Below are 72,089 nucleotides of genomic sequence, written 5' to 3'. Positions count from 1 at the left end.
TTATTTGATATTCTTCCAAAAATTATAAATGACCGTCACGTGATCAACAGTCATGTGATATCATAACAAATATGTTTATATATAGCCGAGGGAACACTTTACATTAATTGGAAATACTAAAGTACAATACTTATAAATCAAAACCAAAACCGACATCGCAATGAAATATTATGTTTTGAGCGCATTTTAAAGCTTCGGGAAGCCTTAACATAGCTGCGCACGTCATTACTGGTTACGTAAATATAATTAACAATAAGGACTTCCAATCATTTACTGTGAGAGCCAACGTTTAGGGAATTCCGATCTTTCAAACTGCGTCATAATTTTATAAATATTACGAATTCCGTAGAAGTACACACAAGACGATGGACCAAATATGAAAAAAAGACCTTGACACTTTGTCAGAATGGATTAAATGTATAAGATGGATGTTGAAATCTCGCATTAAGCGATTTAGGAGCAATATGAAAGCCATCTATAGATTACATGATTAGTATGTAATAGTCCTTGCTGACAAAGTAGGTAATAATATTGTCTTGTTTGTAAGACTCATTATTCGAGTTGTATTTTAGAGGAACTAGGATTTAATTCTGCAAGTGGTAATCTAACTTATATCCAAAGCTCCCTTTCTAGGGAGAAGATTCTTCAAAACAATACGTCAGTTTTAAATATCTTCAATATTTTTAATATTCCCAACAATCAAAATAAATCTGAATTACCGTACATATTCTGGATTCAATAACTCCATAAAAATCCTTACAAAGAGACATAGTGGGCTCCAGTAAATGTTCGACAAACCTCTTTCTTTACTCCTCACTGAAATAATAACAGCAGTGAAGAAGAGACTTCAGGAGTACTGTATAACAGGATATTTGAGAAGTAGTGTAAATCAGAAGTGGAAACTTAAAGACTCAAAGGATCTTTTAGAAAATTTTAAATAACAAAATTTTATTAAAATCAATAACATCAAAACGTACAACTTTTCAACACTTTTTACAACCATTCCCAACGATAAATTGAAGTCCAGGCTTTTGACATCGCTGACAGCTGCATTTTTTTAAGGAAATGGAACTCGGAAATATACCCAACATTACATTAGTCGCCATCGTGGCGAAGTGGTAGAGCGTCTGCTCTACAGTCGCGGAGTAAGGAGTTAATCCTTACGTCATGGGTTCGAATACCACTGTGGGACGTGGATAACGGTCTTTCGGATGAGACTGTATAAACCGAGGTCCCGTGTCGCATGTAGGTGCTGGCACGAAAAAGATCCCGCACTGCTCAATGGCCTTAAGTTCCGAGTACAGGTCAAAATTTGCCGCTCTCCACCGGCAAGTGGTGGCGTCTCCATATGAGTGAAAAATTCTTGAGAGGGGCGTTAAACAACAAACAAACAAAAAATCCTTGTCATTAGTCATCTGCAAAATTATTTTGTTAAAAACATTCTGATTGTACTCACAAGTACTATGAAGTTGATATTAAAAAGAAACTTGAGTTTCTGATTGAAAATATCTATGAAGTTTTTAGAGAATAGGTCTTCAAACAATCTTTTGGAATTGCCATGGATACCCATTGCACCCCGTTATTAGCAGACCTATTTTAATTCATATGAGGCAGAATGTATTCAAAAACATATGAGAAGAAGAAAAAACTTGCAGTTGCCTTCAACTCGACATTTAGATATATCGACGACGTAGTATCTATTAACAATAATTCAACTTCTAAAAACGTATGCTTCATCAATGAAATGCAATATATGCTTTGCAGGAAAAGAATAGAAAAGAATAAACTTTGAGAGGTATAAAGAGATATCCCTTCCCTTTATAGATAAAAAATGTTTCAGATCGCTATTATTGCTCTCTCTCTCTCTCTCTCTCTCTCTCTCTCTCTCTCTCTCTCTCCATATGTACATATGTAAGTTTAAATTAATCTGAAACTTATCTTTGTATAATAAATTAACAAAACAAAAAAAAGAAAGCTTTTGTACGAGGAATTATCAAAAAATTCGTGAAACAACTCCATAAAATTAAAACCGCTTGAGGTACATCAATAATTTTTTTTTACATATTTATTTAAGGTCATCTTTTTCTATCGATAGAATAAACTATAAATCAGAAAATTTATTTTTTAATAAATTGTTTATGCTTTTGTAAACCATAATATGACCAGGTGTCGATACAACGAATTTCTACCCGAGTTTAACGGAGAAAAACTCTTTTTATTTGAGCATTTGTCATCCAATTACATGTATTATGTTTATTCACTCAAGTGGTATGACACAATTGTTTCGTAAATTTGCAATTTTTACCTCATTTTGTAAGTGAACTGAAATTTTACCGGATATTTTATACGGAATGCTCAAACAATTAGGAAGAATAAAATGACGACAGAAGGGAGGAGGGATTCTTTCCAAATTTTCAAGGAATTTTAAGGGTGTAATGTATGCTTTTTGCGACTAATATAAACTGTTTCAGTAATATTCTTTGAGAGGTAATTTACCTGGCAGATTTTGCTATCTCCAAGATGTTGCAAATCATCAATGCTGTATTAGTTGCTTTTCTTTGGGAGGAAATTTAACCTGTAAAGTCTGGCTATCATAAAGTTGTAATTTCATTGATGCTTTGAATAATATATAATGTAACTTTGTTATTCTTTGGGGGAAATTAACTCTTAGATAGTTTCTATTTTCAAAGTGTAATGTTTGCTTTTTGTGTGGATAATATAAACTGTTTCAGAAACATTTTTTGAGAGGAAATTTGATATGATTCATACTTAATATTACGTATGGCCCTTGCGCCTTCGATGCTTTGGCGGATATAACATGTTATGGATTTTTGAACAATATATTTTCTATTTATAATTTCACTTTTCTCAAGTTATAAACGCATTCCTAAATAAAAACAGAAAAATTCTTTTCTTTGTTTTAAGCACTTCCCCTCAGGCATTGACAAAATCTAATAAAAAACAAAATTTTAAAAGGTATTTATCGTTTAGATTGTAGAAAATGTAGCATTTTCCAATGTAAAGACAATCGTGCATCACAAACAAAATGAAATGAAAGCATTTAGAGGAATTAAATACTGACAAAACATCATGAACATATTCACAACAAAAGGAAAATTTCCAATTTATGATAGTTAGACACTATAAGTTTTACCCTCAAAGAAAATCAACCGTATAAGCAGACATTTTAGCCAGGATTCAATTTCGGTGTTGAGATCGCTAAAATTAAACATTACTAACATTTTATTCCGCATCAGACGTTACTGTCATCTTTCTATGCACCACAAAATTACTTTAGATTACTTCTTGCTAAAATTAAATACTGATTTTTAACGAGAAATCGCTAAAATTGTGTCTTGCTAAAAATACCACTTATATGGTTTGATACAGTGTATATATTCGCAACAAAAACAAACTGAACCTCTTCCTGAGAAAAAAGACTGTACGGGGTAAATTTACCTCACTGATACGGTATTATTCACTACTCGTAGAAAACGCGATCAAAATAGCAGAATTCTAAAGTATAGATTTCCTCTCTACAATGACATTGACAAATTTTATGTACAGTAATTCAAAGCAAAAGCAACCATCTTTATGAAAGCAAGACTTTACGGGGTACACCCCCCTCCCCCCCAAAAAAATAAGCAGTGATGCAGTATGTATAATTTGCAACATCTTGAAGGTAGCAAAAATCTACAAGGCAAATTTTCCCCAAAAAGAATATCAATAATACAGTATATGATATTCAAAACATGATCTATTGATTAGATTGATTGTATGTTGTTTTACGTCCCATTCGAGAATTTTTCACTCATGTAGAGACATCACCATATACCGGTGAAGGGCTTCAAATTCTGTCCTTTACTCGGCACTCAAGGTCATTGAGTTGTGAGGGATCTTTATCGTGCCAATGCCTGCCTTGACACAGGGCCTCGGTCTTTAAGGGCTCATCCGAAGGATCCGCAACTTTCACTTCAAAGTGCCGAGCGCATGGCGAAGGAACAGTTGCTACCCATTTTTATAGACTTACATGTAGGTCAGTCGTGGCCGAAATTCGAACTCTCGACCTCCCGATCACGGAGCGAGCACGCTACCGACTGACCTTCCATGAACAGTTGATCTATTAGAAAGACTTTACTGGGTAGATATCTCCTTCAAAAATATCACTGACACAGTATTTATGATTCGCAACATTTTGAAAATAGTATCAATTAATCAAAGTATTAAATATGTAAGTTTATATAAAGTCATTTAAGAATGTTTCGTGCATGATATGACCTTATCATATCAAATAGAGCAAATTTAAGGTCATTTCAAAAATACATAAGTCAACAAATTCTAATAAAGGAACATTTTCAAGTTATATTTGAATAAAATCAGGTTTTAAACTTAATACAAATGTCAATTCTAGATTGATATGGATTTTTGTCGTCGGAGCGATACGTGGTATGGGTTTTTGATGTGAAGTATTGTGATGTCATTTGTATCGCACACTGCAGAATCGTGAATTTACTACTAAGTATATGACATATAATGACATATAATGAAACATATTTCCTGTTTTCGATATATATCTCCAGAAATACACACGGCCTTTATAGTATATATATTGATAAGGATAGAAGAAGGCTTATTGGAGTCGTCACTGATAGAGACATTATCACTTCGTGAAGTAGGTCGACAAAGAAAACAGCTTATGTCAAATGGCGCAGGCTCTTAATCTACGTGGTCAACATTTCATTACTTGTGAGAGGTGCAAAGACAATGTCCAGTTCTATTGCAGACCGTGTAACATAAGACTTTGTGTAAAATGTGTGTCTCCTCATTTGGAAACGAACGCACCAGACCATAATATTGTGTATTATCACAAACGATTGGAGGCTGTAACAAAATATTTTCACCACCCAAAAGTATTGAAAACCATACCCTGTGGATATCATGCAATGCTCTGCATACGATATGCAGAGAAGAGCCATATATTCGTAAGTTCGCATGTTTCGGATGTTATTAAGCTCTTTCATACAAATGGTAATTTATTAAATACGCTTACACCGCGTTCTTTGGCCATGTATTTGACTCCATATGAGGACGGCGTGTTGTATACAGGTACTGGGGGAATAAGGAGAATCAGTAATGATGGTGATCAGTTATTTTTACCTATGGAGGGGAATTTAAGAGGCATTACATTTGTAAAACCCAACACAATATATGTCTGCAAGGTGTCCGAAGTTGAAAAGCATACCACTGGAGGTAAAAAGCTTCTAAGTGTTAAATACAACGAGCAAGGGGACCAGATGTATAGAAACGCTGAAAATATTTCAATAAATGGAAACGGGGATATTTGTGTGGCTGAGTATGATTCCGCTGGGAACACCGATTCTCACTCTGTAGTTACTGTGGTTGATAGGTTTGGGAAATATCGCTTCCCATACTCTACAAAACCTCCCTCTTGGCCAATGGATCTTTGTTGTGACTCAGGTTTCCACATAATCATTGCTTATATATCTAGCACAATACACGTAATAGACAAAGATGGTCACTTTCTGCGATAACTGGAATATAGTGGAATTGATAAACATTGGAGTGTGACCATTGACAGTGAAGACAATCTCTTTGTTTCTCAAATGCATGACGATTTTTTAAGAATGATGAAATATATGTACTAATCACTTCTAAGCAGTACAAGTATAATGCTCCACGGAAAACATGTATAATTCACTTTATTAACGGCGATTAATACATGTAAAGCATTTTCATAAGTTCATATGTATTTTATTGGAAAGAAAAGTGTGTTAAATCTTTCATTCACTTAGCTTTTGTCAATATTTTTGATTAAATTTTCAATTCATATTACTTTAAATTCACCGGATAAAATCTGACTTTAAGATTTTTGAGGAGAGTATTACAAAATGATGCATTTTTTTTAAATAGATACCGTCCCATTCCATTACTCCAGTTCTGCAGTTTATTTGTCCCATACAAGATACCCGGATAATCAAAGCATCGTGATAAGTGAATGAGTTCTGAATGAAGTTCATGCTTGATGCAATACACATGATATCAACCTTTTCTTTTTTTTTTTCCTTCGAATAACCACTGACAAATTTGGTTATTTAAATGAGTATTGACTGATAATTTTGAAAATGAAAAATATTATCAACCGGTCAATTTAATAACAATATAATTTTTTTTTGTTTAGTTTAGTTTTGTTTCAAACGAAACACAAGTGTATTTTATGAAATATTTATGACAGATTAAATGGGATTGCGTAGCAGGCTGAGCTAATCTGAACCAACAATTAAGTTAGTTTTAAAAGATACAATATACAATGTCAGGTTCAAGTACATTGTTGAGGATTTAAGCAACGTTTTCCTGTTTGAAAATTTACAAACAGGATGTTTTCCTTAGAGTGTCGTCACTATAGACCCACAAATAGAATATCTCAAGACTGTGTCCTTCAATCAAGTTCCGGAGACGTCCGGAAGAACTAAAGAATAAAGTTGTAATTCCAAACGACAGACAATGATCAAAATTCTGCTTCACAATAAAGTTCACATCAATTAAAGAAAGACTTTAGATCCATCCCTCAGTCGGCTCTTGAGCAGGAGACAGGCTTAGTAATTAACCATACCCATTCGATATGTTTAGCGAGTTTCAGATCTTACGCTATATTGTCTAATTAATTGCAAAAAATTGATATCATTTTACAGTATTTTGAAATGAAATTTTGAGGACCATATGAGTTTAGATTAATTTTTAGAATGTGTCACATTTGGTTTGTTTGCGTTTTCATTCATTCATTCTTTTTTTTTTTTTCTTTTTTTTTTTTTTTTTTTTTTTTTCTTTTTTTTTTTTGAAACTGTTCCTCGTATAGCTGAGGAAAATATCATTTAGTATGGGCTAAGAGATACAATTAAACCCATCCTTAAAATTAGAATCTGAAAGTTCATTTTCTATTTAAAATAAACAGATTGTCCTGTTGCATTCAGATGTGTTAGTCTTCAACCGTAGAAATACCAGGAACTGTGTAAAATAAAAATAAAATCATGACCGCTCCAAAGAAACGAAGTCTATACAATAATGACCCTCATTTTTAAACTAACATTCACGGATTCCAGTGTTCTGCCAACCAATATTCCTTTTGACATTTTTGTAGACTTTTTTATGTAACATGACACTAATTTTGGGGACGTTTATTTCTGATTAAGACAATTATTTTAACCATAAATATTTTATCTCTTTTCCCTAAAATGCAGCCATGAATTGTGTTATGATGAAGAACATAACAATTGGAATGGAAAACGTAAGTCAGCATTCGACTTAATGATAGCTTGTACTTACTGACAAGGTCATTGTATCGACCATAGAACTTGCGAAATGATGACTTCAAACGGCTATTGATATCCTTGTTTTATCAACATGTTTTTCAATAGCTTGCCTCTTTTTAGAAAGCGTTCGTATACGTAAAGCATACACTTGCGTATCGAATCAACTGAGATAACCCAATTTGCAGGTGATAATGGTGTATTTCTATACAAGGAAGGGAAAATGACGATAGAAAAATTGAAATCATCATGTTTATTATAAAATTTTGTTGTTAGGTTACCATTAACTTCTTTTTTCTAATTAAATATCTAAATATATGAAACAGATGTGTTAGACTCTATCTATTTCATTACAACTCTTAATGTGCTTCTTGTTATTTAATCAAGATAATGATGGTTTAATTCCAACTGGTGCCATTTGTACAGGCCCAGAGGTGCTAATTATACCCTCAGAGGGTATATCTACCCGTCTGCAACAGGTCAGGTGACGGTCCACAGTGAATAATTTTAAAACATAATTAGTTTCATTTCTGTATATTCAAAATCTTTCTATGAAGATAGTCATATCATTTTTAATTGATTTAAGTCAGGAGCTTAGGAGTTTTGTGAACATTAGCAAAGATTTGTTTTTTGGACGTAAAATGGTCATATTGTTTCAGAAAAGCACATAATTCCATAGAAAATTTGACCAACAATACATCTGTGTATTTGTGGATTGTTTCAACTTATAACAGTAACAGGAAAGTTTAAACACTACTTTAGCAATATTGGACTCTACCTGTATATCTGAAATTTGTAACAAATCATATTTTGACTTCTTGCTGTGTCCTCTTGGAATCGAAGACAAGATGGTGGGAAAACTATTTTGCACTGGGATATAATTTTGGCTCAATTATCCGTGACACAACGTAAATCTTATCAATCAGTAGAGAAATACCGACATCTTACGAACGAACGTAACCAAAAAAGGGGATCGTTCATTGTAATCACATTTGCATTATTGAATTCTTCAATGTTATTGCGATTTCAAAAGATAAAATCCCCGCAGGATACCTCAAAATCACTTCTTGTCGAGTCGCTACCGTGACGCTACAATACATTTCAATGGACATTTAAAGCAAAGAGGTTCGAAAAGGGAAATACACACGTAAAAGGAAAATTTCTCATTTTGAAGCATGAAGTCAAAGATTCTGTCTTACGAAAAAAAGAGGGCGAGGGAGAATTAAAGATAAAACAATGGCCTTTTTGTTCATGCTACTGGCTAAACTTTGTACATGTAAATCATATACGGTGCCAATTTTGATGCACCAGATGCGCATTTAAACAAATTAATTAGATCTCTTAAGTAATGCTCATGCCAAAACGTTGGAAATTCGAAATATTTCATTTAAAAAAAAATCAAGGAGCTGAAAAAGGGGGGGGGGGGGCAAAGACTGGAGCAAAATTACGTCGAAGGATCGTATGTATCTAAGAAGAAGCCTTATCAACCGAAATATTACGAACGGGCTTTTTTCCCATGGATTCATGATATGGCTATAATACATGTAAATGTATATTGAAGCCGAGTTTAATTTTATTTTAATAGTTTTCTTAGCCATTACAAGGAATTATCACCTCTGACAATATCTTTGTAGAAAATTTATCAATAGCCATTCTTGATGTAACATATATGAGAATGTTTTTGCAACTGAAACTCATGCACATTTCATTCAAAACATTCAGTTTTTTTTACAAATTAAAATGCAATTCAAATCAGCTAAACAGAAATTAGTTACCCCTGTCCACATGAATGCTGCTTTGGTGAGTAATTTCCAGACACGTGGTATCAGCCAAATTAGGTTAGACCATCCTTAAAAAATTGTGTCTTTGCCATCAACGACTGGCTAAAAATGATAATTTTTTTCTCCTGAATTTTCTTTCTCCATCAGTTTATTACATATTTACCGACCCAATTTTTTAAATTTTTTTTTAATGATAATGTATTAAGAATATTTTGTTCCGAGAAAAATTTCAACCCCCCCCCCCCCATGAAAAAGGATTTTCGAGTTTAACCCCCCATCCCCTTTTTTGTTTTGTTGTTGTTGTTGTTGTTGTTGTTGTTTTTTTTTTTTTTGCTTGTCAGATTTTTTCTTGTAAGTTAATTTTTTTCTCTGGCTCCCCCAATCTCTCCCACTTTTAAAAACGAAAATTATATGTTTATAATTCGACTAATGAATAATAAATAAATCTGCAGCAATATTACTTTTACCAGAAAGAAGTCATGACTGTATTAAAAAATGAAAAAAAAATATCAGTAAAAACTACTTCTACACATCAGTGAAAACTCGTCTGTTTTGTTGATTTCCCCGTGTGCGCAGGTACATTTGAAGCATGCATTGACAACTCATTGAAACTCAGTGAATCAGCGTCATGCATTTGATGTTATTTAAATTATTCACATTTTGAGAACTACAGTATCTTTTTGTCAGTATACTTGAATCAATCTATGATTTTTTTTTCTTAGAGATGACGCAAGTTATAATTTCGACTATAGTTTTTTTTCTGTACATTAGAGCTTCGGTCGAAATTACTCTGAGTGCGGGGTCAAAAGTTACCCTTCACGTATACAGTGTATCTTGTAATTTTATATTCTGACGAATAATACATGCTTAACAAACAATGACATAATGGAACATTGAGTACAAAGAAAATTTAATAAAAATACACCACCCTCAGACATGTAGCATCAGAAGGGCCTGCCCCCGCCTTTTCCACACATTACTTTGTACTGTTGGAAATGTTCACTGAAAGGCTCGTTCCCCCCCCCCCTTTTGCAGTACAGTTAAATAAGGCTAATGTAGTAGTGTATGTTTTTTTTGGTTTTTTTTTTTTTGGTTGTCAGGATTTTTCAGGAAAGTTGATTTTTTTTTCTCTGGCTGCCCCCCCCCCCCCCTCTTTTTAAAAACACGATGCTACGTCTGTGACCTTAAACAAATAATGCATATTTTGCAGCTTTCATAATCCACATATCTGTACAGATATAACATATATCATGAAAGGCAGCCGAAAGACAAATTAAGTGAAGATTACATCATCCAAGAAGATACTGTCTATCATATGAATGCTCGTTTATTTCTTTGAAGTGATATTTCACATAAAGAAAAGCCTACCCTTCTTTCTTTATGAAGTTATTTTTTCTTTTAATAGATACGATATGGAAAAAAAATATTGCATATGCAGGCATTGTCCCATTCTACTTTTATAAGGATTGTAGTATATGGATCGTAGTATTCCATGTATTTACTTAAATGTAATGGAAATGGACATTTAATTCGATTAGTTGAGCTTCGACACTCTCTCCCTCCCCAAGTACACAAACATCTACGCGCGACCACTTTAAAAATATTACGTTTTCCGGAGAAGTGCCAACTATTTTCTGATTTTTAATGGTTGATTTCTGAAACGTTAGAAAACAATGCTACATTGTATTATTCATTACAACATTATTGTCCATTGTGCGCACTCTCTCTCTCTCTTTTATACAAACACTTTTAAATACAAGACACTATATAAGCGCATCACCTAGTAACTTGTTGCCTTTGCATAAATTTATACAAGGAATGAGTTTAGATTTAATCCATGCTATAAAACGTAACTTTCCCCAAATGAATACAGCGCACACTAGTATATACGTATAACCACTGACGCATGACAAATGTGTTTCCTAACCCGTCATAGGTATAGCGTATTTTCTTCTATTTGTCCGCTTTTAATTACATTGTAAGTGATTACAGAAAATTAGACAGGTGAAATTATCATTTACAAAGTGATTAAAATACTGTCCGTTCTATTATATACATATACTTAATTTTTCAGATTTATTAATTTTAAACTAGGTGCAATAACTGGTCCCTGGAAAACTACCGAGATACGGGAAGTTAGGGCGAGTTACGTTCGTTCGTAAGATGTCAGTATTTCTCTACTATAACCAAGCTTAAATTTCGATTTTAATTTTGACTATTAGATTATTAATGACAGGTGATTAAAAACAACAAAAATCGTGAAAATTACAACTTAAATCCTGTTTATATGACCTTGCGCTGTGTCAATGATTATAAGCTATCATTGATAATGATAGGTTTAAATAATTATGCACACAAAATGGCATAGTCATTCAACCATGAAGCTTGGGCTTGGAGTGTACCAGGTGATTTGGTAGTAGCAAAAACTATTGTTCGAGGTATGAAACATGTACTAAGTTTAATTTCTAAGCACACAAGTGTTAGAATTCTGAACACCTTTTTTCAACATGTTTAGAAATTTTACATGTTTGGGAGTTAAAACAAAGTGCTTCAACAAATTTTTTACAGTGTATAAGTAAGTAAAGTAAGTAAGTAATTTATTTATTTATAGTGACATGTGTACATAATTAAATCCTTTGTTTACAAACTGTATAAAATAACAATTAACACCCGGCCCATCGGGCCTATATGCCACTTTAAACACAAAATTGAAATACAATATATAAAGAAAATAAAGAGCACAACGTTAAGGGATAAACAAAAAAGTAAATAAACATAATTTTGATATATATACATATATGTATTTTGTATGCTAAGATTGGTAGTGTCTGTTATTAGTAGATAAATATGACACTGAAATACATTCTTATTTTCTGAAGATAACGGACTGTCTCCGCATAAATGAAAAATATAAATATTTTGCAACCTGTCGAGGATAATTTGAAACAAGTATACTTAGTAAATCCATATCTGACCATGCCATTTGATTAAGACCAGTGTTTTCAAAAAGTTTTGAACGATATTCAGAGTACATAGGACAATGCAATAAAAAATGAATTTCGTCTTCTACATTATTTTTAGAGCAAAAGGTGCAAATTCGATCCTTAACAGGTTCCCCATGATATCTACCGGTTTCTATTCGTAGTGGTAAAATGCCACATCTAAATTGTGCTAAAATTGAACGTAAATATTTAGGCATATCAAGTACTACATAATTTTCCCTTCCAAAAGTTGTTTTAAAATAAACGTAAGTCCGCAATTTAGAAATGCTTAAAATCTCATTGCTCCAAAGGTTTGAATAATAATTGTGTATTTTTGATTGAACCATATTTATATTTACCATAAGCTTTGACTCAAAATAATAATCCAGCTCTAGTTGGTGTAATATTTCTTTCAAATCACTGCACCAGTTATTCCTACACTTATTGTAATCAACTTCAAAAACAATTCTTGTAATTCGATCATTGCTAAAGGATAAAACTCTATTCCAATATCTGATTACATTTATCCAACGTCTATACTGACTGGGAATGTATATGTATTGTAAGTTTTAAATGTTCACATAAAATGTCCATTGTAATTGTTTTAGGGTGTTATCGGAGTTCTCTTCAATGATTTAAATCGTGGGGATATAATGTAGGTCGATTGCACGATATTTTCACATGGTTTACATGCCGCTAAGATGGCGGAGGCTCCTGATCCTCGCGGACAACATTTTGTTACGTGTCAGCGGTGTGAAGACAACGTACAATTCTACTGTGGACCGTGCAAAATAAGACTTTGTGTCAAATGTGTGTCTCCTCATCTGGAAACTAACGCACCAGACCATAATATTGTGTATTATCACAAACGATTTGGGATGACAACTAAATCTCTTCACGATCCCCAGATAACTGGGACGATACCATGTGGATACCATGCCATGCTTTGCACTAGATATGCCGGAGACGGCCAGATCTGTGTTAGTTCGCACGTATCGTTTGATATTAAACGTTTTTATACGAATGGGACTTTAGTAAATACGCTTACTCCTAGTAGTTTGGCCATGTACCTGACTCCAAATGAAGACGGTGTGTTGTACACAGGAACTGGAGGAATACGAAAAGTCAACTCTCAAGGAGATAAGTTATTTTTACCAATTGAAGGAAACTTAAAGGGCATTAAATTTGTGCAACCTGATACCATATTTGTCTGCAACTTTTCCAAAGTTGAAAAGTATTCAACTGGAGGAAAACGGCTTTTAGAAATTGAATATAACGACCAGGGAGAGCAGATTTATGGAAGACTTGAAAATATTTCAATAAATGGAAACGAAGATATTTGTGTGTCTGGGTATGCTAACAACCATGAATCTTATCATGTGGTTACTGTGGTTGATAAGTATGGAAAATATCGCTTCACTTACACCCCAACGCCTAAAGCTTACAATCATCCAGTGGATCTCTGTTGCGATTCCTATCTCCATATTATTATAGTTTCTAATACAATACATGTGATTGACAAAGATGGTAACTTTCTGAGATATTTGTTGTATGATGGGATAAAAAATCCTTGGAGTGTGACTATTGACAGAGAGGACAATCTATATGTTTCTGAAATGCATGACGATTATTTACGAATGATGAAATATATGTACTGATCAGTTCTTGGAAGTACTCTTACATAGTTCCATGGGATATTTTAACGAACATTCTTGTAATTGTACTCATATATCATTTTATAATATATTTTTTCTTAAATAAATCAAATGCAAATTCATACATCGCCGTCATATATGTGCATGCTTATTATTTGCAATTTCCCTTTCTTTTTTCTTTCCTTAAAAGCAAAGTAAGTCTTTAAAGAGTCTCAAAGTCCCCTGACTATTTTGACATTCAAAGGGTTGATAATTTAAAGTAAGAGAAGAGGAAACTTTAGGGGTACTCTACAACAACATACTCGAGAAGTGGTGTTAAATAATATGTGGATAATATATGAAACTGAAAATTCTTAATTGATAAAAGGTCGTCGATATATCTTAATGTCGAATTGAAGGCCACAGCAAAAGATGCCTTCCTTTCATGTAGAAGTTTTTAAATAGACTCTACTTCATATGAAACAAAACCAGATCTGCTACAGTGTAATAACGGGGCACAATAAGAACCCACGGAATTTCCAACAAATTGTTGGAAGGCCTGGCCCCAAGACCATAAACTGAGAATAGACTTAAGTCAAAATTTTGATTTTTAATATCTTGAGTTTTATCTAATCTATTTGCTTAAAATTCTGCAATTTTATATAACATATCAATTCATTATCAAAATTATTTCAGAAGTTATATAGGTTTGAAATTTTGACTCAAGTCTGTTCTCAGTTTATGGTCTTGGAGCCTGGTCTTTGAAAACTATGAAGATATTGTCAATGAGAAACTCAAGCATCTTTTTAAAATCAACTTCGGATTGATAAGATATAAGATATATCGACGACCTTTTATCAATTAAGAATTTTCAGTTTCATTCCCACGTTGGTTCGATAAACAATGTATCTCATTTAAAATATCTGTTCCATATATGAATGTTTCCCTTGAAAAATGACATTGATAGTAACAGGGTTGGGGTCAATTACTTGAAAATGTAATTAAGGCTGACCTGCTTTTCCACGATTTTATTTTCGGAAGCTTGTTGTTTTTCCGCGACAGCTCTATACTGCTTTTCCACGAGTGGTTTTCTTATATGTCATGTGTTATATCCTTTTTTTATACTTCCATTCCGCGATTTTTAAATGGTCCCGCTTAGCAATTAATATCAAACGGTTGCCAATATTTACCTGCATTTACCTGTATTTCAGTCCCCAAAGTGTTCTACTCGGTAGTGAGTCCTTACTCACATGGTGATAAAAAATGAATGAATCTCACATTTCACACTCGTCGGTGATAGGTTTTAGATGTTTTAAACTATGGAAATTGTTCATACAGAAACAGAAGAAACAAATCAGGGGAACAAATGGATTTACATACAAAAAAAGTAAATGTTTTAAAGAATGGGGATGTGTCATACCGATATAGCGTTGAAAAATCTGCAAAGTCACGATTACAACTGATGCTAAAGGAATTGCCGTGGTGAAAACGAAAAATACTCACAACCACCTCAGTAATGTAATCCTACTTCTTAAAATCCTACTTCCACCTCCCGGGAGTCAGCGGGGGGGGGGGGGGGGGCAACCTGGCTTACGGAAGAAGTCGCGGAAAGCTAAAATAATCGTGGAAAAGCGGTAAAACTTGTCGCGGAAAAGCTTTATCGAATCGCGAAAAAGTGAAACTGCGGTAATTAAATACTTTTAAATACACTGATAATTTTGTCAATTACTTACAATTACAATTCCATTGAATTTAACAAATGTAATAAATCACCTAAATCACTTTGAAGAATGTAATTACATACATATCAATTACTTTAGTTTTATTTCTGTGACGATGCGATTATAACTTCCAAGAAAGTACTCGTCACTACATGTTTATGGATATTTATTCATGAATTCCAAAAAGTTACATACAACTCGCTAAAACTCTAAATTCAGACTCTAAACTAACATACACACAAATCTCATCTCTTTCCCCCAAACTCCTCCCACATTTCTAAAGATAGCCAATGAAATGGAATAAAATTGAAATTGTAACATCAAAAGAAAGATGGTTGACATTAATTTAGGCCGAATTCTCAAGACAGGAAATGCTCAATCTTTTATCCCTACGCTGAATATAGAACTTACAATACTGCCATTGATACCGTGGGACACGAGGGGGGGGGGGGGATGTCAAATTGATAAATATAATACAGATGCTGAAACATCAAAGTAAAAGTAAAATACATAAATTCACTCCTTGACATTACCCTCGGCTCAATTAAAAATGTTTCCACTACATTTTCTGTACTAAGTAAATTGTTACAATGGTGAAAGAAACAATTGTTTAAAATAAAACAAGAACAACATCGTTTTATACACAATGAAACCGAAGGGTACCATAATTCAGTAACATTGAAATTAATTCACATAAACAAATCATTATAACGGCCAGCATTAAAGATTTGCGTAAGTAAAATAAAATATAAAACAATGTCATTCCCCTATCATTTTACAACTGTATCTATACAAGTGACACATCAACATGTAATTATAAAATAACAAAGGTGAAAACATTAAAATATGTAGTCCGACTTAGAAATTGTTATTAGTTATAAAACTGGGAATTAACATGTATTTCTTAAACAGAAGAAAAGTGAATCATGACCCGTTGTTTTACAATTAACTGACAAATCTACTCGGTACATCAGTCTAATTTTCAAAAATAGTTAAAACATATGGATACAATTAAGAAATATAATGTGTGAAAACAAACATTATTCATTCCACATTTATGTGCAAACTTATAAAACTGAATTCATGTAATTACTTGAAAACAAGAAAATATGAAAATCCTTCGTGGTTTTAAATATGCACTGTGAAAAATAAAATGTAGTCTTCTTAAGTAAAATGAAAAAAATATGTCTATATTTGAAAAAGTACAGATACTACAAGCTAGGAATACACTATGCTACCATGCTATAATGAATTAACGCCGCCTTTTAAACAAAGGAATTTTTGTTTTCTTGACAAAGTTTTGACAATCTGGCGTTAAATCGTCAAAATCTACCCATGAATTGTACTTGCTATCAAATGACAACCATTTCACTCTATATTGTTCTTTTCCATTCACATTTCTTTTCTTGATAATTTTCTCAATTTCATAAATCTGATTTTCATCTTGTTCATTTTGAGTCACATTGTCAGTTTGATCATTCTGATCTGGGATTTCATCATCCCCTAAAATGGCAGGTTCAATAGCATCAACATTGTCAGGAGGAGCTTCGTTTAGTTCATCAAATCGCAAAGTCCCCCTCTTTAACCTATTAATGTGAATTCTGTTCTTAATTGCCTTTCCATCTGAAAGCCTACGCAATTTTACATGAATCTGAGAAATTTTCTCGGATATAAGATAGGGACCCACCCATGGTCTTAAGAATTTGGCGCAATTCCCTGGGGTTACTACAGGTTTGTACAAGTAAACTGTATCCCCTACACTGAATTGTGGGTGATTAGCTTTTTCATTAGATGCTTTGACCATTTGCTTTTTTCTTTCATCAAGTTTTTCTTTCGCAAATTCTTTTGCCTTCTTGAGTCTCTCTAATAATGGACCAATGTATTCCATTGCCGAAGATTGTACGTCTGTCGGCATATCAAGATCTAAATCCAGGAAGGATTTAGGGTGTCTTCCGTGTGCTAGGAAGAAGGGGGTCATGTGCGTGTTGTACACATGCTGTACAAGCGGTATTAATTGGTCCCATTCATTGTGTTTCTCATCACCTAAATATGTGGACAAAGTTTTCAAAATAACAGACATCATCCTTTCTGATTGTCCGTTACATTGTGGATGAAGAGAAGTTGTCTGTGTCTTTTTAACACCGAGGATTTTGCAAGTTTCTTTCACAATATTTGATAAATATTGAGTACCCCGATCTGAATGTAGAAATCTTGGTACCCCATGTCTGCAAATAATTCTATTGACAAACTCGCGAGCCACAGTGGTCGCCTTGATATCCGAAATTGGTATCAATTCTAAAAACTTTGTGAAATTGTCAATAAACACAAGAACATATTTGTTATGACTGCCCTTGCAAACAGACAGAGGTCCCAAGATATCTGTACTAATTCGCTCAAATGGCTCACTGATTGGCATAGGTGTTAAGTGCGCTCGCACTTGACTCTGAGGCCGCTTTCGCTGAGAACATATTTCGCATGAATTGACCCAATTTACAATATCTCTGTACATGCCCTCCCAGAAATATTTGACCTTGGTTTTCGCTATTGTTCGTGCAATTCCCATGTGTCCCCCAGACAGATGTGAATCGTGTGTTTCCTTCAAAATAAGAGGAACAAGGGGACGTGGTATTACCAACTGGACAGGGAGGTCAGCTAAGGCCTCGACCTTTTTCTGTGTATAAACGTGGTAAAGCACATCTTTGTAAACAAAGTACTGATTTTGCTTAGGAAGAATTTCCCGTTCTTTACCTTTAGGTATTTTGCCATGACCAATGTAATTATAAATTGGCCGTATTTTTGGGTCAGATTTCTGATGTTTAGAAATCTCTTGTAATGAGATAGAAGTAGTCAAAGTTTGGTTGAGGGTTTCACAGCTTTTAGCTTGTTTACCTTTCTTGTCATTGTCTTTGAGGACAGAAACCTTGACCGCTTGTGTAGATTCCGTACCTTTGTCGACACCATTTTCTTTAACACTGTAAACTCTTCTGCTGAGAGCGTCTGCATTACTATGCAGTTTACCTGACCTGTATGTAATTTCCATGGTGTAGGATGGTAACAAAGCAATCCATCTGGCCAGTCTACCACGCGGTTGTTTGAGGCTAAATAACCACTTTAAAGCAGAGTGGTCAACAATTGCTTCAAATTTTGAATGGCGTAAATAGCAATCAAAGTGTTTCACTCCAAATACTAACGCCAGACATTCGCGCTCCGTAATTCCATAATTGCGCTCTGCTTGAGACAATGTGCGTCCAGCGTAGGCAATGACCTTTTCAACCGTGCCTTGCACCTGTGATAAGACAGCGCCCACCGAATCAGCGCTGCAATCAGTATATAAGCGAAAAGGTTGATCAAGGTCAGGGAAGCCTAATATATATAAAATATATTTACAAACAATGTTTTCATTTGCAACACACATGTCTGCACCCGTATCAACCATAGCAAAAAGATCGTGTTCTTGAATTCTCATAGGTACAAAATTTCTCAAAAGATCTACTGATGTTACTAAAATACTATTGTTAATTTGAGATTCTGGTGCCTTACCGGTGTGAGAAATAGTTCCCTCAAAACTTGTTGACTTCATAGGGGATTCGGAAATTTCACATGACCCAGTAACACCCCCGGTCTTACTGGGTCTCGCTCGTTTAACTTGGCCGTATCCTCGCGGAATTTCCTACACTGTCGCTTAATATGTCCGGTTTTACTGCAATAAAAGCACTGGACATCTGTCGGCACTTGTTTTCGGTTATTATTACGGCATTCGCGTGCGGAATGGCCCTTCTTGAAACATAACTGACACCGGACGTGTGCATCTCTGGACGCCGGCTCTCCTATCGGACACACGGTGGACTGTGCCTGAAGCGCACCCACGGCCTTGGTTAATTCCTCAATGCACTTTGTTTGCACAGTGACAATGGACTCTAGATCATTTGGAGATTGCTTTGGTGTTTCCAAGGAGCTTGCTTCTTGTGCCAGACGGGCTTTCTTCGTCGTTTCCTCCCAAGTTTGTGGGTTATTCTGCACAACATGGATTCTGATGTTTGGTGGCAGACCTCTAACGAAAGCCGTCATCTTCTCCCTTTCTGACTTTTGAAGTCTGGTGCAAACTTTCTCTATGTCCTTGATGTAGTCTTCCAAGGTTTCTGATTTAGACATGGTCCGGTTCCAAAGTGTTTGTTCCAGAAGCCATATTGGAGTTTTACTGTTAAAGTGCTCTGCTAATTGTTCATAAAGTTCGTTAGCAGACGCAAACTCTATGTTCTCAAGCCAGTTGACATCGGAATCTGGCACTAACAACTTCAGAGCGTCAAAAATTGCTTCCGCATCTGTGGAAATACCGGAAATTTTGGTCCAGCTTTGAAACCGAGAGATCCAAAGGTTAATGTCATTTTCTTGTCCGGAGAGTTTCTCGGGTTTAAAAGCACTGGTTTTCTTTGTGTCTGTTTTTTCCCCGGTTGTCTTTTCCTTTAGTACAGTAATTAGTTCCTGTATTGCCGCGTTTAATTCGCCCGCCATTTCTGTTCTATTAGTCTCTCTCTCTATTGTCTCTTCACCTGGTTCTTGGGCCTGCTGCCTAGTAAGAGGCATTTCTCCTGCAAGTCATCGCCTCGATCGGGTACCCTTAATATCCAAGATACCCGGATTCTCCACCAATTGTGACGATGCGATTATAACTTCCAAGAAAGTACTCGTCACTACATGTTTATGGATATTTATTCATGAATTCCAAAAGTTACATACAACTCGCTAAAACTCTAAATTCAGACTCTAAACTAACATACACACAAATCTCATCTCTTTCCCCCAAACTCCTCCCACATTTCTAAAGATAGCCAATGAAATGGAATAAAATTGAAATTGTAACATCAAAAGAAAGATGGTTGACATTAATTTAGGCCGAATTCTCAAGACAGGAAATGCTCAATCTTTTATCCCTACGCTGAATATAGAACTTACAATACTGCCATTGATACCGTGGGACACGAGGGGGGGGGGGGGGAGATGTCAAATTGATAAATATAATACAGATGCTGAAACATCAAAGTAAAAGTAAAATACATAAATTCACTCCTTGACATTTCCAAAAATTTTGAAGATCGAATACATAAATATTTTGAAGCAGCAATATTACATGTATTTAATTTGACCTTTCCTATTGCCCTGGGCAGTGTGATTATGATGAATAAACATTATTAGGTGTTTAATTATTGAATAAACACAAACTCATGCCAAACAGTACTGGTATTTATGAGGACATATCAATGTACAAAGAAAAGGGATGTGTTGTACTAAGTGGTGATTTTAATTCACGTATAGGTACCTCATTAGATTTTATAGAATATGATTCGATGGGTACAGAGCTGAATAAATTTATTTCACCTGTTATAAATTATAATTGCGATGTTCCATAACCAGAGAGAAAGGCACAAGATGTAGTTGTAAATAGTTTTGGAAGGAAATTGTTAGAACTCTGTCGTTCAACCTGTACACGAGTATGTAATGGTCGTACATTTGGAGATAAGGATGGTAGATGTACATTTTTCAATCACCTTGGAGTGAGTGTTAATGACTTTACAATTGTATCTAAAAAAAATTTTCATGTAGTTGATTATTTTCATGTTGAAGATTTTAATGAATGGTCTGACCACGCTCCACTGCATTTTCAAATTTGTGTCAATAAATCTATCGTGCATAATGATAAGAGAAGTAATGTAAATACACGCTTTGTTAGAACGAAATGGGATGACTTGTTATATAATGAAATTAAAACTGAACTATGTAGTCATTTACAACTTCTTGCGGACGCTTTAGATGATGTAGAAATAACAAAAGAAGGGGTCAATAACTGTGTGGAGACATTTACACAGGTACTTAACGATGTTTTCCTCCCGCATTGTGGTAAGGAAGTTATAATTAATAATACCTCCAACCAAATTAAAAGAAGAAAACACATAGACAATAAACCTTGGTTTGATGTCAAATGCACGGAGTTACGTAAAACTTACTTAAGAAAGAGCTAGGTTCACTTTATGCATAAAATGGCCCTGCAGATATACCAATTTATTGACTAATACCCCGTGTACCATTTTCAACATTATTATAAAGTAGAAACTTAGTGCTTGCAGTTTATACAACAGAATTTCCTTTGAAGAGTCCAGGCATTGAAAAACAGGTTGTGTGAAATTGCAATGTTGTTGAATTTCGCAGAAAACAGGTGTTTTTGAGAACCTTCAGCAAAGAATTAAAATATGAGCACACCCCTCGATCCAAAAATTAAAATATGTTTTATAATCTTCATTAACAGTTCTTTTACAATATATTTACACATTTTGGATCGGAGGTTGTGCTGTATATGAAATATTGAAAAATGGCATCATAATTTGGCTATTTTTGAAGAAATATTCAGGATATGTGAATAATGACGCAATTCATGACGTCATAATGCATTGACAAGAAAGAAAATTACGTCATTTTCAGTAGATATTCATTCACCAAGTGCTCAAGTATTATTTATTGCATTGTTGACTAAAACTATACAGTTTTGAATTTTCAGAAATTCACAGGGCCAAAAAAGGCCCTAAGTGGCTCTTGCTCTTTAAATGTGTTTAATAGCTCACGGACTCATTTTTACAGATATTTACTGGTCACCTCTAAGAGAAATTATAAAAGGTATGAAAGAAAAGTTAAAAGAGAATATTTCCTTTACCAAGGAGATCAAATGGAATACATAAGGAAGAAAAATCCAAAAGAATTCTATCGCATTTTCCGCAAAAAGAAAGGAAGCGTGTCACATGGACCGGATCTCTCGGAATTTTATAAACACTTTAAAGAACTGTCCTCAAATCAACATTCTATGCATGCCAGTAGTGACTCGGTGTCCTCAGAAAAGACAATTCTGCATATCCTGAATTGAACAGTCCAATAACCGCAGAGGAGATAACTCGTGTTATCAAACGTTTGAAGAAAGAAAAATCTCCGGGAATTGACAATCTATTAAATGAATATTTTATTGAGTATAATGATATTCTCATCGTATATCTTGTGGATTTATTTAACATTGTTTTTACATCAGGCGTTTTTCCCAATAGCTGGTCAGAAGGTATCATTACTCCAATTTTCAAAAAAGGAAATATGAATGACTGTAATAATTATAGAGGGATCACACTTGTAAGTTGTCTGTCAAAAATTTTTACTTCCTTACTTAATGAGAGATTGTGTACATGGTCAAATAAATATAGTATCATTACTGACGCACAATTTGGTTTTAAAGCCGGTCATAGCTCAACAGATGCTATTTTTGTTCTTCATTGGTTAATCAGCCGAGTGATTGCCAAAGGGAAAAAATTATTTTGCTGTTTTGTAGACTATGAAAAGGCATTTGATAAAATTGATCGACATTTTATGTTATCTAAATTAGCAAGAAGTGGTATCGATTGCCAGATGTTGAATATTATTAAATCTTTGTATTCTAATATAAAATCTTGTGTACGACACAGAAATCAAATTTCCCAATTTTTTGGTTGCCAAGAGGGCCTGATGCAGGGTGAATCTCTATCTCCATTTTTGTTTTCTATGTATGTTAATGATTTTGAAATGGAATTTATAGAAAATATGTGTATTCCCGTAGAAATAAGAGATATTGCTATGTTTCTGATAATGTATGCAGATGATACTGTACTTTTCTCAGAGACAGAACAAGGTTTACAAGATATGCTTAATTGTTTACAGCAATATACAACAAAGTGGAAACTGAAGGTTAATGTGGATAAAACTAAAATTGTGGTATTTAGAAAAGGTGGTAGATTGAAGAAAAATTACTGTTGGAAATATGACAACAAATTGATTGATATTGTTGAAAATTTTAATTACTTAGGAATTACTTTGATTATAACGGTAAATTTCATAAAACACAAAGTGTATTAGCAGCACAATGTAGAAAGAGTTTAAGTAGTTTGATAACAAAAATGAAACCAATGCATTTGAATGTAAGCACTAAATTGTCATTGTTTGATACATATATTGGTAGTATAGCAAATTATGGTTGCGAAGTTTGGGGGTTTCACCCAGCAGGAGAATTAGAAAGTATCCATTCAGATTTTTGTAAAAAAGTACTAAGTGTTAAAAAAAGCACTGTCTCTATGATGGTTTATTTTGAACTAGGTCGGAAACCATTACAATGGAACAGAAAAAATTAGAATGCTGAAGTATTGGTTAAAGTTAAAAAAATAGTGATGATTGCATTTTAAGAAATATATACGAAGAAATGTTAGATGTGTGTGAATCAAATACTTTTCCTGTTGGCTGTCACATATAAAAGATCTTGTTGATACTTTAGGCTTTAGTTGTATATGGAACTGTAAAGACTACCTAAATGAAAAACTTTTTTTGTTTGAGGTGAAACAAAGATTGGATGGCATGTTCATACAAGAAGCACGAAGTAATTTTGAAGCTTCCCCTAAGTGTATTTTGTATAGACATTTAAGCGATAGTTTTAATTTACAATTATATTTAACAAAATCAATATCACAAAAATATGTACAACATATCAGTCAATATCGTCTATCTTCTCACCAACTAGAGATAGAACGAGGAAGTTTTTTTATATACCTAGAATAGAAAGATTGTGCAAATTTTGTTCAATGTCAGAAGTTGAAGACAAGTATCATTTTATTCTGGTTTGTCCGTTTTTTTCCGATGTTAGAAAGGAGTATATTAAGAAATATTATCACCAAAAACCATCTACCTTTAAACTTGTTCAATTGTTGTCGACAAAAAATGTAACAGAGTTACGTAAACTAGGAAAATATCTTTACAAATTTACAAGATTGAGAGCAAAAGTTAACTCACATTGATATAACGAGATTATCCTCACTATTACTATTACCAACTTTTATTATGGTGCTTTTGTCTGCTTTATGGACTAATTTATATCATGGTGCTTTTGTTTGCTTTGTGAAATAAGAGTGAATAGTATGTAAGATCCTTTACTATGATCCTGCTTTACTTAATGTACAAATGATAATGAAATGTTATATACATATATAATGTACAAATTGATTTATGTATATACTTTAAACCTATGAACTGTATGGTTCTTGGTAATAAACAATACAATACAATCATTATAAAACACTTTTTTTAATATTTAACTTGAAAAATAAAGTATTTGAAATATAATTGGAATGTAATTGACATTTTTAGAATCTATTTAAATACAATCAATTACTTGTAATTACTTGTAATTGAAAGCAAAATCAAATACAAATACTTTCAATTACTTTAAAAAAAAATGTATTTAAATACAGTAAATTACAATTACTCATTTCAATTACCCCATCCCTGGATGGTAAATTAATTGACAAGTTAACTTTATTATGAACGTGATGACTTCATTTTTTTCTATCGTCAACTTTGCATATTTTTGTAACAATATACCATTATCACCTGCATATGAAGTTCATGTCTATGCAAATCATAGTGTCCTGCATGGTTTCATGAATGGGGAAAAATCAGGTCAGATCACTTGAATTTGGTTAAGCCTTAATCCTATACACTTTTCAATGGAATTCCAGATACGACAGCCCACTGCTTAATCCCAACTGCTTAAAACCATTCCTTATGGATATCATATTGACTATTGTTTCAAATATCTTCAATATGCATGCTTGGTTAAATCAATATTATAAATGTGCGGATCTAGAATTGTTTAAATAGAGGAGATGAGAAGGAAGAAGTATTTTCCTCTTACTGAAAATACCGCACTTAAATATTCCCTGATAAGTAAAGTACCCTAAAAACTAACTTGTCAGAAAAGGGAGTACACACTGATATAAAAACAAAAAGAATGGAGACGAGAAGAAAAACTTACATAATTTTCTATATCTAAGCAGGGAAGCTCATTCACAAAAAGGGGGGGGATTACCGTTAAGATTAATCTAAATAAATATTAAAATAGGTTCCTAGCTAATATTTATGCATATTGGAAACACTACGGAAAATCGTTTTAAAATTTTACATTTCTTCGCAGTTCACTCGCATACAAAATTAGAAAAAAGGTGCATATTTTCAGAATGTGATTAAGTTACAATAAAAATTTTATTCTCTAAAAATGTAGCTAAGCTATAGGAAATATATAAAACAAATAAACTTATGTTTCTATTGCATTAAAATGTATACTGTGAATAAGACCTTCCTCCTCATATTTGTTATGATATCAACTGGACAAATAAACTAGAGAAATTTGAGAGAATACTGGGAGTTTGGAGAAGACGAACTTACCAATCTTTGGAAAATGTGCTATAATAAATACATTAGCATTATTTAAATTGGTATGTATACGTAATGTTTTATCTTGTCCAATACAAAAAAGGATTTCTTATAAAAATGTTTCAAAACTTTTTTTTTTTATTTCGGTGATAAATATGTCTAGAAGAATTTATATCTGTCTAAAATTAAGTACATGTAGGGAAAAAAATGTTGCTGAATAATTACTAATAATATGTAAGAAAATGGAACAAAGATGTAAAACGGCTTAATATTTGATTGTGAATATTGTATGCATGGTTGTTGAAAACATTGAACATTTATTAAACAGGTATACTGGTGAAAATACTTAAACAGGTATACTGGTGAAAATACTTGGAGGAAAATAAGTTTGTTTGGGGGTTAAGAAAGTGCATACCTGGAAAATGGTGCTTTTTGGTTTTTACAATGGAATCAAAATAAATACAGAGTACAAGATTGAATGATCCATTTTCAGTACGATTAATAATATCTTAAATCTAGAAGCAGTGATTCGTGAATTTCATATATAAAATGTTTTCATTATGTGTATGATTATTCCTCCATATCAAGATGAATTAATAATTCCTATATTTTATAAAAACTGGCATCTTCGCTAGCCAAGGGTTTCTGATACGCTACTCTCCTCATAAGTTTATGAGGAGAGTAGCGTATCAGAAACCCTTGGCTAGCGAAGATGAAAAACTGGTATCTATGGAATTCCATATACGACAGCCAACTGCTTACTGCCAACTGCTCACTGCTTACTGCCAACTGCCAACTGCCAACTACCACTGCTCATAGATAATTTTGCCTGTTCTGTTATCTTAAATATCTTTAATACGCATGCTTAAACCCTATGATATATTACAATAATAACAAAAATTGGCGAATTCAGGAATTTTTAAACATGCAGTGAAGACAAGAAAGGAATAAATAGGAGGAAAGCGTATTCCCTCTTAAATACAATACGTATAATCCCCACATTTCCTTGCAGGCAAATAATTCAATAGATTTTTTGACCGGGGGGATATTTTAAAAGGCTTATATACATCAGAATAAATGGGGGGGGGGGGACTTTGAGTAGAATCTTGGGTTACGTTTGTTGGCATATGCATATATATCAAAAATACTAATAAAAATCATAAAGGCCTTTTACTCTATGTAAAAACAGTTGATCTCAGGCAAGGAAAAGCAATTTCAGTGCGGGGGGGGGGGGGGGGGGGAGGGTGCACAACCCAACATAATTCCCTTGACAAGGAATAAAAAAAAATCACAGGCGTCTTTATTGAGGGAGAACCACTGTATAGGAATACCCCTGTATAGTATATGTTAGACATTTAGTGGGTAACCCCCCCCCCCCCACCACCACCACCACCACCACGAATATTTTTACAGATCTAACATTAGCCATTAAAACGATTTACATAAAACACATAAAAATTCCCACACATGGGTACTTTTCCTAGGGTAAAAGAAACACCGAAAGATATTACTAGATATTTTACACTAATCAAAAGTTATGTTATTATATCTTTTAGTAACATTTCTAGTATAAATACATATACCAACAAATGTTTCTCAAGACCCTTCTATAAGTTTGTTCTTTTGTCGTATGTGAACCCCCTTTTTTTCCCGCTTCAAAATAAGCTACCAAATTATTTGCCTGCAACGAAATGCATAAATTAAATGTTTTGTTTTTAAGAGGAAATACTCCTTCATCCGATATACTCCTTCCTCGCATTTACAGTTTAAAATTTCCTCAATCCGCCAAATTTTGTTATTATTTTAAGAACTACGCACGCTAACTTTCGATTCCCGCCTACATTCTCCATCCATTTAATTCAATATAAATGGCAATTTGGACATTAAAACTTGTTTGAATGCAAAGAAAAGTTCATTGGTATTAATTACTAATTTTAAAAACCAGTGACAAAAAGTTGATTGTTCTCATTTATAACTCCTTTCATAAGGGGGTAGAAAAAAATTTTATCAATTGAAATCAGGCTGAAAACATCACCAGATTTTCAAATACTCATGAAAATTGATAAATTACTCTTAAATCTCACCGTATGTTTCACTTACGTAAAATTCAACATATGAGATTGATAAAGTGATAAAGTACATTTTTATTTGTTGTCTCATTTGAAATTGCTAATAAAATGACTATTTTCCTGTTTTTAATCTTTAAACACGCCTCCTCCCCCCCCCCCCCCGTGAGTCAACAAAGCCTTTGGAATAATAAAAACTGAAAAAAAAAAAGGATTTGTTGTTTCGAGGGGGAAGATATTTTGAAAATAAATTTCCATTTTCCGTTAATTTCTGCAGTGAATTTTTTTTTCAAATTAAAGACTTATATCTCTTTGTTTTCCATAATAAATTATGTTTTAAATTCGTGGATCTAGAGAGGGTCCGGACCCCCCTCGTGACCTTGGACCCCCCCCCTTTTTGAAAAGGCGGATCTGTGTTAAGTTGGTATGAAAAGTCATAGATATGAAGATATGAGGCATAAAAAGCCCCCCCCCCCCCGAGATAGGTTTTTCACGTGTAGGAAAGGAGTTTACGTTTTTTGTTTGTTTTTTTTTTTGTTTCTTTTTTCTTGTCAAGCAATTTCTGGGTTGGATTCTTTTTTTACTTGGGTGGACCCCTCCTGTAAAACATTCCTGGATCCGCGCCTGGTTTTATGAAAATTCACATAAATATCAATATAAATGTGAAAATTTATTCAAATATGTGTGGCAGTTGGCGGTAAGCAGTTAGCAGTTGGCAGTAAGCAGTGAGCAGTTGGCAGTAAGTAGTTGGCTGTCGCATATGGAATTCCATAGGTATCCACCTATATTTTTAGTTAATTACAGTGCATTAAAAAAATCTTCAACAAAGAGAAAAAATCACAAACTTTGTACACTTTACTGTACCAAATTGACTCAACCAGTTCAAAGATTATTTAACCCCCGACCCCTTTAATAACTTCATTTTATTATTTTGCAGAATTACGTACAGTTTTAAATTCCTGTAAAGAGTTAGACTTTCAACAGCTGTTCAACAGTTGTTCAAAAGTCGATGGAAAATCTGATCGGGCTCGACAGCCATTTTCTCCTTATTCTACATCCGGAGTGAAACCACTCGGCGTCAACACATTGTTTTGCTCATCGTTAAATCCAACACTGGAAAAGATCCATACAAATGATGAGGTAAGTTGTGTTTTATGCACCGTATGCATTTAGTTGTACATTTTTCAGTACGTGCACTTCAAACACTGCATTACTGTGAATGTGACAACAATTGTACTGAATTGGGAAGAGAAAAAATTCTCTCGCTTATATCAAAAGCAAACGTTTTTGTAAACAATTGTACCCTTCAGTTGTCCAGCTAGGGGGAAATGGAGGGGCGCTGCGCCCCGCCCTCAAATCAGTGCGACCCTCTGCCTCCCCAGGCGCCCCTGTTAGTTCCCTTATATCATTCTGACTTCCTCATTAGAATAATTAGTGTGTTCCAAAGCAGATTACCTAAGGACAGTCAGCAATTCACACCCCCTGCCATGGACGATTACGCAATTAAACTTGCATTACAGTACCTATATACTGCACAGGAAATACTTTGAGAATGTCCATGCTATTTTTGTGTGTGTGTGCATTCGTATGCATTTAGTTGTACTTTTTTCACTATGTGCATTTTAAGGCCAAACAAAAAAAATATGTTTGTTTACTGTTACATGCTGAAAAAAAAATAGGGTCGGTAGGTAGGAATTTTTTTTTATTTTATTGAATTTTTTTATTTACAAATTCACATGAATTGGTTGAAATACAAAACAGTTTTACTATTGTGTGATGCTTTACTTTTGTTTGGGCTTGCCATAGGGGCGATAGACAATATCTTTCTTGTCAACTGCCTTACAGCTACCACACAGTGGTAAAACTGTTTTGTATTTCTTCTTTAATTCCATGTTGCACTCTCTAATCAATTTAGGGTTTTCCCCAGACAAAATTTAATGCATGGGGGGAATTTTGCTGAATATTGATGGCGTGCAGCATGTCTCGGTTGAGTTACTTGTACATGTATCTGAATCTATATATCAGTGAAAATTACAAATGCATTACCAGTATTCATTTACATATTTTTTTTTTAAATTTAAATGATAAATACGTTTTAAATAAATTGTGAATTTAACTTAAAAAAATAAACAATTGATTTCTTTTTTTTTTTTTTTTATAAAAATAGATCTAATCATCTGTTTTTTTTTTTTTTTGGGGGGGGGGGGTATTTTTATTGTCCTCTAATTAGCCACTGTCTTTTTATGTGCTGTTTTATTCTTGTTCTCTACAAACTGAATAGGCTCTATAGTGACCCCCTTTTTTAAATTTACTTCATTTTTGGCTGTCCCTACTTTTACAGTCATCTTTAAACAAAAAAGGGTGCACACTTTGTAGCACCAATGACACCATGTTTGCTGTTGAATGTAGGTCATTGTGTATTAAAGCACGTGCGCTTGACCGAAGTACTATCCCATAGTTCATAGAGTAAAATAAACAATGATAATGTTTATAGGACATGTTTATTTTAAGCATATATTTATGCTAAATATGGTTTAAGAATTATGTGTTTAACTAATGAATCCTTTTTGATGTCGGAAAATAAATGCTAATTATCTAATACTTCCGTGACAAGTGTTTTGTCATGGAATGAAGTAGATTTCAGTTGTGATGTTTATTTATCACTGTTATTGTCATCATTCCTTTGAATTCGACCCCATTTTTTGTATTGAACAGACTCTAATATATAAACTAGACCCGAACCGAAATCCAGAAAAATGGAAGTGGAACCGAACCGAACAACTTGGACCGCGGTTCTCGGTTATTTTGGGTACTCATGAAAGCCCTACATATGATCATGTCTATTTGATTGCTAACTTTTTCTTAACTTTAGGAATATGAGAGGACGTGGAGGTCCAATGAGGGGTGGAATGATGCGACCAATGTCTCCCATGGGAGGCCCCTTTAAACCTGGACCCCCGTAAGTTATGGGATGCTAGATTATATTATAAATATCATACATAACAAAAGACTTGTTGTTTAAAGTTAAATATAAACTGTCAGAATTGTGACTTGCCTCACAAAATATATGGTGCCATTTAAAATGATTTTTGAAGCAATGGGGCATTTTTGTAGGAATATTCACTGTACATATTTTGATAATTCTGTATATTTTTAATGATTATGATTCAATCATATTCATTGGTTTTTTTTGTTGCAAGATGGAGTATTTTTCAGTTGTGAAAAGCCACTTTGCTTAATGAATGAATTTACTATTTTTTTCAACAGGTTTCGGGCATTCATTCCTCACATACCATTTGATCTGGTGCAGGTAAAACATAACTTACTACCTGATAAATCCATTTTTTTCCTGGTTCCTATATTTGTTTTCTAACTAAGTTTATTGCAAAAGTTTAGAATTTGACCGATTTCCCAGTTAAACATTTCTTATGTATATTGTACAGTTTTAAAGCATTCTTTTAATTCTATTTACAGTGTGAATCAACATTTCCAAGAACCAAACCAGCACCCGATGAGAAGGTTTTTACAGATGTAAGTATTATTTCATGTATGATTCCATACTTTTAGGCATTGAAAACTGACATTAAAGAAGTGTAGGACTGCCACGATAAACAGAAATATCGGTTAACCGCGAATCAAAATCTTTCGGTTCGATTCGGTAGGTTTTTCCCGGATTTTGATTCGATTCAGGTATGATTTTTTTCAGACTAACATCCACTGTTGTCAGGTGCATTCTGATTGGTTAATCAGAAGAAGTGATGGCAAATCATGAAACAATTTGGATTTTTTTCATTCTAGTGTCACATAATTTTCAGTTTTTCTTCAGAGAAGTATAACAGTGTTCTACAATAAATACAGTCAAACCTATTGTCTGAAATTTAAAGGACATGAAATACCAATTGAAAGCTTTTTTCAGAATTTAACTTAGAACTAACAGGGGTGTGCAATTAGCATCGCCCGACACCCGGGGCTACCATTTTTGAGGGTCGGGCTAGTGGTTTTCTGCATGCAGGTAGCCCCGTGGGCTAGTAAAAATTAAAAATGCTAATGTAATATATAAAAATCACTACTGATATTTTCACTCAATTTTTTGCTTTTAAATTCCCAACCAATGAAAAATTTCCAGGCAGCATGCTTCTTTTGTTCGTAAATCTCCATAACCTTATAATGCATTCCAGAATAAAAAAGGAAAATCCAGGAGTACTTTTTAGAGTTTTCAAATGAAAATGATAATGGTAATCATTGAATTAGAGGAATAATCCTATATAATGAAATAATGAACATAATCAAATAATAAATATTCGTTGGAAGTCAAATGAAAATTCTTTCTCAAATGAGTTAGATTACTAGTAGGTCCATGCATAGTTATATTGCTTAATTGTATAGACCTGAAAATAACATTCTTACTTCTTCATGATGTTTTTTTTCCTCGGCAGATATACCTGGAGGAATATTCCTCTATCAATGGTTCAAAGTAATGTACAAATGTGACAAAAGGGATTATAACTCAATTTTTATCTTTGGTACAAATAATGCATAGGGGAACATTCTTCTATCGGTTATGGATACTGATAAACAAAATAAAACAAAGAGGAACATTACTCCATCTTTATGTGTGTTACAAATAATACATGGAGGAACATTCCTCTTTCGGTAAAGGATACTGATGTACAAAATAATATATTGAGAAAAATTACTCCATTTTATCTATGCTACAAATAACACATAGGGGAACATTCCTCTATATGATAGAGGAACACTTCTCTATTGGAAATGGATACTGAAGTACAAAATAAAACATAGGGGAACATTCCTCTATATGTAAGGGATACTGATAAACAAAATGTTACATAGAGGAATATTACTCTATCGGTAATTGATACTGATGTACAAAATAAAACATAGGGGAACATTCCTCTATATGTAAGGGATACTGATAAACAAAATGTTACGTAGAGGAATATTACTTTATCGGTAATGGATAATGAAGTACAAAATAAAACATAGGGGAACATTGCTCTATATGTAAAGGATACAGATAAAAGAAAGTTACACAGAGGAGCATTCCTCTATCGGTAAGGGATACTGATGTACAAATTAATACACAGACAAAAAATTATTCCATCTCCATCTTTATGTATGTTACAAATTATACATAAAGGAACATTCCTCTATATGTAAGGGGTACTCATAAACAAAATGTTACAAAGAGGAACATTACTCCATCTTTATGTATGTTACAAATATTACATAGAGAAACATTCCTTTTTCATCTATGGCCACTGATCTACAATATGTTACACAGAGGAAAGTTTCTCCACTTTCAGTGGTATTTGATACACAAAGTATTTGGAGGAATTCCTATTTGAAATAATACATAGGGGCAAATTACTGCATCATTTTATCATGTCAACAATTAAAATTGGTGTAATGTTTTTTATCTTAATAAATGGAGGAGAGTTCCTCTAACATCACCTGGGTATTGGTATACAAATGGTCTACATAATTAAACTTACTTGTGTAAAATATATACAAAACCATAAATAATACAGATAAGTTCATCTTTTGATTCATTTGGAAACATACTTATCCACCTTAATCTTAAATTGATAAAGAAATTGATTACTATTGATATATTCTGACAAGCTTATAAAAAAGTTCCCAATCACAAGATAGAGAACAATTCTTCATCATTACATGAAGAATTCTTGCATGGAGAAATATTCATTTACTTCAGATAGGTACAAGTAAAATCCCAACATAGATTTCTTCATCTCTTATGCCAATACAATGGAGGAACATTCCTCCATTTCCCTTGGACTTTGGTGTACAAAACATTTGCAGGACTTTCTAGTCATTATAATACATAGGGGAACATTCTTACATATTCAATATATCTTGGTGTGCATATCAATTTGAGAAGTATATATTCTACATGTTGTAGAGGAGTATCTAGTTTTAAAAATTACACATTTCCTCTCTGATATTCTCTCCGATATGGATCTAGAAATCGAAATGATATAAGTGATAAACATGCATAGAACTTTGAGTTCTATTCATTTTTATATTGCAGGTAGAAAAATGCCTCTGACTACTATTAAGGCAAACAAAAAATGCTTCACTTGAATGAATTTATTTGAATTTATTAACACCGAATAATGACATGTGTAATTAACTCTCTCTCAAAAAAAAAAAAAAAAAGAAAGAAAGATTTTTCCATTTTCTCCTGATATTGTTGCACTAAATGCACGAATGATTTCAAATTGTTAAAGAACATGTACTGTCAGGATTATACATGTATTACATTAAAAAAATCTTTACTGGTGGTCACACAAAAATATTCTCTAGTGTAACTATATTTTCCCCAAGGTTTGATTCAAATTGTAATATTATTTTTCCTTGATGTAGTTGTTTACTGCCATCAATTGCTCATCAATAGATGCTGAAAGCTTGTCAATTTTGATCATTTTTTCTTCAACATCTCCCTTCATTGATAAAATTATAAACTCTTCTTCAAAAGTTTGTTGGTCCTTCTCATTTATTTTGAAGGATAGCTTTTGTGGCCGATGCAAAAATTGATCATCTTGAATTACTCCGACATGTTTGTGGCAGTATGTCAGGATGGTTCTATTCCTTAATGCATAATAGATTTTCCCTTTTGTGTACTCAACAAGAACTACTTCTGAATCTTGGTTGTCCTTGGTACCTTTGTTTATCTGCAATGTTTGTAAGGAAAACACTAAAAAGCTTAATCATCAATTTTATGAATATAAAATGTCCTTCAATGAAATAAGTTTAATTAAATGATTATAATGCTAAGCAGTCATCCCCCTCACCACTGCTACAAACACAAAACCAAAACAACAGGCATCAAAATAAAGGAAATACCTTTTTTTCACTAGTTGAGCATTCTTGGGGGCGTTCTTCAAAAATAGCACCCTTATTTTTCTCTAAACATTTCTATAATTGAAAAAAAAAATGCCTTCATAGTGTCTTGTTGCAAAGAAAGTACCGGTAGGAATCATAATTTTTTTCATGCTATAATTAGTATTTGAAATAAATGTTCTCGCTTTTATTCAGTTCTTTGTAGAAACTACTCTATTCTTGCTTTATTTCATTTGCAAAGTCTATCAAGCAAAATAATCATGCATATGTACATTTTATTCTGATTGAAACACAACATGAATACTAAAAATTTACTTGATGACCACTAGATGTCAATTGAAGATTCTGTCTGGCACGTGCAGCTGCATCCTCAGCATGCAGTTTATTTTGGATTTCATCTTTTGATTTTTCTTGCAATTCAGTTACCGTCTTCTGCAAATCAAAATGCAATAATTGCAATATTCAATAAGAATAAAAATCACAGAAAACACAGAGAATTTTAGCTTACATTCAAATTGGCCTCTGTTACTTTTTGCTCCTCAGCTTTAGTTAATATAGCGAGTAAACTCTTCTTCAGGGCCTTGAAAATGAAAAATGAAATCTTTTCTTTGATCATTGACTTCATGGGGTATTTTTAATCAATTTTTTATATAAAAAAAAAAAAAACTAATTTGCCCCCACCCCCTTTAAATATAGGTTCATTGAATTTGAGAATAATTATTAATTAAAATATCCATATGGAATATATTTTGCACATTGCATTATTTAAAAATTTAACTTCTTTAAGGCATCTGAGTGAAAGAAAGCGCTTACAATAATCTTGCTATCCTTTTCTTTTAGAAAATTATTCTGTTGTTCAACAGACTGTTCAGCATGTTTCAGCTTTTCTGACAATAGTGTTATTTGCTGTTGAAGTCTTTTTATTTCCTCTTCTTTCTCATAGAGTAAATTTTCATTTTCTGTCTGAACTCCAGTTTCCTTCTCACTTTTTTTCTTTGACCTGACATATAATATTATACATGATTTTTAAAGATTGACTTTGATCATTTAGCTTTAAAAAAATAATTTAAAAAAAAAAGAAAAGTCCTTCATATATCATTGTATACAAAATGAAGTATTATAAATAAAAACGAAAATTTACTGTGTGCATTCGTCCTGGTTTTCTGTCACGACATCAGCAGCTTTTCTTTTTTTAGGTAGCATTTGCCTTCTGCACCATACGAAAATGCAAAATATAGCATAAAAATTTCAGTTTGTTCATCAAAGAAATCTGAAGCATTTGCATTTCCCTTCTATAGGTATTGAGCCTTGAAAATGGATTATGCAAGTATTCTTACCGGTTAGTGAGGGGTTCATGTTTACTTGGTTTGCTCTGATCATTCTCTCTTTCACATCTGTAAAATTGAATTCAAGTTTAACAATATTGTCAATATGTCCCTTATGCCTGTATTAAATAAAAAAAATTACAGGTGAGGCAATTACCTCTGACAAGCACTTCGAAATTCCTCCGGCATCATTTCTCCATTTTTAAATCTGGTAAGCAAGGAGATTTTCAATTCATTGTTTTTGACTTTAGAAAAATGCCAAAAACAATACTGAGAACACTGCTCAGCTCTTTTTTGGCCTTTAATGCAACCATTTTCAAAAGCGTTGAAGACATCTTTAATGAGTTCCCAAATGTCATTTTCGCTGGCTGCTAAGTTAAGATGGACTTTATAAGAGTTTTTGAGATCTGTTTTCTGAAATGAGAGAGAGAAAAATTACAGTCAAACCAGTGCATATTGAATACAAATAGTGGACATATCTTAAATGCCTACTACAAGTTTGAAAAGTCTTCATAATTGAGATAATTACAGACATTTTTCAATAAAACTTGGGATATTAACACAAATGAAAAATTGTATTATTTAGATTTTATTACTTTAATTGCAACAAATAAACTCTTTCTGCTTATACAATAAACATGTTTATTATGTTAACATATATGTTTTATGTGTTGTATCATCCTGATGAAAAAAAATCCCTGGCCGAAATTATTCTTAAATTGGGTGGAAATAGTTTCATTTGTAAAGAGAAAATTTTTCAAAGTTTTAAATATTCTTTTGTTACCCTAAAAACCCATCGATATAACATTTCTGCTATGGATAAGTAAGAAATAAACACAATGTTGGTTTACTGTATACATTTTCTGTAAAAGAACATTTTATTGAATAAATGTGTTGTAAAAATAAAGATTTGTGATTTATGTGATACTATAAATAACTTGTGTAGATGTACATTTAAAACAAATCAATGTATAACAGTGATCTTTTTAAGCTTATTATTAATTAAAATAGCAGTTTGTGTGTTTAAGGTAGAAATAGAAATTTGTCTAAAGAAAATGTTGTTCTTACTTTAACAACTCAACCCTTTCAATAACTGGTATCTTTTTTAAAAAAAAAAGTTAGTCAAATTTAGCAAATTCTATTTATGTGTTTGAAATAATTCGAAACAATATACAAAATTTCAGAAAGTGAAGTAAACCCCTATAATTTTTATATATTATTTTAAAAAATGTCTCATGCAAATAACTGCGCAGATTTCCCTATTTTTATTTAACTCTTCTTTTTCTTGTCTGTTTCTCCATTTTGATGCATTTTTCATTTTCTTATTCCTTTTAAAACTTTAATTACTATCTTGTACATTTATTTTACTATAATCTTATTGTTAAGTGCCTTAGAGTAATTTTTATTAAATAGGGCGCTCAACAAATGCTTTATTTATTTATTATTACAAACATAATAAAATACCCCGGTACAAAAAAAAAATGGAAAAATAAGTTGGCAAACTAATGAAGATCCCCCAGAGTTTTGAGTTGGGCAGTAATGCAATCATTATAATCATGAAGTGGTGAATAATCATTAATTTAGTGTTCTTAAAAATCCAAAGTTATTCTTTTCCATTACAAGGCACACTCTGTTATATTTGTTTTGTGCAAATATTTTCTGAAAGTTTGACTCAGCTGGGCCATGAATCTCAAAATCTGTTCTTGATAAAGAATTTGAAATGATAAAAAGGCTATGTGTAATAATTGACACCCCTGACCCCCTAACTTACAAAGTGGAAGCTCCAGAGTCAGTTATTTACACTGAGCAGATGTGCATATTATGTTACACCACTTGGAAATTACAGAGATTTATAGCTGGTAAAGGCTATGTCAGGTTAACTGCCTTTTTATTAATAAACCCAGATGTCAGATTAACAGATACACCAAATTATTCCTCACATTTACTTTTCTTAAAATTATTATATCTTGTTTATATCTTGTTTTATTAAACACAGCAAGTGTGCACTACAAAACCAGAAAAAAGAAATGCAATGCGTAATTAAATTCAAAATGCAAAAAATAACTGATGACCTTAAAATTCGAAGAAAGGGGCAGTCTGTGCTAGAAACGGTCAGATTTATGACCCTCACTGCTATCTTACACAGGATTTTTTGTTGATGATAACTTTTGTGATGATCTGACAAAAAAAGATTTCAGAAATTGTTAATAAATATGCATGGTCAGCTGAAAATGTCTTTAAAAGAGGAATGTGTTCATTGTCTTGTTATTCAATCCACACATTTGTTAAAAAGAGATGAAACATTTGATGCTGGGAAATATTTTGGCACACAATATATTAAAACATTATATACAACTGATCATAAAACATTATTAACAAGGAAAAATGTATATATTTTTTATTTTAATTTTATGTTTATTTTCTATTATATAACAAATTGAGTTTGATTTGAGGTCATATCTGTCATTTATAATTATAAGTCAGTTGTTTGCTATTCAACTGTCCGATATCTAATTAATCTGTCAAGAACTCATTGATTCCTCTGTGCATTTGGTGGGATAATAAAGGGGGGGGGGTTAAATCTTGTTTCCGTTGCACTCAGCATCTGTTTTCTAACACAATTTAAAGCAACAGCACAAACTATCCTCCTTTGTTGACATTTTAAGGACAGTGGATTATCATTCTGTTGTTTATAGTTTCTTGTTTAGTGTTTTACACTTACCCACCATCCCACCATACCAAAAAGAATATCAGACCTCTGATATCAGACATTCATCATAAGAGTATATATATATATATATATATATATATATATATATATATATATATATAATTATATATATATATATATATATATATATATATATATATATATATATATATATATATATATATATATATATATATATAATTTGAGAAATTACAAATGTTTTGGAATTATTTATAAAGAAGACATTATCATCGAAATTGAAATATATATTATTGATATCTTATTTGAAAAACTGTATAACAGGTATTTTCTGTGGTTGGAAATTTTTGTAATTTGGACTCTGATTTGTAGCAAATAAATTTCTATATCTTTAACTTCTGTGGCAACAATAATGCTTGCATTATGCTGCAAAAACTACATTTAAAGGAACTGACTATAAAATGTTAATTTTAGTTCATTTTTTTGTTTGTTTGTTTAACATCCCTCAAGATTTTTTTACTCAATCAGTCGCTGGTGTAGGGCTGCAAATTTAGACCTACTTCGCACTCAGGGCCATTGTCCAGTGAGGGATCTTTTTTTCAGCACCTATTTTTTAGTGACAATGGACCTCGCTTTATATGGTCTCATTCTCCGCGTCTCACAGTGGGATTTGAATCCACAACGTAAGGATCAACTCCTTACTTCGTGACTTAAGAGCAAACACTCTAATCACTGCACCACGCGGGCCACCATTAAATTTGGTACAACACTACAATGTTAAGGTATTTTAATACTGACTTAATCATGTTCAGGGTGAATCAGATCTGAAAAGATGCTATGCTGTTCTTCTATCTTTCTGTTTTTTTTTTGTTTTTTTTTTTTTGGGGGGGGGGGGGGGGTTGTGAATATGTTCCAATAATAAATGTTTCATACCCTAGTAAGCATATTTTTTTCACTAGGAAATTATCAGTTCTAAATTTAGATCAGGTGAAATACTACGGCCCTGTCGTACGTACCACTTATAGCAATTACATGTAGGAATAAATGATGATGTTTACAAAAAATACATCTTAATAATATTTTAAAAATATATTTTGTCCTATCCGCAAAATATGGCCAACCGCAAATATACCATTTATACGGTATATGAGTGGTTAACAAAAAGAGTTAAAAGATTCTAGCATTTGCCTCTCTATCACATTTTTTTCAATTAGCATTTATTGCAATTGCACTGCAATCCTGCTAATTTTGTTTACTTTAACTTATGCTGGTTCTTCAGATTCCTCAACAACACGGTTTTTAAGATCAATGTCCTTTCTATCTGTGGGCAGCCTAACCTCATTTTGGTGTGCTCTGTATCTGGTTTCTGTTTCCTTGCATATCTTTATTGCATATCTTTATTGCACGTTTGAATAACGTAAAATCCTAGTGCCCTACATTTTTTATTTGTATTTTTGCTGGTTTAATTTCCATTTCTTCCAGACCCTCACGAGGTCACCTGATTATAATTTGGGATTCCAGTTAAAGAGGAATTTCTGAGTCATTGTCCTATCCTGCACATCTTAAGATTCTTCAGCCCAAAATATGTGTATAAAGATCATTGTCCTTTTTACTGTGGACAGCCTAACCTCACTTTGGTGTGCTCTGTGTCTGGATTTTGTCTCCTTGTATACCTTTATTGCTCGTTTGAAAGATGTTATAAAATGTCAGTGCCCTACATTTTGATTTTATTGAGCTTGTTTCCATTTCTTCCCATCTGGGCATACCATACCATTGTGAGACCCCCTTTGGAACCAGGAATATTTGAGGGGTGGGTTTAGTACACCCATTCAAAATATCTTACTCAGTAATTTGTTGACATGCAAAAAATATAAACAAATAAATGAACACATACAAAAAAAAACTGTCCAAATTAGAAAAACCTCCAAAATGGGGAAGAGCAAATTTTTATTGACAAGCCACTTTCTCCTTTAGAGATGGGGTCAATTTCACACTAAAGTTGTAAATTAATTTACATTAATTTGGCCGAATTATTCAACTACTACAATTTACAGATGTAATTAAATTAAACATAATTTCAGCCAAAAAGCCGAAAGTAGTTAATAACAAATTACATTTAATTACTGGGAAAATGTATATCTACAGTACATTTCATCAATTTAGAATTTATTAAAAAATTACATGCACTTGTGTAATAGAATATGAAGTTATCAATAGTATTCATCACTCATAAAGATTTTTTTTGTTGCATCTAATCATAACTTGTGTTTCAAATGTCATATGTTCAGCAATGATCAGGTATACAGGAGATAGGATGCATTGCCTTATTTTTTTTAGACCATTATTTCGAGGACATTGAAGTGCCATAAGAATTTTAACACCTGCCATATGTTTTGCTTTCTTTAAACTTGGGTGTTTGTACTGGTGATTACTGCTAAGTTTTGTTTCAAAAAGTGTTTAAAAATATACCAATAAAATTATGAAAAAATTGTGTAGAGAAACAAGATTTACTTTCAAGAATTTTACATTTGAGTTTTTAAGGATTAGACTATGGGTAAAATGTAATTCCGAAGTAAATAAAATGTAACTTGAGTTACACATAATTTTTCATGAAATTAATGAAATAATAGTTATTACTTGTAAATTTAATAATGTTCAATTACAGATCATGAGTTTCAATTACTTGAGAATTTGTAATAAAGTTTAACTTATTTCTTCCAGCGTTAGAAGAATTATACATGTTTACTAGGGTGTCCAAGATCATTTACATGTACTACGTAACTTAAATAACTCTAAATATCCAAACTTAAGGGAGTCCACCCCCCTCCCTCCGCCCCTTTGCACACTGAATTGGCTACTGTTGCTTTTGATTCCAGCATTGGTTTGGCATTATAGTCATAGAATTTTTGGGGGTCATTGCCCTTTACTGTAACTTTAGCGTATGTGTATAAAGATCATTTTCTCTTTCATCTTTGGACAGCGTGACCTAACCGGGGGTGCTCTGTATTTGATTCTGTTTCATGGAATATGACATTTCTGACAGTTTGAACAGCGTAAGACTTCAGCGCCCTACATTACAATTTTATTTCTTCTTAGGTTTTCTATTTCTTCCCGACCCTTGGGAGATCACCTGTTTTTAATTATAGCATCAGTTTGGAATTCCAATTAAATATTGCCCAAAACTTTTTAAAAAATATTTTACGGTGATAATGTACATCAATTGTCTCGTGAACTCAAACAAATCTGTGTCATCCTTTTTTCAGGTTCTATAAAGTATTTTACGCAAGCATTTTGGTTGTTTTAAATTCATTGCAACATTTCAACATCATCTTTATACCAAATTTATGCTAATCCTGGCGATGGCTGGCCAATATGCAATTGATAAATCTTTTTTTGCCTCATGTGTGAACCAGATAATTTATGCTATTGTAGTTCAAGTAATCACTAATGACTAATGACAAATTAGCAGTGTATTAATTCTTGAGTTGGGGCAAGAAAGTTTGCTTGAACAAAGCTAAGATAATTAAGGCTTAAAATATATCTTAATTTATTAAAAAAAAAAAAAAAAAAAAAAAAAAAAAAAAAAAAAAAAAAAAGAAGAAGAAGAATTTTTTTGATTATTTATGGATTCTTATATGATTAATTTTTTAATTCTCATTTTAATCATACTATGTATACTTGTATTTGAAAGTTTTAAAAGATAATGTGCATTTTAACACATGTGGTTGTGATATCTTTCATTCAGTCCATTTAACTGACAATAACTCTAAGCTGCTTTTAAAATTATTAAAAACTAATGTGTTTCTTCAGAATTGTTCCGTTTTTTATTATTAAAATTCCCTGTCTCTTAATAGTTTCCATCGCATATGTAAGAAAATAATTGAAGTTGCAAAATTATTTATTTTTGCAAAATTCTTGATAAAATTAAGCTATACTCCGGTTTATCTTTTTTTCAATTTTTATATTTTATAAGTAAATACATCCTCTTTTTCCAGGATATATCGACTTAAAACTAAATTGAACTATCATCTGATGCACATAAAAAATCAAAAGTGTTTTATTTAGATATCTTAGTCAATAGCGGTCATTAGCTACTTAATAGAGAACCACCCTCCCCACCCCATCCCATTTAATTCTCAGTTTTCACTTCACAAACGTACATATAATGGGACGTGACTGTATTATCACTGACATATACACACACCCTCTCACACAGATATTACATGGTAATTAGTAAGACATGCATTGATTAACAGGTTGGTAAACAAAGACAATATCATTTTTTTTTCATTCTTGCAATTTGCAATCACAATCAAGCATGCTCATATAGGCACCTGATCCCACCTCTGGAATTTCCAGGGGGTGTTTTTACCCTGTTTACAGATTTATATTGTTTGTACTTGAAGTTTATCTTTGAGATTGATCAATGTTCATTATCTTCACTTTTTTCATATGTATACTTTTTAAATAGAAAAAAAAAACTTTGTACTTACAGATTTGTTCATAATTGCTGCAATGTCGGATCTCCATTTAGTTGATATAGTTTTATGGGGTTGTCCAGCATAATTCCTCTGACAATTTAGAAACAGTCTATGAAAAAAACAGACTTTCTCTGCAAAGCTCAACTCCTGAGAGTGTTCATGGAGCTCATTATGTTTGTATGCAAGAAACAGAGCCTGATCTTTTGTCAAGTTTTGGTATATATCCATATAAACAAACTCATATTGTTCTTTAAGAGTGCATTCACCAGAATTTAAAATTTTCTGTAATGCCGCTCTTGTGTGGTTTCCACCAAGAACCTCTATATGTTTTTTTCCTGGTGTTGCAAGGTCATCAGTTGTAAAATCCTCATTTACAAGTCCAACCAATGTAGTATAAGGCTTGAAGTTTTTCGTAAATGACTCAACCAGTTCATTCACATGATTTTCATTCAGCAATCTAATGCAATGATCATTGACTGGAGAAATAAGGTTATCAATGTGTACTTTGACATGACTCCCTACAATAAGAAGCATATATCACAGTAATTTCAGAAATACTTTGTTTTGTATTAATTAAGTGAACAATTTGTTATGTAGAACATACCTTTCAATGATTTCTGAATTATGTCAGCATCTATACTTTTGAAAATTTCTTCTTCTGGTATATTGGTATCTTGGGACATCTTGAAGTTCGATAATTAATCTACAGGGCCGTATGCTTTATTCTGCAGAGGATCTTTAACCTAATGCTTCTAAGTGAAACAACTATATAATTCAACCAATCACAGTGCTGTGCTGAGTAAATTTGACCAATCATAATGTGTGATTTTATCAAACCACAGTGCATGGCTATTAAACAGTTGAAAATTCTTTTTGCACTCATTTAGGATCTATTCAATAATGGCCAGTCCTAGAAAATTTACCCCTGTTTCCAAAGACTGGCAAGAAGAAACTTGTAATGAACTTGGAATTTCTTTTATTGAAAGAGCTGATTTGATTTATGAACCAAACTCTTATTTAGGAGAGCCATCTACTTGTTTCAAAATCAAAGGAGATGGGAATTGTTTGTTCAGAAGTCTTGCACTTTCAGTCAGTGGTAATGAAGACCTTCACATGTATTTCAGGAACATAATCACATCATTTATTGCGAATAGCAAAGATCCTATTGTACGTGATGAGACTCCAGATGATTATTTAAAAAGAACTCGGATGAGGGAAAGTCGTGTATGGGGGACTGACATAGAACTTTATTTTGCTGCAAAGTGTTTAAATTGTACGATTTTTGTTTATTCAAAACATGGAAAAATATATGACTGGTTAGAATTTAAACCAATGAATAAAAACACAGATTTAGCAATTTATCTGCATCACAAGAATGGTGACCACTATGATGTTGTTACATCTGTCAACAAGTCCAGAGCAGAGAGTGAATTACCAGTGTTGGAAGATGAAAATCATAAATATGAGCCTTTTATTTTCATTGATCTTGATAAACAAAATGAAAAGGATGAGACAAAATTCGACATTTCAATGGTGAGTTGCGCAATGTAATTTTCAATCTTTACCATTAGAAAAATCTATTACACTGTATCAACCTTTATTTTACAACATAAATTAAGATCATCTATTACAGTTAAAAGTGTATCTTAAACTAAAACTGTATTTAGAAAAGAAACAATGGAAATTAATTGTTAAATGACACTTGCAATAAAAAAGACAAGTAATTTAAAAAAAAAGTCATTATTTTGATGCTTATGCATTGCTGGCTTGATATTATTTGTATGTATACTTTTTAAAGATATTCAAGTTCAACTAGAAATGGTTTATTTTCTCTCCTTTTTTATTTTTTCTCAATCAAAATCTGGTTGATTAAAAAGTCCCTTCGAATATAAATCACTATTCTTTTTATAATGTCTACAATTACATGTTAAGTGAACTGAAATTTTTGGTTGATATTTTTTCATCCAAATCTGCAGTATTTTACACTGGGCAGAAAACCAGTTAAAAATGTATAGTCTTATTTTTATTTAAATTTGATATTGAATTTTTGTAACAAATTTTGATTTCTTTCTTAATGTAGTGATGATTTAAACATATAAGTTTTTTACACTACAAAATTATTTATCTTTTAGTCACACAATTTTAATTGTTTGTATTAATATTTTTCTTTTAGTCAAATCTATCTGACATATTGAAAAGCATGAGTTTTGAAGATAGTGATGCCAGTGGATCAGTTGAATGTTTCAAGTGTCATGTAAAAGAAAATCCTGGTACAGGCTGTATACAAAGTGAACAAAAAGAAGATCCTTTTGATTTTGAAAATGAGGTAATACAATGTAAAACTGCAAAACTGTGGATAAGTATTAGTCCCAGATTCCTAGTTTTAAAGAAAATTAAAATACATGTATCCTGCATGATACTTATTGGCGTTGATATTTGCTATAAGAAAGACTGGCTCACTGTGAGGTTTTAAAGCCTTCAATTATTAAGATTTTTTTTATAATTGTAGAGTTTAAAAAAACTAAATTAAATGTAAGAAAGCAAAGTGTTAGAATGTAAATAAATTTTGATATTATAAAGCTATATATTATTTTGAATGCTGCAATATTTTCAACAAATTTCCACCTTAAGGTTATAAACACTAAGTTTTATTGTTTAACAGGTAGCATTTGATACTATTCAATGATTTTCATTTTACATATGTCTACTTATATATTGATTTAACTTATAGGATATTTTGCATTATGAGAGGGAGCATTTTTTACAACTGACATCAACACCAAAAAAAGTCAAGTCTGCACACAGGAATTTAAACTTGAATCAAGTTTCACCAAAAATTCAGGTAACAGTTGAAATATTTTTTAAAGCTTTCTTAAGAAAATTTATGCTATTAAAATTAATAAAATGCAGGTTCTTCTATGGCAAATGATATACAAATCAGATATTGTTTATTTAACATAACCAGATGAGAACGAATTATGTCAACCTTGGTATAAAGATTTCAATGATGTATAAATTTCTAATGTTTGTTGTGCATTTCCAATGAGTAATTAGAAAAAAGAGTCATGACACAGCGCCCAATCTGCAGCTTTGTTAATTATATTGTTTATTGAAAAAAAAAAACAATGCCTCTGTCTGATAAAACATTTAAATTATTATGTATTATGTTTATACCGTAATCACACTGACAAAACTTTTGCACCTATCTGTCATCTCAGTGGGACATAAAATTAGTGTGTGTTTTAATGTAATATACATGTATTACATGTACAATTGTTACAGTTGTGTTTAATGCAAAGTTATGCTGTTAAATGAAGTTACATGATGATGTTACATATTGAAACAAACATTCTCTTTAGTTGAATGAAAACAGTTTTACTGTGCTTGTAAAATTACTTTTATTTTATGTTATGATATGATTTAATCAATGTACACTTTATATAACTATGTAATATGTACATTAAGGGGTTCCAACTTTGGTTCTCATTTTAGGATGAGATGAACGGAAGTCATCTAGACAAAAGCCTAAATATCAGTGATATAAGCATTTACAATGCAAGTTTTGAGGAAAATGTAAGAACAAAAAAGCTAAAATCAATCAAGAAAAAGAATAGTTCCATCCTTTTAAAAAAAGCATTAAAAGACATTTCGTTGGCCATGAAGAAAAAAAATAATTGCCGTCAGACTTGCTTAAAACATGTCGATGAAAAAATGATGAGAAGTATGAGATACAGATTTTGGACAAAGAGTTTTGACCAACGAGTTGAATGGTTTATGGATAAAGTAAAAGAATCTAAGTATCAAAGGGGATTGGCCACATTTACAATCGATGGTGGCCACAATGTGTGTTCTTCTTGCTTCAAACTGCTGCTCAAAATAAACAAAAACTTCTACTACAAGTATTGCAAAAAAGCTTCAGAAGGAAAATCAGCAGCTTGCTATAGAAATGCCAGAGGATTTGGGATGGCAAGAGAAGGAGCCATTGTCTGGTTGCAAAATTATGAGTATTTTCATGCAGACAGAATGCCTGATAATGGCGATATGATGCTGCCATTCAAGACAAGAAAAAGTGATCTTTATGATTTATATGTTGATGAAAAAATACAGAAAATAGAAATATCCATCAAATATGCATACACTGTCAGCCGGTCAGCATTTTATGAAATTTGGAAAACAGACTTTCCAAAGTTGAAGATTAAGCAGGTATCATTTCAAAATCCTATTGTTACAACATTGCAATGCACATAATTACATATTAAAAGTAACTCTTTAAAAAATTAAATATCACTTTTATGAAATAAAAATTGCATATAATTTTCTTTTCAGACAAATTCATTTTCTAGATGTAGTACATGTGTGCACATTGAACGAGAGCTAGAAAAAACACGGGATCCTGTTAAAAGAGGAAAGCTAAAAGATATGATGTCTGTTCATAATCAAAGGCAAATGTAAGCAATAGCAAATTGACCAATTTTTGTGGGGATCTTTTGAATTGTTCATAAATACATACTTATATAGACTGTCTAGAGAAAAAAAATACATGATACATATTTTCAATTAGTGTTATAGCAAATAATAAACAGATATGTCTATTGTTCCTTAAAGGAAAGAGAGAAGATACTACTACAAGAAAAGGGAATTGGCTAGGGGCAACCCCAGCCATTTTCTTAGTATTATCATTGATGGCATGGACCAGAGTAAGTTTCATACAAGTTTTGATATCATTTTTTTTTAATTATAAAATACAAATTTCATTTTCTGACCATTAATATACTGATATTTTTTACAGGTAAAACTAATTTGCCACATTTCACAGGAAGACTTATGAAGGTATTTACAATACGCATATTTCTATTTTTATTCAAGATAGTATAGATATTTATAGGATCTCCCATAGATTGTGATTGGATATGACCCATATCTAATGAGTTGTGTGTTTCATATCCCTGGCTCAGGGATATAAAACACAAAACTCTGATATGACACATCCAACCACAGGCAATGAGAGCTTCAATCCTCTTTCTTGTTTTACAAAAAATTATCGCGTTTTACACTTTTTTATACATGAATTCAATTTATTTGACGTCATCACTTTCATACAAAAACCATTGTGACGTCACAACTGTTGATATTAAAATGAAATCATATGACCAACATTAATTGTATAAACTGTAAAGGAGTCAACATGTGAGATAGATAGATAGATAGATACAATTAAAAAATATATACAAAAATGTAAAGTAAAGCTTTAGCGCTTTCATTTCAATTTTTCAAAAGCTTCCGAAGATTTGAAATTAAGGCGCGAAAGCTTTACTAAAAGTTTGCATGTTTCTTTTTAAAATTGTATCTGTAATTACCGAGCATTGTGGATTTGTACTAGTATTTCAGTATATACATATACAGTTCAAACATTTCAATATGTACTTAGAATACGACACAGATTGTTTTCAGTCTGTTTCATACAAGAATTTATTTCTTTATATAGGGTGTTGACCCAAACAGTTTTTTGAAGACTCATATTCAAGGAGTATTGAATCATGGACTAGAATCACTAGATTTGTATGTGGATATTAATGAATATATGCATGATGCAAATCTAGTAATGAATATCATATTGAAAAGCACATACAAGGCTTTATTAAAAGTAAGATTTAATTATCTAATATTAAAATTTTTTGTCTTAAAATTTGGAAAAGTCCTTATATTGAAAAAGAAAACAAACTCATAGAAATTGAACTAAAGTAATTAACTAAACAGTGTTCAGCATTCACATGAAAATTTTGAAAATAATTACAGACTGGATTTCTACAGAGCACGTTTTACATTCAAGCTGACAACTGTGCCAGAGAAAATAAGAATAAATTTGTCCTTGGTTTCTGTGAGCTACTTGTTACTTTGGATATATTCAAAGAAGTAGGTATATTGCAGTCTTTTAACAATTTTATAGAATTTAATTTTTATATTTCATGTATTTCTTTAATTGAAAAAAAAAATCATAGTTAATCAGAAACATTGTTGCATATACATGTGTCAAAATAAAAAATAATAATAACTTTATATAAATAAATAGCTTGATTTTTTTTCTTTTAGGTCCATTTATCATTTCTCCATGTAGGGCATACTCATGAAGACATTGATGCTTCCTTTTCCCAATTATCAATGAAGTTGAGAAAATCTGATGCAGAGACGATGCCAAAACTTCTTTCACTTCTAAATGGAGCTAAGCAATTAAGAGGTCTTTTTGACATCAAAACCTGGCTGGAACCATGTTTGAATCAGATCAAAAAACATTCCAAACCACTTCATTTTAAGTTCAGCAGAGACATATCCCAGAGAGTTGTTATGCACTACCGGCCCAACAGCAGTCGACCATGGACTCCCACTGTAGAAACTATGCTTCATGCAGTCCCTTCTGGCAAACCACAAATACTCATACCTCCAAACTTCCATAAAATTGATACAGCAGCCATAAGGAAAAACATCGAAAAACTACAATACCAAATGTCTAGAGATGGCGAGTACAAATGGTGGCAGCAGTATTTACAATACTTACAACTTGTAAAAGATGACAATGAAGTGATGGTTGATTATGCCAGAAGAGAGGCAGACTGGTTATTACCAAAATTAGTGAACAAACAGAAGCAAAAAGAAAGCTTTAATGAGGACATTGAGAGCCATTTATATGAACTGCTAGACAGAGAGCTTGATGACCATAAGGTATGTGCAAAAACATTTTCAATATGTATTGTAAGTTAATTATTGGGATGTTGTCAATTAATCTGCATATACATAAACACATGTATACATAGGGCTCACGGCGGTTGTGACTGGTTGACAGTTGATACTTTCTCATCCTAGACATCTGATCCCACCTCTGGAATTTCAGAGGGTCTGTGTTTTATGCCCTGCATGTTCACAGAGTATTATGCATTACAATTATTTGTGTGGGGTTTTTTAGCTATCGATCTCTGTTCATTTTCTTCACTTTTTTCATCTGTACTAATCAAAGTAAAAAAAAAAGTTTTGCACAATATACATTTTAATTTTAAGTTGTGTATAACTTTCTGTTACATTTGTGTAAATTCAGATAGTCCTTTCAAAGGCAAAACCTAAGAAGAAGTTGAAGAAAAAACAGGAAAAGAAATAAATTGGAGGATTAATGGAAATTGATTCATCAAACAATGTCATAAGTTAATCTTTGCATTAAGAAAGAGTGAAGAAAGGCTTCAGTGGCACACCTCCATCTGCACGAAATTTTGATGAAGAATTCAGCAGGGGTTAGAAGTGATATTTTATTACGTATTGTTAGGTAGAATGTAGTTATTATTTAACTTCTTTCATTTTTGTTATTTTTGATTTACATCTACAAACTATTAAGAGTATAAGAATGAAATAAGTAAAAAAAATTATAATTAATTAATTCTTACTTAACATTAATACCTACATCAAGATGGATAAAATGTTTCTTATTTTCTAAAAATGGGAATTTTGATCTATTTTCACTTGTAAACAAATTTCTACGTGAATTTGGAATAAACAGGAAAAGAAAGAAGATGGTATTCTTTTTTCATTAAACTTTGTTTATAATTATCAAAAATGATGATGATCATAGAGGAATATTTCTACATGACATTGTATTAATATCTCAAGATTATATAGATTACAAAAATTTTATTTGTTAACATGAAAAAATGATGGAGTAATGTTCCTCTATGTTTTATTTTCAACTGGGAACTCATCCATGCATTAAGTGTTTAAAGGTCTATTGATCCCCAATCTTAGGATTTTTTTTAAATTGTACATATTTGATTAAGGATGATTATTTCTCCATGCAAAAATTGCTATCTCATTTCATGGCATCACATAATAATGCAGGATTGTACTCTATTTTGTAAGTAGTAACTTTTTGTATAAGGTTGTCGAAATATATATCAATATTAATTAGTTTTCAAAGATGAACTTATCGTTTTTATTTACTGTATTATACATACTTTTACACATGTTAGCTTAATTATATCGACCATTTGTATATCAGGATCAGAAGATGTTGGAGGAATTTTCCTCCATTTATTAAAATTATGGGATAAAGAACATCACACCAATTTTAATTGTTCACATATAATAAAATGATGGAGTAATTACCCCCTATGTATTATTTCAAATAGGAATTCCTCCAAATACTATGTGCACCAAATATTATTGAAAATAGAGTAATGTTCCAGTATGTAGACATTTTGTTAATCAGTACCCATTACCGAAAGAGGATTACATAAAGATGGAGTAATATTCCTCTTTATTATACTTTCATGTTAAATACTAAAATCTGATTGGTTTAGACGCATTTAACAATCCGTAATGTTACCCTCAGCGTTAGCAACACACTTGACAATGGGTAACATTACGAAAATATCACATGCGTTCAAATCATGCGCGTACGGTTCACCGTAGAATTCTCAAAACGTCGGTTGTGCGTTTGAAAGAAGCCGAATAAACGACGTCAATAAAAGCTTGCGTCCGATGTAGCTTACTTGAAAACAACAAACGACAGACGAAACATCAAACTTGAGATGATAAAGGACTTTTTGAGTAGCAAACAAACAATAAAGAGGTTGGTAAATCTTTTCCGAAGCTTTCTTATTGAGAAAAATAGAAGCGGGGAGTTTGAAAGCTTTCTAAGCGTGAACTTAACGACGATCTCCGAATTTTTTTATGACATCCGAAATCAATAAGACATTCAGTATAATAAAATAAATAGTGCACGTTTTTGAGGGTAACAGTTGAAATTGACACCCCTCGGAAAACCATTGTCAACCTCCGCTGACGCGTCGGTTGACAATGGTTTTCCTTGGGGTGTCAATTTCAACTGTTACCCTCAAAAACGTGCACTATTTATATAATGTAACATTTTGTTTATCAGTATCCCTTACATATAGAGGAATGTTCCCCTATGTTCTATTTTTGTACTTCAGTATCCATTACTGATAGAGGAATGTTACTCTATGTAACATTTTTTTTATCAGTATACTTACATATAGAAGAATGTTCCCCTATAATTTATTTTGTACATCAGTTCCAGAGGAATGTTCCCGTATGTATTAATTGTAATAAACATTAAGATAGAGTAATGTTCCTCTATGTGTATTTTTCCATCACTATCCATTACCAATATAGGAATGTTCCCCAATGTATTTTTTCTATACCTAATGATGGAGAATTATTCCTTCATCTTGTAATTGAGTGTTTCTACTGGTTCAGATGTGATACATGCAAGTTTTTTTTGTACATCAGGACTGTGACAATGGAGGAATATTCCTCCAGAGGAATAATAAAGATTTTTTTTTGGGGGGGGGGGCACAAAATGAAGATGGGTAAAAATTATCCTTAGGCCAGTACAATTCAGTGATCCAAATATAATATGATAAAGAAATTGTACTCTATTGTCTACACATGTATTTATATTACCATGTTTTCTGTATTTTGTCATAAAGAATAATCATCTAAAGCAATTAAAGCAATAAATGTTTAAATAATACATGTATTTTTAATTTGAAATCTAGAAAAGGTACTCCTGGATTTTCCTTTTTTATTCTGGATTGCATTTTATTCATTTTGCAGTACTGTACTACCTGACTTATTTACTTCCAAAAACGATCGTTTTTTTTTCTAATCCAAATTTCCTCCATTCATGTGTTTATGGTAAATGAAGGCAGATATCTCAATAAATTATTTACAATCACCCAGTCAACTGAAAGATAAGTGTTACATGTGTATGTGATTTACATAAAATATATTTCCAGTGCATTTAATAATTTAAGTTGAAAGAAAATGATATCACTTCGTTTTAGATGAGCTAGTGCAATGCATTGTTAGAAAAAGGAAAAAAAATATTTTTTTTAAATTCATTTTTATTTTCGATTATAATTATTAATTTATACATAATCCAATTTTAATAGCGAGAATTAAACTTTAATTTTAAAAAGAATGACCTTAAAACCCTGACTTTTTCAATAATAATCTTTTTTTTTTCAATATTACTCCCCCCCCCCCCCCCCCATGCATTTGGGCTAGTAACTTTTTATTTGGGGCTAGTTACTTTATTGCTGCTACTGGCCCATGGGCTAGTACTTGATTTTTAGCTCTACTGGTCAGAGACCAGAAGAGCTTATGTGATAGTAAGGTGTCCGTCGTCCGTCCGTCTGTCTGTCTGTCTGTCTGTCTGTCTGTCTGTCTGTCCGTCTGTCTGTAAACAATTTTTCAAAACGCTACTCCTCCTACAGTTTTGGTCCGATTTCAATATAACTTGGCACACAAGTAGACTACACTAAGATACATAATTTAGTGCATCGGTTTTTGATTTCGATGGACGGTGTTGTCATGGTTACTAAAAATAGAAATTTCTGTGAAATTCCTTTAAAATGCTACTCCTCCTACAGTTTTGGTCCGATTTCAATATAACTTGGCACACAAGTAGACTACACTAAGATACATAATTTAGTGCATCGGTTTTTGATTTCGATGGACGGTGTTGCCATGGTTACTAAAAATAGAAATTTCTGTGAAATTCCTTTAAAATGCTACTCCTCATACAGTTTTGGTCCGATTTCAATATAACTTGGCACACAAGTAGACTACACTAAGATACATAATTTAGTGCATTGGTTTTTGATTTCGATGGACGGTGTTGTCATGGTTACTAAAAATAGAAATTTCTGTGAAATTCCTTTAAAATGCTACTCCTCCTACAGTTTTGGTCCGATTTCAATATAACTTGGCACACAAGTAGACTACACTAAGATACATAATTTAGTGCATCGGTTTTTGATTTCGATGGACGGTGTTGCCATGGTTACTAAAAATAGAAATTTCTGTGAAATTCCTTTAAAACGCTACTCCTCCTACAGTTTTGGTCCGATTTCTATATAACTTGGCACACAAGTAGACTACACTAAGATACATAATTTAATGCATCGGTTTTTGATTTCGATGGACGGTGTTGCCATGGTTACTAAAAATAGAAATTTCTGTGAAATTCCTTTAAAACGCTACTCCTCCTACAGTTTTGGTCAGATTTCAATATAACTTGGCACACAAGTAGACTACACTAAGATACATAATTTAGTGCATCAGTTTTTGATTTCGATGGACGGTGTTGCCATGGTTACTAAAAATAGAAATTTCTGTGAAATTTCTTTAAAACACTACTCCTCCTACAGTTTTGGTCCAATTTCAATATAACTTGGCACACAAGTAGACTACACTAAGATACATAATTTAGTGCATCGGTTTTTGATTTCGATGGACGGTGTTGCCATGGTTACTAAAAATAGAAATTTCTGTGAAATTTCTTTAAAACGCTACTCCTCCTACAGTTTTGGGCCGATTTCAATATAACTTGGCACACAAGTAGACTACACTAAGATACATAATTTAGTGCATCGGTTTTTGATTTCGATGGACGGTGTTGCCATGATTACTAAAAATAGAAATTTCTGTGAAATTCCTTTAAAACGCTACTCCTCCTACAGTTTTGGTCCGATTTCAATATAACTTGGCACACAAGTAGACTACACTAAGATACATAATTTAGTGCATCGGTTTTTGATTTCGATGGATGGTGTTGCCATGGTTACTAAAAATAGAAATTTCTGTGAAATTTCTTTAAAACGCTACTCCTCCTACAGTTTTGGTCTGATTTCAATATAACTTGGCACACAAGTAGACTACACTAAGATACATAATTTAGTGCATCAGTTTTTGATTTCGATGGACGGTGTTGCCATGATTACTAAAAATAGGAATTTCTGTGAAATTCCTTTAAAACACTACTCCTGCTACAGTTTTAGTCTGCTTCTAATATAATTAGGCATACAAGAAGACTATACTAAGATACATAATTTATTGCATTTTTTTGAATTCGATGAACAGTGTTGCCATGGTTACTTAAAATAGAAATGTCTGTGAAATTCCTTTAAAACGTTACTCCTGCTACAATTTTGGTCTGATTTCAATCTAATTTGGCACACAGTTAGAATACACTACGATACATAATATGTATTTCTGTTTTTTTTTTTTTATTTGGGTGAATGGTGTTGTCATGGTTACCGGTAATAAAAAGAGAAATTTCCGTGAAATACTTTCAAAACGCTACTACTCCTAGTTTTCATTTGATTTCAATACAACTTGTCACAAAAGTAGACTACATTAAGATACATAATTCTATTTATTGTTGCATGTTGCAATGTTTCAAATCCAAGTGCTACTTTTCTTTTGTTATACAAACAGACCAGTAGAGCTACAGTCTCATCAGAGACTTCTGGTTTTAATTGCACACCCCTGAAAAAAGACTCCTCTTCAACACATAACCACTACTAGTAAATCTGTATTCATCCAAAAGGTGTATGGGTTCCTGATGTTGATCTATTCAGATATTTTGTAATTTATCTGTTTCTTTTTTGAATTCCCAGTGTCTACTGAAAAGGAACAATGACCTGACACCCTCTTCCCAAGAGCAGGCCTCGATCTTAGCCCTGGTCACCAAGATACAAGGTGTGATGGATAGTTTGGTGCTGGCCCCCACCTCATTTGATCCTGCAGTAAGTAACTTCCTTGTTTGACACTGTTAATATATATTAATTTTTGAATCTCAGATGATAGACTATAGGTAAAAGTTTCCTTCAAATGAAAGAAAGTAAAAAAGTTAAAAATGATAGAAACTTAGTATGTAAGAAGTGGATTTGCAGGAATCAACTTAATTGTATAATTGAAAAGATATATGACTAATGTATCAATTGGGATATATTTTTTTTCAAATGCGAAATTGATTTAATCAAATACACTAAAGATTAAACTGAGATGGGTGAATTCTCCATTGACAATTTTATATAAGATACCAAGTTAGTTGCTGTGTGTTTGTTGTGGAATGATTATTGGACATAGATTTTCTAAGCATTAGATTTAAAATTTATATATTTTTTTCATGAAATGTTGCTTCAGATTCTTATCAAGTCTGGCATACATGTATCTAAGGACATTTATGTGGTAACTCGAATGTCTTTGTTTTATATTGTTTAATACAAGTTCTTTGATATATTTATGTTTATAATATTTTATTTAAAATCAGCAAGTTATTTGAGTTATATGCGTATGCTACCAAGTAATACAAAGTTACAGATTTCACAAATTTATCTACCATTATTATACACATACATGGCCATTTTTATTCCAACATTAATATAAGAGCTCTTGATTTTGAATGCATGTTTTTCTTCACAAGTAATGTCTGGTCATTTTATTTTGAAATTTAAGTGAACCATAAAAAAAAATGCACACAAATTTTTTAGCATGCTTCAACACAAAATGGAATGCAGATATGTACCAAATTAAAAAAGAAATGAATTACATGTAAATTGAAACAAAAAAAGATATTTTTTTTATATTACAAGGTATTTATGCTAGCAAATATAAGCTGCTATTATACAGTTTGTGAAATCTGCAATATTTGTTGTGATGAACGATAGAAAAATTTTTGTTATTTTGTATAAATGTATTTATTACTCTAAAACTATTAAAGAAAATTCTGGTTTCAAAATTCACATTCCATACAGCTAGATATTCAATAAAACATGCAAGTGGGATTCCAAAATATTGAAGAGAAGAGGGGGAGAGAGGGAAGATTTGTTATAATTAAGATATGAATTTTTACTGTTGAAATTTTTTAATGTAAATTTCTGTTCTGTTTCATCAGACTACTTGAAAATGTTACAATTTTTTTTAATTGTTTTGATCTGTCGAAAATTTATTTTCAGTGTTTTCAGGAATAATAAATTCACCTTAAATGCTTTTAAATTGCATGTAGTTGTGAACATTTTTCTGTAACAAATTCACAATTGTGAGAAAATCAATAATCAGTAGAGTGGTTTATCTTAAATCAACATATCATTAATGTAAAAAATGATCCATAAACTTTTTGAATTTTTGTGAATATACTTGTACTGTAGATCACCAAATTTTTACAACACCTTATTTTCGCGAGATGGTCATTTGGTATTTATAAGTAAGACATAATTTTATGTAGTTATTGATCTATATAATCTTTGGTACTACAAATATGCACGAGAAATAAATTTTGACGAGCAGGCAGTCTCAGGTCATGTGAAAATAAAATTCTCGTGAATAAAATGTGAGAACGGTACTTGAATTATATGACCTATATTAGGTTTAATTTTCTTTTGACAGCAAATCGAGGAGGTGAGACAGGTGGGGTCGTTTAAGAAGGGCACCATGATGGCGGGAAACAATGTGGCTGACATTGTAGTCATGCTGAAAACTCTACCTACAAGTATGTATGGGGATTTTGTAAGATTTTAGATAGGAATCACACTTTCTAAATTATAATTATTACTCTGATTTTTAAGTGTTGAAGTTTACTTATTCATTTATCTGATCTAGGGGAATAAGGACTTAAAATGAAAAATTCTTGTATCAGTAAATTTGAAATAATCAGTATTTTATATATATATCAGGGCTCGACATTAACTTTTTTTCCTACTTGTCCATTCGGACAAATGAACAAGACATTTACTTGTCCGAACTTCAACTTCACTTGTCCGAAAAATTTTCAATAAAGATCTAATACTGTCAACTGGAAAACTAAAATAAAGTCCATTACACATAACATGTGCTTGATTGATTCGTGATGTTACATGTATTGATAAATACAACAAACACATAAAACGAAATTTTATCTAGTCTTTCTGGTCTGACAACAACATAAATGTCCACAAGTGAACCAAACTTTGTTAAGTTCGTAAGTTCCATGCCTTTACAGTAGTATGCAATTAGTGAACTTCGATCACGATCGAATGTGAACTCAATTAATAGCGATCCCTATCGGGATCGAAGTCCGGTTTTTATGTACAGCTTCCGTCTTGAAACTACCGATTAACTTTCAACAGTCGTTTTTTTTTTTTAATTATTTAAAGACTCCTTTACATTAAAATGCACTTGTCCAATCGGACAAGTGCCCAGCAATATTCACTTGTCCGTAATTTTTTTTTCACTGGTACCGGATAAGCGGACAAGCGTTAATGTCGAACCCTGTATATACATGTATATATGGGTAGTTGTAATGCTACTTAAAAGTGTTGTAACGGCCAGATATCTTTAGTATATACATTGTACAGTATGTTAAATTGGAAGAAGTGTTTGTTGTATGCCTTGTGATTTGTACATTTGATATATAATGTATGTAATGTTTATATTTTTTTATTTTCCACAGAGGAGGCTGTGGCAGTGCTGGGGAATAAGATTGTGGAGGATCTCCGAACACAGGACCCTGACGAAGGTACGGCAATATATGGTGTATTGCATAAGCAGAGAAACTGTGTATTCTGTCTGATTTTGTTTTTCAGTAACATGAACATAAAAATGTAGTTTTTTAATTATGAATAAAAGCCTCTTCTCTAAGAATTATATTAAAAAATCCATGTATACATATATATGAACAATAAGACTACTTATTAGGAAAGTATATATTTAAAATTGAAATCAGTGTTAATTAGAATAGAGTTATAAGGAGTTCTGCAGGTTCCTGTATAAAATAGACCAAAAAAAAAATACAAGGGACGTAAAGGATATGGCTGTTGCTTTTTCTGATGAAAAAGTTTTAAAGAACAGATCTTTTTCTTATCCAGTGTTGACCATGCTGACAAATGACACAGGATTTGAAATAAGTTCATCAGATGCCACAGTGAAATGTCTGATCACAACTATTCCCCCAAATCTGAAGAAACTGGACCCAGAATTACACTGTAAGTATTGCTTTAAGTCCTTCTAATACACTGCACACTAAAGAGTTTTTTTATGCAGTTAGAGTGATCTGCCCTTAGAGCAAAAATAAATTTAAATTTACAGTTTTTAACTCAATTTGTAATCAATTTAAGCATTCTTAACATTTTAATTGACCAAGATACATATATTAAACACTCTATTTGCATGTATTTTCCCAATTTAAACAAGCAACAGTGATTTCTGTTAATCTATACTTTGTTGCCTTTGAACATTTTTCATGGGGATAAATGGCAAGTTGAAAATGAAATAGAAAAAATTCAACATTTACACCTTCATACAAAATAATTTTCTCAATGTCCAAAAAGTTTTTTCATTGGTGAATAGACGGTCCTTAAGAAAGAACTATTGAAAAAAATGCTATTATCTGCACAAGTTTGTTTAACAAATACATGCAGTGTATTAGGAGACCCAAATGTCGTTTTTAACATTGATCTATGATAATTGCCTTATGTCTTTCTTGACCTTCATCTTGACCTTGTAGTGGATGGGAAGGTCATGCAGAGCCACCTGGCAGGAATCCGTCATGCTCGCTGGTTTGAAGAAAATGCATTCCATTCAAGGTAGTTATTTTACGTAATAATTTTGATGTATCATTTAAAATTACTGCTGTAGGAAAGGGCTCAAATAGGCTTAGTCCACTAAGTGAATATCCATACCACACTGTATATACTGAGTAAAATGTACAGTAAAACATAACCAAGTGCCAGGGATAGATGATTTTGCTTTGTTAAAAACCTAATTCACTATATCCGTTTAGTTCACAATATATTTTTAAAGCCAGGGAGAATGAAATCACTGCTGTAATCTGTAATTGCCAATTTTTCAAAAGCATGTTCCCTATAAGGGTGTTTAACTTTAGTTTAAATTTGACAAGTTATATCATCTGTATGTGTATTGGATAAAAAATTGCATGGGAAACTGAAATTTCATTGAAAATATATATTTGTCTAGAAGATGTAATATAAATGCACATGTACCTTTAAGGAATTTAGGAAAGAAAACAATTTTATTTGTCAGGGTATACATGTACTTCCAGCTCACATTTTCATTGATATGATTTTTTTCTATTGTAGTATCAAAGTGCTGATAAGATTAATGAGAGATCTGAAGAACAGATTTAAAGGATTTGAACCCCTAACATCATGGATCATTGATTTGCTGGTAAGGTGTTTGAATTGCTTCATAAAGTCCACCCCAACCCCACAATTTTGTTCATACTTGATACTTTCACAGACTAGTATTATATATATTGCTTTTAAATTGCATAATATTTTGCAAGTCTTTTACATATATTTTTAATTATTGGAAAAATGATCAATATTCTTTGCCAACAGCATTAATGCTGTGGATTCATTTGTGAAACTTTTTAATGTACACATCAATTATCATTTACAATACTAAGAATGGATTTATTTTCTTATTCAGTCTCATTATGCAATCATGAATAACCCCACAAGACAGCCCCTACCTATCAATGTAGCCTTCAAGTAAGTGGATTCATTCTCCCTTAATAAGATACTGTAGCAGCAGAAATTTTTGTAGGGATAAAATTTCATTGATGTGTAGCCTAAAAGGGTTTCATAGGCATTTAATTTCATTGTTTTGAAAGTAACCCTATTCAACATATAGTCATAAAATTTTGTGTGGAATTTAATTTCGTTGATAATTGTTAACAACGAAATAAATGAAATTTAATCCTCAACGAATATTTCTGCTTTTACAGTAACTATTTTATATGCATATGTACTTTTTCTACCTCCTGACAAAGAAGAGTTTAATGATTTTCGATTATGTATGATGTGCTGATAAATTAATAATGAACTGGATACAAAGCGGTTTTAGCTGTATTAAATTTTAAATGTGATATTTGAAATAAAATTAGGGCTATTCCAGGAAAAACTGGGGGGGGGGGGGCATTCTAAAGTTGTTTAGGGCATTATCACATATTGGCAAAAAATCTATTGCTTGAAAACTTTGATCAAATTACCAAAAATACATGTATGTTGAAGTAAATCTCAAGAAATGACTTAAGACCATGGTACACACTACTTTACATGACAGGTTAACAGGTTAAGAACTTGAGTGTAAATGCCATGTGATACTTTGGTTTTTTTTTTTTTTTTCAATCCATATGTCACCTTAATACTTTTATCCATACTTATTGCAATGTACAATATTTTGACTTTTAAATTCAGTGCCCATGCTCTGAATGAAGTTTTCATCATTAGTCATTTTTTTTCCCATATTTTCTGTTTAAATCAAATGATCTTCTGACTGTTTAAATATTATTTAAATTACCAAATCATGTTTCATTAAATTTGGGAAAGGAAAATCAAACGCAAATTTAAAAGCACAAGTAGTCTTCTTCTGCCCCTGCTGCAGTGACCACAGTCATCAACAGTTTTCTGCCCTTTTTCCAGTTTGTTGGAAACAAGTTTCACTTTCAATGTAAACACTATTTTGACAATTGTTTAGAGCCTGCTTTTGATTCAGATTGATAAATACTAATTTACACAAATATTAAAAAAAACAACAGAAATACTCTGCAGTGATATATAACCAGCCATCATAAAATTTATCAGATGAGGACAACGACCCCATATTTGCTCCAGTCCCCACTACCCGTGAAAAAAATATAAAAAGTACCAACCCTCCCGTACTTTATATCCTGGAATAGCCCCTAGTAAGTTTAATTGAAGGCAGTAGGTGGTTTTCCTATGATATATTTTCCCTCCGAGTTATTCCCCTTGGCTGTCATCTTGGAGGTCAAACTGGTCAATTTTCCTCTTTGAGCAATCAATTTTAAACTTGTATGACAGAAATATAGGGGAAAAAATCTGTACAATATTGAAATTAGGAATGAAAGGGTTTTATAACAAACTTATGTTCATGAAAAAAACTGTGTTATCTACACCTTATTGCTCAGTACAACAACTTTATTTGGTTGAATAATGAAGGAATCTGGGCATGTTGACTTAAGGCAGCCAATGTGAGATAACTCTTGCTTAAATTAGGTCTATGGAAAACTATCTGTTAGTATGCAACAATTGTTTACAGCCAGCCTCATTTAAATGTTTTAAATTGTGTGCATCTCCAGAGTTAATTATTTGTTTTGAAAGTTGTATATGATCCATGAGCAAAAAAGTACATAAGGCCAAACAAAAAAATATGTGTGGTTCTGGTTACACTTCCAAAAAAAATTAGGGTAGGTAGGTAGGGATTTTTTTTTTTTTTTTTTTTTTTTTTTTTTAACAAAATGATTTTCTTATTTTTTTCTAAATAATACCTATCACTGCTTTGCAAATGGCATATAGATGTGGTGTGATGATATACTAGTCAATATTGGTAGGGGACACCTACATGCTAGCTTGCTTTGGATTTAACACTATTAAACACTTGCACTATGTTTTGCAAGGAGGCCGTCATTGCTGAAACTAAAACTTAAACTGGGGCCATTGATGGACATCTGGGGAAATTCCGGAAAAAATATGAAAATTGCCAAAAAAAAGTTTAGGGTCGGGGGTATAAAATAGGGAAGGTCGGGTAACTGGAACCACAGATATTTTTTTATTTGGCCTTGGAGCTGATCAGTATAGGTTTAAAAAATTCTTCTGCACCTTGAGAGTTAAGGACCCTCTCTACACTAAAAGAATTTTTTGTTTAGATATTGTACCATCAGGAAGTACATACATATGTAAGAATTGTACCATGTAATACATGTACATTGATAAGTCGTTTGACTACAGGAGATGTCTACAGTTGTTGGCAGCGGGATTTTTCCTCCCGGGATCAGTCGGGATCACGGATCCTTGTGAACAAGGAACGGTACGAGTCCACACCGTGATGACCCTTGAACAGCAGGTACGTACAGGAAGTTGTGTAATATACTGATCAGGCTGAGCGCGGTATTTACATGCAATCAATTATTAATAAGTGAGGGGAAGTGACATCCACAAACAAGGTCAGAAGTGCCTTTATTTACAACATTTCCTGGTAATTCATAAGGTATATGGCAGTCGGTAAAAGTAATAAGGAAAGTTTTCTCCATATAAATTGAAAGTTGTTGTTTATATAAAAACTCTTTGTATACATGCATGTGTATTGCTGTGTGATTATAAAAGCATTTTATTTTTACTATTGAATTGGTTGCATCTTGGTTATATGAACACTGTAAAGGGAAGCAACTTTTTTAAGCTACACATTTTATTCATTTCACAAATGCCATCTTAGTGATCTTAGAAGCAGGTTAAAAAAATTATATTCTGAAAAATAGTATAGTGTTATGCTAATTAATTTACAGTATATTTCAGAAGCAACTTCTCTGATAGTTGAAATTTGCAAAACTTTATCTTTCAGACAGTGCAAAAAATAACCCTTTAGATACCATATCTTTAATTTTGCAAGCTGCATGGAAGTAAAAAGTACAACTTTAAAAAAGCATGTGAAGGACTTAACAATTCTGATTAAAATCAGATCTTTTCATACGCTCTGAAATACTGATAGTCACTGTACAGCGACAATCAGAATTTCGGAGGATAAAAAAGATCTGATTTAAATCATATTGAGGACTAAATTGCAAAAATTTCGAATGACACAATTTTTTCTCTCTCCCTTTTCCCCTTTTTGTTCCTCTCCTCCCCCACTTTTTCCTTGATTTCTCCCCCTCCACCCCTTCTTTTACCCTCCTTCTCCCATTTATTTTGTCTTACCCTTGGTATGGTATGTTTAAAATCATTGGAAATGAGTGGAGAATACATAATGTTGATAATGCCATCTTTCTATCTACAGGATATGGTGTGCTTCACAGCTCAGACATTACTCCGAGTACTGACCCATGGAGGATTTAAACAGATCCTAGGCATGGAGGGAAACTCTAGTAAGTAAAATATATCTATACATCTAAAAATAAGGTTCTCAAAAAAAAATGTTATAAATCTAAAACAAAAAAAAACAAAAAACAAAAAAAACAAGAGGCCCTTATTGTTCAGAGAATTTTATTTTAATTAAAAATAAAACATTCCAGCAGTCAAACATATTATGAAAGCTTGACTGGTTGCAAGATGTTTATGGTGGTGTAAGGTTTGGAGATTTAAATAAGAGGAATGGCTTTACATTATGGTTTATCTGATTCACTATCAATGGATTTTCATCTCTTCTCACAGGTATAGCGACAGAGATGAGCGTGTGGGAGGGGGTGGTTGTGACACCGTCAGACAAAGCCTACGAGAAACCGGAAAAACGGGAGGGGGAGGAAGAAGATGAAGATGGCGATATGGAAACACAATGATCACCATGGCAACACCAACAACTACATGTGAGAATTTGAAATTTTACATTTTTAAGAGTTTTTTGATCTACAGAATTTCATACTAGATGTTATAGTGTCATGCATTTAACAAAGTACATGTAAATATTTACTGCTCTGAGCAAGAACGGTAAATTGTGCTGTGTTTAAAGAATTAGCTCAAATTAGAATTGATTCTGGCCCATAAATTTTGAGATAATGGCAGATTTTTAATTATTTATTTATTTAATTTTTTTGTTGATAAGAAGCTTACTGTGGAATCATTTGAATTTGTGGGGTTTAGTAATGTGCAATGAAAATTTTCATGGAGACACTATAGGGTGACCAAAAAATAAACAAACTTTGGTCCCCCACAAACAATGATGATTCCACAGTATTCATGTCAATGCTGAATGGAAAATAAGATTCTTTTGAACAGAATACATGTAGTCATTTGACTGTGACTTTACATTTACAACAACTGTTCATAAACTGGTTCAAAATAATGCAAAATAGGATTTTTCCGTTAGCTTTCTGGTTAGAAGATTTTGAGGGCATGCATTGAGTAAAAGATGTTCATATTTATGAACATAATGACAAGTTTCATGCTGTCTATGCTCAAGCAGATGTTTTCTAGGCCCCAAAAATCAGTAAAAATTGCTTATTTTACTTTTTATTTTTCATGCAAAGGTGGTGAAATGGGCTATACATGTATTGTGATATCAAACACAAAGAATGCCTGCATCATTACAATATTTTTTATTGACTTATCACTAAATAAGTTGTTTGCATTGTGCAATAAACAAGTTAAAAGTGAGTAAGAACATGTCTCATTTTGTTTATAAAATAATTGCAATGAATCAATACTTCTGTTATTTCATCTATTCACAGGATGTCCCTACTGCAAGAAATTTGTGTGGCAATTACAGAATTGCAGCTGACATTTTATGGACAAAAGTGGCTACAGCAAATGGAACCTAAGTGTGGTATACATTGTTCTGTTGAAACTGAGAATTGGAAAGGAAAGAACCAAAGGAATATACAAATGTACATGTATGTTAGAGAGAGAGAGAGAGAAAGAGAGGGGAGAGAGAGACTTGATAAAATGCCATATTTGTATGTTTTACTTTGTTTTCATCCCATTGTGACTGTATTGTTTAGTTGTATGTTGTTGAAATTTCCATGTCAGAACAAATTGAAAATTAATTCCTTAAGTTTAATTATTAAAAAAATGGAATTTTATTTATTTTACTTATATAACAGGCATGCATTTGCAAGTTCTTGCAAGTTAAAAAGGCAGCAGATATATAATTAGAAATCCTGATGAAATTTAAAAAAAATACAATGTTTAGTTATGAAAATTGTATGTGACTTTAAGTTAAATATTTTATAATTTTGATGGTAAGTATAAAGCAAGAATAATGTTTCTGATGTTAACAAAGAAAAATTTAAAGGATAAAATGTACATGTATATATTAATGTCATGAAATCTTGAAAAAAAAATTAAAAATTTTGAACAGTTCTTTTTTTTTTTCTTTTATGAAACAGTATTATAATGTCAGACTTGTGTGATTGTCTTCTTCACAGAATACTGTAAACTTACTTATCTTAGCAGCAATCATATTTTAGCACCTTTTGCACTGCTTCATGTTTATCTGCTAATACATATACATGCTAATACATGATTCAAACCACAGTCTAACCTCATTATCTCGAAGTCAATGGGACCGAGAAAAAAATTTAAGATATCCGAGGATTTGAGATATCCAAGGTAAAATATTTAAAAAATAAGCGGTTGGAACTTCCAAATCACTTTGACATATCCATCGTATTTGAGATATCATGTTCGAGATACCGAAGTTCAACTGTAGTACATGTTTTGCAACGATCAAGTGGTCTAATTTATGATTGCACTATTCAGTTGGAAGATTGTGCTGAACTTTGAGTTCTCTTATTTATGTATGTTTGCAGTATTTATTAATAATGTCATGCTTGCATTGAGTATATATTATCACAGATCGTGCTGTTAATCTTTAACCTTGACAAGTGTTAAAACTCTATTTCATTATCCTGGAAGTCTCTGAATTTGGGTGACTTGCACGTTGGGTTTGGTTCATCTTTAGTATGGACAAAAGCTGCTACAGGAACTGTCCTTTAAGTAAAAGTGAATTTCATAAGATCAGTGAAAGTTTTATGAAGGAGACTTAGTTTTGAATTAATTGAGGTTTCCTTTGAATAAATTCACCATGAGTCTTTACCTTGGTTTTATAGTCTCTTTAATCTGAGCTTTCTTTTGAAATTTCTCATCTTGCTCATCCCGTATCTGAAGTTCTCCCTGTAGTCTAGTGATTTGTGATATGGAGATGTTGTTAACATTTCTGCATTAAAATAAATATTAATTTAAAAATTGGCTCTGTCAGATCAGTTCGTCTAGTTTGTTGGGTATTCTAGGACAATAACGATAGTTGGAAATGTGTGATAATTTGCATAATAGGCCCGTTATGCATAAATTATCCCACGTTTCTACCGTCATTAATGTCCCTGGCATACACCTCTTCTAGAGCAAATTTTGAGGAAATATTAATTACTAGCCAAAATTAAATATTTGGTAATTTTGGGATAATTTTCTTTCAAAAACACAGTTTTTCATATTTAGTCAATACCCCTGGTAATGAGTGCTGTTTTTTTCCCTAAGAACCTCGAAAGGGAGTATCATTTGAAAAATTTTCAATGGGCCAAGTACATTGTATGGTACTTTGCGTAAGACCTTAATTGAATTTTCTTAATTTTTTTTTTTTTTTTTTTTTTTTTTTTTTTTTCCAGTCAATTCTTGATAAATAATGCAATTATAAAGTTTTAATGAGAATAAACTTTTAAAGTTATAAACAACAATACTTTTTTATTTCTCTGTTATGCAGCATTTTTGTAAATTCTTTGTTCGTTTTCTATGTTTTATATGTTAAAAGAAGAATAACTTATAGCCTTTTTTGTGCACATTACTGCCCAGCTGTAGGTTTTTAATGTGCTTCAAATCTCTATCATTCAATAGCCCCGCCCCGTCAGGTCAATTTGCTGAGAACATGTACATACATGTAAATGACCTTTATGATGCTTACGGGCGATTCCTTTTCAAAATTTATAGATCCGCCACTGATCACTGTACTTACGAATGTGATATAATTTGCTGATCCTCCGTGGTGTTTCTCGTCTTGAGATATTGCTCGAGTTTATCAATGGTGGTCTGTAATGATTGACACATATGCTCCGCCTCTTCACGCGCAGCCTTCTCTTTCTCGAGAGCCTCGTTTCGGAGATTAAGTATTGCTTGCATGTGCTCAATCTTTAACATTAACTGTCTGCATCTGAAATTGACATTTTTCAACGAATGAGGAAATGCTCGTGAAATAGGAAGGTAACGAACAGTAATCAGGCTCAAAGGTCTACTGAAACAGCAAACACGGACTTCTAAAAACATCAGAGGTGGGATCAGGTGTCATGGAGGAGTAAGCATCCCCTGTCGACCGGTCACACCCGCCGTATGCCTCTTGTCATGATCAGGAAAACAAAACAAAAAATCCGTAGACAATTCAATGTATAACAGTTTGTATTGTGCTTATTAATAGTAATGATTTTTTCCATCTTTGAACTTCTAAAAGAAGGGCGGAGTCACCAAATTTTGGGGATATGTCATGTTAATTTCTGAGTTTATAACCTATACAGTATTATGTCTACATGATTTCGGTTTACTAATAAGATAGTAATGCTTTTGATGGAGACTTGTATACTTTGCAAAATGTTTCATAAATTAAACGTAATCTATTTTCAACATGTGTTACAAATATATCTTACCATACATAAATTATATATCATATATTCATCATACATGCATTCAAATAAGTGTATGTTGAAAAAAAATAATACATTTATACTAAAATATATAGCAAACGTATATGTATTGAACATTTGGTAATCATACAACTAAAACTAAAAATATGTTGCATATATGTCATATTCATATCTATTTTCACTTGATTAATGTTTTCCTCTTGAGAATTGAACATATTGAACTTTCTAAATAAGTTTCTAATATATTACAAAATAATGTTTGTTTGAAACATATGTTAAAAGTCGTTACGCTTAGCAATCGTTGATCGAATAAACTTTAAGCATATAATTGTTCATTGCACATAATAAACATATTTTACAATATTTAGCTGGAAATGTTACATGTACAGTTAACACGTGCTACTGCATGCATTTTGATATGCTTTATAATTTTAGATACATGCTGATGAACTTACCTCGGCTGTTAGCAACTTACCTCGGCTGTTAACAATTTCTCGGCTGTTAACAATTTTACGATGAACTTACCTCGGTTGTTAACAATTTTATGAAGAATTTTATTTCTTTACCTTTCCTCCGTATCCTTGCGGAGTTTTCGCTCCGATTCCATTTGTGCAGTTAAAAACATCAACTCATCGGGTGACCTTGGATCATTTCGACTGATCAATGACCTTGTGATATTACAAAAGAAAAAAAAATCAATTAACTAAGTGAACATACTAACAAAATGAAGATGTTTCAAACAGTGATCAAGCTCATAAATTTGGTAAAGAATAAGAATCGTGAACAGGGGGGAAAAAAAACCCGAAGGACCTCTGTATTGATCAAGTAAACTGGAAATCTGTATTAAAAATGCTATTAAAATTATATAAATATTGCATGTAGTTGAGTGTAACATTAAAAATTTTCACCCCAAGAAAACCAATGTCAACCGAGGCGCAGCCGAGGTAGACGATGGTTTTCGAGGGGTGATAATTTTCAATGTTACACTCAACTACATGCAATATTTATTATTTTATACTGAATGTTTTATACAATGACATATAACAGTGAACCTTGCGCGCATAAATTCTGCGCAGTCGCTATTTTTTGGAATAACACCCGTCGTCAAGCAATGTTGACTGTTGCTACGCTTGAGGGCGTGGCTCCATCATTCAGCGGGTATTAGTGTTTTTTAACAAATGTTTGTCGACGAATCAGATTCAACTAACTTACATGAAAGTATAATATAATAGATTAACAACTGATGGGAAATGTGTTAGTCAAAATACGACCCAACAACAGGAAGACTTTTCCAAAAAAGGTCATTATAACGACCTTTGAATTTGCAAAATATAGACTTTAAACGTGATAGTTGAAAACCCTGTAACATTAACTTATTTTTCATAAGCCTGCCTCTATTTAAAAAATATTATCATACTCAGAACATATGCTCTTGAGTATCGAATAAGTAGGGAGACATTAACATCATATGCAGATGTTTTTTGGAATATTACTTCTCGGAACATAAATAGGGGAAGTTGACGATGGAAAAGCTGTCATCCTATTTGATATATAGTTAGTTGTTAGTTGATATATAGTTAGTTGTTAGTTGCCCATGGTCTAAATATAAATCAGTAAAATATCATAGTATGAAGCAGATGTGACAGACTCTTCGATGTACTTCAGAGTACTTGTGTATGGAATCAGAATCAATTTTTAACAAAGTAATTTTGTAGATCATAAACATTTACGAGTTTAATTTTAATTGAGGAAACAGTTGTCTATGATGTAAAAAAAGACTGCCAAGGAATGGTTGTATAAAAAGGCACATTTAACATTTTTCGAATAAAAAACACAGGCACATTAATATCTAAAAGTTTCCCAAAAATTTTGATAAAGAAATGATTCACAGATCAAAAACACTTATCATTCAACAAGGACATAAAATAAATGATATGTTTTCTTGTCTTCTAAAATGCATTCTCAAAAACCTTTCTAATCCAGAGCCCTATTTATTATTATTTTTTTCATCAAAAATTTCAGAATTTGTGATTTCTTTGCTTCTGTCTGTATTCTAGAGGCCAACATTACCACATACTCATGGCAGAGATATATCATTTTTAATGAAAGTAACAATAACAATGCGTAAGTTGATTTTGAACCTTCTGTCCAAATTTAGTTATATTTAGAAAATAATTAAATGTGACTTTTATTATTTATTTATATGGCACTTGACCATATTTATTTTAGTAAAACCAATCTTTCAACCATTTTCTTTCATTTGAAGACTTAGAGAAAGAGAAGCACAAAAATAATTTCGCAAACATTGATATCCTGAAGAAATTTTTCTTAAAATATAAATGACATAAATCACAGTGTACCTGTTCAGTGTTACATAAAGCACAAAACAGTGTTCTGTGTAAATGTACAACGTACCTGTTCAGTGAAACGCACTCCGATAGTGGACGACTTCTATCATAACTGAAAGACAATTGAGTACAGATATATTTAATGTACATAAAAATAAGTATTTGCTAAGAAAAATTAAACATTTTATGTTTTGAATATACTGATATTTATAAAATAAGCAAAATGAATCGTTAAAGGAGAGATGTAGTAATTTGCAAGGTGTCTTGTGATTTGTGATATTTTTAAACTTTTTTAGTGCAGAATTTTTTTTAACAAAAGTGGTCAATTCAGAAACTATTTTTTAAAAAATGTCCAGAAAATTAGTTTTAATTTATTTCAATCAATGAATCATGTAAGAAAACATCTTTATAACACTTAAATCCCACAATTTCACAGATAAGGAAAATTCCAAGAAGTCTCAGTCTTCAGGAAAGAAATATGTTGTAATAATTCATTTTCAAAAAATACAAAAATTAAAAAAATGCATTGCTTTTATGATTTCATTATAATAACAAGAAATTGATTTCAGTAAAATAATGAAAAAAAAATGTAATAGACTTTTTTCGATACTCTATTTTTATTTTGTTTCATTTATTTATTCATTTATTATTGTTTGTAATCTTGGAGTAGTACAGCAGAGTTTCATTGTTATGGGAAAAAAGCTAAGAAAAAGTGTTCTAAATCAATTACAAGATCTTTCCCTTAAAACAAGATTCTCACTAAAAATGGTCACTGGATCTTCTTCCTTTCCGCGACATCCTTAAAAAGCTCGGTTGAAAGCACCGTCAACAGTTATAAAATACAGGTCATCCTGCTACGTGCCTACCATTTTGTCACCGTGTTTATTAAACTTTTTAGTTTGTCGCCTTATAATTTGATTCAGTTCCTTTTTTAATTTCTCTCAGCTGTGAGTCAAATGTATGATTCCAGACAGTCTTCAATGTTAACAGTTTCAATTTCCGCTCCTTAAATTTCTAGCTTATTAAACACTCTCGCTAAATTCCAATCACTTTAAAAAAATATCTGATAATACATATCCACTTAGAATATCCTGTTATTAAAAAGATAAGTCCTGATTGAAACTAACGATCAAATCGATATACACAAGTCCTAGACATGCAAGTGACATCCTGTGAAAAACTTTCAATGGTATTACTGTGTATTACTATTGTGTATTACTTTACATTGTGTTGCAATTTCCTTTGTTAAAGTTACACCTGACCCTGTGAGTTAAAGCATAATAGCGTTTTAATCTTCTGTTATGAAGGTATTTAACCGCTGCAGAATAAATCACAAAAGGGAAATGTGTATTTCAAAACATTTGTCAAGCATTTTAAATATACGAAGAGTACTTGCGTTCTACTTTTGTATTAATAAATGCAGTGTTCATTGAACATGGTATGCTATTTTTAATTTTTTTTTACTGTTGACCTCTTAAGAATATTTATTATATAACCTCACTGAGGCCAACATAAAACCTGAATTATTACAATGGTGCTTTAAAAAAAACAAACAATATATGCCAATAGGTAGAAATGATCTTAATCCAGTTTCATTTTCAAAACAATATT

At 32.2% G+C, this 72,089-nt stretch overlaps 3 protein-coding genes across 3 annotated transcripts; 2 read left to right on the top strand and 1 right to left on the bottom strand.

Moving 5' to 3' along the window:
* The first annotated feature begins 12,788 nt into the window (after nucleotides 1–12,788).
* LOC133189287 (uncharacterized) lies at nucleotides 12,789–13,745 on the top strand. The gene has a single exon (XM_061324685.1). The coding sequence runs from the start codon at nucleotides 12,789–12,791 to the stop codon at nucleotides 13,743–13,745; it is 957 nt and encodes a 318-aa protein (XP_061180669.1).
* A 15,072-nt stretch (nucleotides 13,746–28,817) lies between these two features.
* Nucleotides 28,818–65,763, top strand: LOC133189160 (interleukin enhancer-binding factor 2 homolog). Its single transcript, XM_061324569.1, has 15 exons — nucleotides 28,818–28,911; nucleotides 30,644–30,730; nucleotides 31,039–31,081; nucleotides 31,246–31,302; nucleotides 55,616–55,744; nucleotides 57,387–57,489; nucleotides 58,429–58,494; nucleotides 58,844–58,960; nucleotides 59,482–59,560; nucleotides 60,074–60,161; nucleotides 60,426–60,487; nucleotides 62,747–62,861; nucleotides 63,789–63,876; nucleotides 64,163–64,314; nucleotides 65,176–65,763. The coding sequence occupies exons 1-14, from the start codon at nucleotides 28,904–28,906 to the stop codon at nucleotides 64,285–64,287; spliced, it is 1,167 nt and encodes a 388-aa protein (XP_061180553.1). The 5' UTR covers nucleotides 28,818–28,903; the 3' UTR covers nucleotides 64,288–64,314; nucleotides 65,176–65,763.
* Nucleotides 65,764–66,119: 356 nt separating this feature from the next.
* On the bottom strand, nucleotides 66,120–68,795 carry LOC133189161 (uncharacterized). Its single transcript, XM_061324570.1, has 4 exons — nucleotides 68,697–68,795; nucleotides 67,452–67,646; nucleotides 66,543–66,662; nucleotides 66,120–66,436 (listed from the first exon to the last, which is right to left on the bottom strand). Exons 1-4 carry the CDS (start codon nucleotides 68,753–68,755, stop codon nucleotides 66,334–66,336), a joined length of 477 nt encoding a protein of 158 aa, XP_061180554.1. The 5' UTR covers nucleotides 68,756–68,795; the 3' UTR covers nucleotides 66,120–66,333.
* Between the last annotated feature and the right edge of the window lie 3,294 nt (nucleotides 68,796–72,089).

The sequence above is a fragment of the Saccostrea echinata genome, unplaced genomic scaffold (genome assembly GCF_033153115.1).
Source record: "Saccostrea echinata isolate AGI-Se365-2 ecotype Australia unplaced genomic scaffold, CSIRO_AGI_Sech_v1 ptg000017l, whole genome shotgun sequence".
In the NCBI taxonomy this organism is placed as follows: domain Eukaryota; kingdom Metazoa; phylum Mollusca; class Bivalvia; order Ostreida; family Ostreidae; genus Saccostrea; species Saccostrea echinata.
This window is presented reverse-complemented; position numbering and strand designations above follow the sequence as displayed.

Bases quoted from the DNA above. Each gene is read 5' to 3' on its own strand.
- LOC133189287 (XM_061324685.1), top strand. From the start codon at position 12,789: ATGGCGGAGGCTCCTGATCCTCGCGGACAACATTTTGTTACGTGTCAG.
- LOC133189161 (XM_061324570.1), bottom strand. From the start codon at position 68,755: ATGTTTTTAACTGCACAAATGGAATCGGAGCGAAAACTCCGCAAGGAT. The intron at 67,647-68,696 runs GTAAAGAAATAA...TGTCAATTTCAG, and splicing joins CGCAAGGATACGGAGGAAAG to ATGCAGACAGTTAATGTTAA. The intron at 66,663-67,451 runs GTAAGTACAGTG...ATTTTAATGCAG, and splicing joins CAGCAAATTATATCACATTC to AAATGTTAACAACATCTCCA.
- LOC133189160 (XM_061324569.1), top strand. The intron at 30,731-31,038 runs GTAAGTTATGGG...TTTTTTCAACAG, and splicing joins CCCTTTAAACCTGGACCCCC to GTTTCGGGCATTCATTCCTC. The intron at 60,488-62,746 runs GTAAGTGGATTC...GTTTGACTACAG, and splicing joins CCTATCAATGTAGCCTTCAA to GAGATGTCTACAGTTGTTGG.